The sequence below is a fragment of the Mesocricetus auratus genome, unplaced genomic scaffold (assembly GCF_017639785.1).
Source record: "Mesocricetus auratus isolate SY011 unplaced genomic scaffold, BCM_Maur_2.0 Super-Scaffold_100009, whole genome shotgun sequence".
Taxonomy (NCBI): domain Eukaryota; kingdom Metazoa; phylum Chordata; class Mammalia; order Rodentia; family Cricetidae; genus Mesocricetus; species Mesocricetus auratus.
In genome coordinates this window covers 36768889-36840977 of record NW_024429193.1, presented here as the reverse complement: position 1 = coordinate 36840977, position 72089 = coordinate 36768889, and the positions used below count along the sequence as shown (strand labels likewise).

At 41.9% G+C, this 72089-nt stretch overlaps 1 protein-coding gene and 2 long non-coding RNA genes across 5 annotated transcripts; 1 reads left to right on the top strand and 2 right to left on the bottom strand.

Moving 5' to 3' along the window:
• Positions 1-13436: 13436 nt before the first annotated feature.
• Positions 13437-28924, bottom strand: LOC110342209. Its single transcript, XR_002384229.1, has 5 exons — positions 28875-28924; positions 27829-27920; positions 27501-27734; positions 23731-23973; positions 13437-14041 (listed from the first exon to the last, which is right to left on the bottom strand). It is a non-coding gene; the product is annotated as an uncharacterized LOC110342209 (long non-coding RNA).
• A 7357-nt stretch (positions 28925-36281) lies between these two features.
• On the bottom strand, positions 36282-48951 carry Rwdd3 (RWD domain containing 3). 3 transcript variants are annotated; one of them, XM_005077125.4, is made up of 4 exons: positions 48838-48951; positions 39149-39633; positions 36826-36941; positions 36282-36727 (listed from the first exon to the last, which is right to left on the bottom strand). In XM_005077125.4, exons 1-4 carry the CDS (start codon positions 48920-48922, stop codon positions 36613-36615), a joined length of 801 nt encoding a protein of 266 aa, XP_005077182.1. In that variant the 5' UTR covers positions 48923-48951; the 3' UTR covers positions 36282-36612. The 3 variants fall into 3 exon arrangements, with proteins under 3 accessions (XP_005077182.1, XP_040607900.1, XP_040607901.1); XM_040751966.1 differs by lacking the exon at positions 36826-36941; XM_040751967.1 differs by lacking the exon at positions 36282-36727 and having other exon boundaries at positions 36865-36941; positions 39196-39633.
• A 34-nt stretch (positions 48952-48985) lies between these two features.
• LOC110342201 lies at positions 48986-53638 on the top strand. Its single transcript, XR_002384218.2, has 4 exons — positions 48986-49294; positions 50622-50770; positions 52095-52186; positions 52847-53638. It is a non-coding gene; the product is annotated as an uncharacterized LOC110342201 (long non-coding RNA).
• Positions 53639-72089: the final 18451 nt, after the last annotated feature.

Genomic DNA, 72089 nt, shown 5'->3' with positions numbered 1-72089 from the left:
TCTCAGATTTTCTTTCATGAGCGGCATAGTATACACACCTCTTCATTACATTAGATAGCAAGTTGGCCAGTTGTCCTAAGGACTACTGTAGTTTTGAGGCAGTGAGGGACATAAACAAAGTCAAGCTGAGGTTATGAAATACCTTCTGAGAATACCCATGACTTCCTGAGCTGACAAAGTCACAGACGTGATGAACAAACCATTGGCCGATGACTATGTCTGTTTTGGAGCAAATTGCTACATTTCTGCTATCAGTTAATCAAAGTGAAGATTTTTTGTCCCCACTTAAATTTATAGACTCCCCTGAGTTTCATCCAAAGACACCCCACACCCAGGGATCCTCGGGCCCATTTCAGGTCTCTGGATTAGCTCAGGCTTTTTGTTTATGAATACACAACTGCTGCCGGAGCTACATCACTGCAACTTTGCGATGATTGTAGCTGCCCATTATTTGGGGCACACTGCCATCCAATGGCTCTGCCTGCAGAGTCTAGCATTAATAACATCGGCAACAAAGCAGCCTTTTAGGGCATTATACCAAACCTGCAAATTAATGTGCTGGTTCGTCACAATTCATTAATCAAACTCAGACTGGATTTAACAACAGATTATTAAAGACTCAAAATTATATCCACAGAAAAAAAGCAGTTCCCAGAGGGTCAAATGTAATGTGAATGGTTTTGCATAAAACTATAAACCTGCTATTAAATTAAAAACAGGAAAAATTATGTCCATTCCTTATCTTCAGTCATTTTTTTAAAGAAATGGTACATTAATTTATTTTTCACTCTTCCTGGCTATGCAGTAAAATACTAAAAGGTTAAAATGCAATGGTTCCTTTGATAGTTGGTTGAGTAACTTACACTAATATGCAATGACTGAGGTGAAGAAATTAATGAAATTACTCCCATAATTCATTACTAATGGAGCACTGTCAATGCTTTCAACCGACAGTTCACACAAACGCTCCTCAGACACCGACACACCTCATGGTGACTGACGACTGGACTCACCCTTGCTAGTGTCGGGCAAGGCAGAACTGGACTGCCTTGTCCCCTAGCCTCCTGTTGGCTCAGTTCTGCGCATTTGCTTTAAGACTGTTCTGTTCTGTCTGTGAGCAAAACCATGATTTTCATTTCTCTTTCTCCTCAGGGATTCCCCAAAACTTATAAACGTTCAGAATGCTGTCCTTCTAATGTCAGTTAAATCACTAGTATTTGTCAAAATGTGCCATCATAGCTATTACAGGCAAATAACTGAATCATAAGAATACTTTTGGAATCATGTAGTAAGCCTCTACCTGCATGAAGATGTTTACCATTTGGACATGAAGGAAAAGATACACACCAGAAGTATAATTCCTAACTGTTTGCAGACACAAATATAAATCCCATATTACAGAAACTCGGGACATGGTAGACCACCGAGATAACTGAGCATGAAGCGGAGCTTAAGTTTTGATAAAGCTGCCTGAGCAAATGAGGACTTCTGAGAATCTCAGTACTCTAGGATGACATAAGTATATTCATCCGGGGCACCTCATACACGGCTGCTCCTCACATCCTCCCACAGGTACTCTCTACTAGAGATACCAGGAAACATGGAAGGAAACATGGAAGGAAAGGTGCAGGCCCCACACCTGACTCTCAGTTATCTCTCCTTAGCCTACAGAAACTGCATAGCTGAAAAGCAACAAAACAAGCAGCCTTCGTCATGGCACCAGGTGGCCTGGATTATGGCCTCCTTGTGTGGATCTTGTATGGACTCATCTTTTTTTAACCTTGTTGTTCTCATGAGTAAAATGAACACCTCCATAAAAGCCAAGATCAGCCGGGCAGTGGTGGCGCACGCCTTTAATCTCAGCACTCGGGAGGCAGAGGCAGGCGGATCTCTGTGAGTTCGAGGCCGGGCTGGACCGATAGCCTCCAAAACAATACAGAAAAACCCTGTCTCGTAAAAAACCAAAAAAAAAAAAAAAAAAAAAAAGTCAGGATCATGAGGTTGTAATAATAACTAAATGAGGTAATAAAGATGTGGTAGTTGGGGGTAATGACCTATGACTTTAATCCCAGCCCTATTCGAGGCCAGCATGGTCTACATAGTGAGATCCAGGACAGCAAGGGCTATGTAAAAGGGACCCTGTCTCAAAAAGGAGAATGATGAAATGTCAAAAAAAAATACCATTACCTGGTACATGGAGAGTATTGCCAAGTGTTAAAGTGTTGGATGCCATTTTTAGCTTATAGTCATAGGGGATAGCAAATATGGTCACCTTAGAACATTAGTTGACCAACTCCCCATCACTAAGTTTTATTGAACATCTAAAGTCCACATCCCAAACAGAAAAATATCCTGGAAGTTGTCCTAAGCAAAGACACTGGGTGGTGCATTCTTTGACTACATGGCAGTTCTCTCTAAGTCATCGTTGCCTGACTCAGGGTTCTAACTACACAGGAATACTCCATGCATACCACTGACTGAGTGACTCCAATAAGTTGATCTTTGCTTGTTACTCATTTTTAGCTTTTCATTGTTTAGTATTTACCTCATATTAATCCTTTTAATGTATGGGCTTTCAATTTTCAGCTCATAAGTATAGTGAGATATGCATCCAGCCCACACCTGTAGTGCTGACCATGTCCCTTTGGGCGTGGTTACAGGTGCTCTGGGGTCGGGACAGGTGGCTCTCTCTTGCTTCTGATTGGGTCACAGAGAGCTAGAACTTGCAGCGGTCACCCGCTTCTTGTGTAAGTAGATTCTCCCCGAATAAAGTTACATTAACCTATTTTGAGACTAGTCCCTTGACTCTTGATCTGTGTATCAACACATAAGTAATAGTGAGAGTGGAGGTCAGTAATGTTAATAAAAACAGGGAAAGGAATAGATAGCTGCCATAATCTTTGCCCATGAATTAATATGGCCTTTTAGTAAATCAATAATTTAATATTAATCAGCTATATTGCCAAATTAATTTGCCCTCTTAACATAAGGAAAACAAGAAAATACTCATCCTTGTACCTCAGTCAGTGTTCTATTGCTGTGAAGAAACACCATGACTACAGCAACTCTTGCAAAAAAAAAGCATTTACTTGGGGCTGGCTCACAGTTTCAGAGATTTAGTCCATTATCTTCACGGGAGGGAGCATGGTGGCATGCAGGCAAACATGGCAGCTGGGAGTTCTTCATCCAGATCTGAAGGCAGCAGGAAGAGACTCTGGGCCTGGCACAGGCTTCTGAAACCTCAAAGTCCACCCCTGGTGACACACTTCCTCCAACAAGGCCATACCTCCTAATCCTTTCAAATCCTTCCACCACTGCCTGGTAACCAAGCATTCCAATCTATGAGCCTATGGGAGCCATTCTTATTTAAATCACCACACCTTACAACATTATGTCCAGTGTACAAATGTAGACAGTGAGGCCAGGAACCACCTGTTCAGGAATTACAATGTTGAGGTCTGAACTCACAATTGAAAATCCTCAGGCACCATCATCTCCACTTCAGTTCCTTCTAATGGAGAATTTGAATATCATTTTACTGCTGCTATTTGTGAGATAAACCCAATTTTAATGTATTGTAATTGTTGAGCTTTTACCAGTTTTGAGTAATGAAGATGTATCTGAATCCTGTGAAAATCTGTCAGTTTAAAAGAACAGGATAAAATGCTACCTTCTGTACTGGATCCAAAATGATTAAAGTAAGCAACTAGATATCTTCAAATTACTGTTGAAATTGATGCAGCATTGGATTGAATGATCAAAGGTATAATCATCATACACAAGTGATCCGACTTAGCCCTCGGAAATATCACCTTCTTTAAATGACTCTTTAATAAGTATTTGCATTCCCTGATGATAAGAAACATTTTCAACACACACACACTGGAGGAGATAATGAGCTCTCCACTCTGGTGGTAAACACTTCTGGTCACTTCCTCTTGTGTGGGATAGCAAAGGTATTTTGTTAGTCTATAAGAGAAGAGTATAAACCTCCACATCTAAGTCACTCCCAGGTGAAGGTGTCTAAATGACAGAGGTCATCACAAGTCAATAACTCATATGACCTCAGGAAAATTCCACTGTTGACACTTTCCCTGAACTATTACCTGAAATCATCTCTCTAGATCAGCATCATGCAAATGATGAAATTATCTTATTAACCATCAAAATAAAAGGAACCTTGAGAATAAAGTTGTCATTCTTAATTAAAATGGGCTCTTTAATTCCTTTAACTAAGTAGAGTAGATACTAATACTGCAAACACTTAGCTAAAAGAAGACTTCTATCCACACCCCAATTAATGAACACTTAATTTATATATGTTGCAGCTCATAGCTGTTTAGCAGTGTGGTTGGGGTAAGTCTCTTTGGCCTACTTTTTAAATGATTAAACACTCTCCATCCGACCAAGTAGATATCATCAGACTTGTATTTTGCATGCTTAAACATTCTGTAAACACACAAGTCATCACTCAGATTTACGGGAGAAAAGGGGAGGGACACCTAGTGCCAGTACATTCATTACATGTTTATTAAAGTCGAACTTTTCCATGGGGTCATGCACAACTAAAAATGAGGCTGGGTTTAATAACGAAGCAAGCACATTCTAGCACCACAAAAATTATAAAATTTTAATGTGTAATGTGTTCCTTAATTATAGAAAACTGCAAAGAAAAACATCCTTGAAATTTGTTGTGTGAATGCTCTTAATTTATGATGAATTTCTCCTTAAAATGCAAGCATTAAATCTCTATTACATTTGTTGAGGTGATATACTAATATGAATCACTAAGATCTTAAATTTCTAAGTAGCAATGCTGTTTGTTAGGTATAAATAAGGATTACCTTAATTAAAATACATTATCCCCAGTCTCTCTGTAGATCTGGCTCCGTCTTTATATAGGACAGGTTCATTATCTATCTCAAGTTAATAAAAGGATGACCTACTGTGGTTACTTCTTTTAAAATTTAATTTTAATTACTATTTTGCTAATGGAAATAAAGCACCAAAGAATCATGAATATGATCCAAAAGCAATTTTGAAAACTTAATTAAAATACCTCTTGAAAGCTTCAAAAGGAATTTAGCACTCCCATGGCTTGATAACGGATGGCCTTACAAACACAGCATTAGCTATCAAGGCTATAAAAAAGAAAGAAGCTCTGAATGAAACACGCTACAGAGGTGCAACACTTCTCCCTGCGTCTTGAACTAATGGTTCAACTAAATAGGTGTAAACACAAAACTTTTAATTCGAAACTTCACCATTCTACAAAGCCTCTCAACAAAGAAAGGGAAGGGCTGAACATTATTCAGCACCTCTCCAGCACATGAAATGCAAGTGCTTTTGCATAAGACCATCACGGTTTAATCCAGGAGATTGCGGATATGCTTAGTTTATCTTTTGGTCCTTCTGGACCGGAATATAAAATTAAAAGGCTGCTATATGTTTTATAAAATTCAGTAGCAGAGTCTTATTAGGGTAGCTCCCTCTTCAATCCAAATTTCAAAGGTTTACACATATATTATTGATCTTATCTGTGAACATATTGGTTCAGTAAGGAGCCTTTAAACAGAACACAATCCATGGGTTTTATTGAGATTCACTACTCCTCGTGAATAAGATAAGAATATGAGATGAGGGCTATCACAAAAAGCAAGCTCCAGGCAAGAAACCCAGCCTTTGTGATTTTCAAAATACATTTAGCAGCTCTTATGTTACAAACCTAGTAATGTTATGGTTCATAAATGCAATGTGTGTTTTGGTACCAGACTACTTGACTGCTTCCACTAAGTGAAATTTCTGAATTCATTAGCAATAATGAATTTTTTCTCTTATTCCATTTAAGGATAAGGCATTCTGCCAGACCCCATCTTCAATCCTGTTATAGTAGAAGAAATATTCTATTTAACATAAAGTCATGGGTCTTGACTTTTAGAGATCCACATTCAAAATTCATTCTGTAATATTTATTTTTGCTTTATGTATATGAGTGTCTTTCTGCATGTATGTCTGTGATTCGTGCACATTCCTGGTGCCTGCAGAGACCAGAAGAGAGCACTGGATCCCCTGAGACTGGAGTTACAGGTAGTTTTGAGCCACCCTCTGAGTGCTGGGGTCCGAACTCAGGTCCACTGCAAGAATAGCTTGTGTTAAAAAAAAAAAAAAAAAAAAAAAAAAGCTTGTACTTTTAACTGCTGAGCTACTCCTTCAGTTTGAAAATTCAGAATTTTTCAAAATTGGCTTAAAATGAGCCTATGACCAAAATGATGAACTAAATACTAAAGTTTCACTGAGTATTTATAATTCTAGATTAACTAACACAGAGACTGAACCAACTATAGGCACTCTAACATAGATATAATCACCTGTAATCCCAGTATTCAGGAGGCTGAGGCAAGAGAATGGCGAGTTCAAGGCAAGCCTAGCTACACAGTGAGACCCTGTCAAGAAAGAAGGAAAGAGAATGTGATGTCACACACCTTTAATCCCAGTCCTAGGAATGCAGAGATAGGTAGATCTCTGTGGATTCAAGGCCAGCCTACTCAATATACAGACTCTATCTTTAACAAAGAAGATACATTCAGATATCACAGCATTAGAACAAATAAGAACCTTTTTTCTTCTGCTATTAGAAGTATACCACTCTTTTAACTATTTCCCCCTGATTTTATGGAAATTAAGTAAATCCATCTCTTAGTACTCTTTATTTACTATATAGGAAAACTTACAAATAAGTTGTTTCTAAGAACCCTTAGGTTTGAGAATGTGAGATCACTATTCCTTAGAAGCAATACGTGGGTATCAGATTTATCCTGAGAAAAGGAATCTATAGAAGTTTGATTTACCCCGATAGCATTGTTAAAAGATTTTGGTGAAATGTTGCCCAAAACAAACCTGTTTCCATCCTAGCAATTAAATAAGATGAGAAGTCTATTTAATAAATGTTTGTTATTTTTAAACCCACTAAAGGTAATGGATTCCATTGGAAGAGGAAGAAAATGTGGACAAGGCATTAGGGAACATTCTGGAGAGGACATCTGAGCTTTGTCAAGACTGTTGAAGGTACTTGGCACCAGCTCCATGTAGCAAAGGGAAAGCTGTTTCCATACCAGTAATTAAAGGAAATGGAAAGTCAAACTGAATGAAATGTTTCTTGGTCTTAAAAGCTCCAGGAATGGTGGATTCAATTAGGAGAGGCAGCAAATAGAGATGATGTGTTTGTGAAGACACCGGAGAGGACTTTTGAACTTTGCCAAGGTCTTTGCAGGATGTCCCACCACCAGTTCTGTAGTAGGACATTCACTTGAATCCTAACAACACGGTTAAACGTGAGTGCCGCACATAGACAAACACTGAATATCCTCACTTATATGTGGAAGCTAAAAACTAATGTAATAGGGCCATCTAAAATCCTGTGGCACAGTGGGTAAATACGGGTGACAGCAATTAATTGCAGATTTCACAATATCCAGTAGAGAGGAATATTCCCAACACAGTGCAATAGGCATGTCAATTACTCTGACCTGATCATTACTATGTAAACACTTACTGAAATATTGCACTTAGCCCATAAATATATACAGTGTTATATTTTGTGTTATATTATATTATGTGTCAGTTAATATATATTTACATTGTTAACAATTTATTTTTAATTATGTGTGGATTTGTGCACATGGGTAAACAAATATGCAGAGTCCAGAAGAGAGCATCAGATCTCCTGGAGCTGGAGTTACAGGCAGTTATGAGCTGCCAATGTAGATGCTGGAAACTGAACTTGATCTCTCTCCAAGTACAGCAAGTGTCACTAAACCCTATATTGCATTTTTAATAAAAAGAGTTAAATTTCAAATGGCAAACAATTAGTACAAGCAAGAGCCTTTTCCTTTGGTTACTGCAGGCATGCCAGACCTCAGCTCTAGTTTTCTTAATAACCTTCCTATCGTTGTCTTTGTGTTGTGTTGTTAAGGTCCTGTGGGTGGCCCAGGCTGGCCTCACACTCCTGCTGTTACTTCCTCCCCTGTCTGTGTAGTGGCATTTATGCCTCCACACTACACCAAGCTCTGTTAACTGCGTTCCTACCAACCATGGTAAGAGCAGGGTGTAGCGACACACACCTTTAATCCTAGGACTCAGGAGGCAGAGGCAGGCAGGTCTCCGTGATTTCAAGACCTTTCAAGGCTACATAGAGAGACCCTGTCTCAAGGGGAAAAAAACAGACCAATTCCAAGAGTGGCTTCTAACTTACAACTGAACTGGAAACAGAAGCAATGACCGTGATAGATTTTTTTCTGGAGGTAACTGAGCATGCTCCAGAAGAACAGACATGAGGAAGGAAGGAGACTAGGGAAGAAAGAAGAGAAGGTGACTAAGAAGGAAATATATACATACAAGAAAGGAGCCCCTTGAAACCCACTAGTTAAGGGGCTGGAAGGGTGCGTGTGTGCTCAAGCATGTGCAGGTGTGTAGCAAACAGAGGTGAAAGTCGGGTACCTTCCTCCATGGGAGTGATTCTCAGCCTTTCTAATGCTGTGACCCTTTAGTACAGTCCCTTGTGTTGTGATGACCCCCAACCATAAAATTATTTTCACCAGCACTTCATGACTGTAATTTTGCTACTGTTACAAATTGCAATGTAAAAATCTGTGTTTTCTGCTGGTCTTAGGACCCCTGTAAAAGTGATGAGCAAAGGAGTCATGACCCACAGGTTGAGAACCACTGCCCTATGATTCCCCCACCTCATTTTTTCAGATATTTTTAAAATTTAAATTAGAAACAAGCTGGTTTTACATGTCAATTCCAGTTCCCTCTCCCTCCCCTGTCCCCCACTGACCCCCTATTCCATTCCCTTTCTGCTCCCCAAGGAGGGTGAGGCCTTCCATTGGGGGATCTTCAAAGTCTATCATATCATTTGGAGCCCGGCCTAGGCCCTCCCTGTGTGTCTATGTGAAATGGGCTCCCAAAGTCCATTCGGATACTAGGGATAAAACTGATCTACTACCAGAGGCCCCATCGATTGTCAAGGTCTCCTAACTGACACCCACTCCTGGATCAGTCCTATGCTGGTTTCCCAGCTACCAGTCTGGTGTCCATGAACACCCCCTTGTTCAGGTCAGCTATTTCTGTGGGTTTCCCCAGCCTGGTCTTGACCCCTTTGCTCATCACTCCTCCCTCTCTGCAGCTGGATTCCAGGAGTTCAGCTCAGTGTTTAGCTGTCCCACCTCATTTTTTGAGACAGCATCTCTTACTTACCATTTTGGCTAGACTGACTGGCAGTGAGCTCCAAGGATCCTCTTGTCTCCCCTCCCCAGCATGTCCACAATGCCCAGATGTTTACAGAAGTGCCAGAGATCTAAACTCAGGTCCTCAAGCAAGTACTTCATAGACTGGGCCATCGCCCCAGGCCCCATTGATGGGGGGGGGGGTATTTATTGAGGTTTTGTTTATAGAAAGGAGGGAGAAAGGAGAGGAAGGAGAAGGAGAGAGAGAGAGAAGCCAAAAAGATAAAGGAGCAGGAACAGTGTGTATTCTTATTTCTCTTTCATGTAAATCGACCTTTTTTATCTCACTGCTTCTTTTGAAGGGAAAGCAAACCCAAATGTAGGACGATGCAGGTGACGCCTGAAACGTAAGCTATCTCAGCTTAGGCTTCAGCAGCAGTCAGCAATGAGAACAGCAGTCAGACTTTTGCATAAACCACAGTGATTCAGCTATGTCATTGCAAAACATTTTGTGTTTATACTTTGGCCCTGCAGGACCTATGCAAATATTGAGCTGATAATGTGCTGCATAAAATTCAGTAGCACAGCTAGATTAGCCAAGGGCAGAAACAGCAAGGAAGCCCTAAGAGTCTTCAACATATTCCTGTACATTGGCTCTCTCTAAGGTTCTTCCAAGCTTTCCCAGTGAGTCTAAGCTTTGGGGGGGACCCCAGGTGTTAACTCCCTATAGCAGCATTCTGTGAGTCACACTCTGGGAAGAGCTAGCTGGGAATAGACAAGGGCCACCAACAGCACCACCACTGCCTAGTGATTCCCATAACCCCTGTGGTCTGGCAGTGTCTTGAATGATCAAGTCAAAGCACAAAAACAAGATAAATCAACGTGGTATCAGCTGGAAATGAAGGGACAGTCCTGACACTCTTTGAAAATGATATGAGAAAATCCAAGAGAATCAAATAAGATCTATTAGAACAGAAATAAATAGCAAAATAGAAAATCAATAGTTTTCACTTAAAGTAACAGCAATTCATTGGGAAATATAATAGGAGAAAAGATTCCACTCATAATGTGAATCAAAAAAGAGAGAGATCACCCAAAAGAAAAATGGGCAAAGAATATTAACAAGCAATTAACAGAAATATGCAAATGGCCAATTAACATATGAACAGATGTTCAAACTCAATAATAATCAAAGAAATATAAATTAAAGCAAGATGCTATTTTCCCCTCATGAGAATTGAAATGATTAAAAACATGGATAATGTCATATCTTGACATGAAATGTGGAGGAAAAAGACACTGTGATACAAACAGCATTACTCAAAGTCCAGACAGGAACAAAGCATACTCAAGTCGGGTAAGTACACAAGCATTTACACAGACTGATTCATGAGGGTGTTCACAGAGGGAGACAAGCAGAAGGGGAAAGCTGAGAAGAGACGGTCATCTACCAGGACCTGTGACCTCTAGTCAAGGGAAGCCCTCAATAACTCCACAGGAAAGGCCAGGAGAAGCAATACCCAGCAGGACCTCCATCTAGAAGGCAGGGTCCCTGCTTCCAGGCCAGCCTCCCAGACGCTAACAGAGTAGAGGAAAGGTATGCATGGAGAAGAGCTAAGACGCCCAAAGAGAGGCGATGGGAGACACGCAGCCTGTGCATGTGTGGTAAGCAAAAGTTACTAAAGCCAACGTTGATGAAAACTCTATAACAACAGGGTTAAACATCACATAGAGCCAATGTTTGCTTACGTGGTTTTAGTGAAAAAGAAAAGTATCAATCTACTGGCAATGGCTATCTCTAAAGAGAGCTAGAAGAGAAGTTCAGGGCCCTGGCATCAAGCCAGATTTTCACCTGTTTCTAGATAGTCAATTTTGACAAAAACAAAATAAAATATATGAGGGAAAAAACAAAACTGACCTAGGGGGAAAGCATTTAGTCACAAGATTTTTTACCATCAAACCATAGACAATCCATTGCCTCCTGAAATTAGATAGAAATGAAATTTAGGACAATGATAACAGGTCAGCTAGAGGACTCAGCGTGTAAAGGTATTTGCCACCAAGCCTAAGGACCTGAGCTTGATCCCTAGGACCCACGTGGTACAAGGAGAGCACTGACTCCCTAGAGATGTCCTCTGAGTTCACACACAGACCATGAAAAACACACACTAAATATGTACACACACACATAAATAAATACACAATAAAAAAATTAAGGATAAAATATGTCCAGATCCAGGGCCTTGGATCATCAGATTCTCTTTCTTGCCCCAACTCAGTGGCCCCCTGTCCTTTCCCAGAGTTGACCATCACCTCCTCTTCTTGGTGGCTTTACACTCTCCCACCAGACTCATGAGTTTTGTCTCTAGCCATAGGAAACACTGGCTTGTATTTTTCAAGATTCATGGTAAAAGAGGAAAAGGGTTCCCCTGATTTTTCAACTAAAATGATCCAGAAAATGCCACTGACTAGGCAGGCATGGATCACACAGTCAACCATGAATCAATCCCCTAGTAAATTATGGGACAGGGTGTGGGAGTTGGCCCTTTCTAGCATACATGTCCACCTTATGAACAAAATATGCAAAATTGTAATGGACACATACCCACAACCACAGGCTTTAAATAAAGAATAATACATACACACACACACACACACACACACACACACACACACACAAAGAGTAATAATGCTATATAAATAGTAATTTTGGTCGAGTTAATATCCCTCAACATCTATATAATTAAGATGGTGGAGGCATCTTATATGATAGGTTACAATAGAGCTAATCTAATTCTGCATTATTGTTCTTACTGTTGTCAAACATAAAGGTTACAGGGCTGTGCCCCAAGCCAGTTTCGGCAACCTGTCCTCAATAAGTCAATTAAAAGAGTCAAATTTAATAGTAGAAAGCAGAAAGCAGAATACTTATTTAGTGCAGACACATTGACAAGAGGGACAGAGAGATCCAGTGACTTCCCAACATCATCTTCTAGACCCTGACATGAAATGAAAGTTTAAACACTGGGCCACTGACTGGGCTTTACCTTTGGCTTGCATGCAATTCCAGGAGAAGCCATTTTCTTAGGGTCCATGTTTCAACAGTCTAATAATTCAGATTGAGAGCCACAAGTGTCTCTTCAGAATGTCTTTATTTCTGCCAAGCCAGCTACATTATTGTTTTTGCAGCCTATGTTATTTTATTTTCTAAAAGAACAGGCATTGCTTTTAAACAAAAGAAAGACATCTCCATTGTAGCCAATATTAATTATAGAAGAGACATCAGTTACATTCATTATTAATGCTTTCAAATTTGAGTTGCCTTTAGAGTCACTATTTACAAAAGACCTAGTGCTGATAGTTACTGTGCTATGTGTTTTCCAGCACTATGTGTTTTCCATATGTTATCAAATTTAATCCTTACAGGCACTTCATGAAGATGCAGTTCCCACTTTATTATCAAAACTGCTTTCATGCCACAGTGTGGGAGCAGAGAAAGCAGTGGTACAGGAATCTTTTCTAGGCTTTTGCATCCATTATTTTGTATTTGTTATTAAACTATACAAAATGCTTTAAGAATTAGACATAGAAATTTTATAAATTCCTGTATGGCTGGCTGCTATCAACAGCTATCACACAAGTAGAAGGCATTCCGGTCACAGTATCTGGAATCACATGCAAAGTCAATCCCCATTATGATAGCATTAAGAAGTGTGGTCTTTTGGGGAGACTAAGTCATGAGGTCACTTCCCACATGAATAGAATTAAAGCCCATAGAAAAGAGGCTTTCATACTCCTGGAATCCAGTTGTAGAGAGGGAGAAGGGATTAGTAAAGGGGTCAAGACCATGCTGGAGAAACCTATAGAACCAGCTGACCTGACCTAGTCATAAAGGAACTCCAGTCATAAAACTAGGGAACCAGCATTGGACTGAACCAAACCCTCTGAATATGGGTGCCAGTTAGGAGAACTGGGCAGTCTAAGGGTCCTCTAACAGTGGAACCAGTATTTATCCCCAGTGCACAAATGGATTTTGGGAGCCCATTCCCTATGGAAGGATACTATTTCATCCCAGATATACATGGAGGAGGGCCTAGGCCCTTCCCCAAATGATGTGACAGACTTTGCTGGTCACCCATGGAAGGACTCACTGTCCTTAGGGAGTGGGTGGGGGTGGGTTGTAGGGGTTGGTAGGGGGCATGGGAGGATGGGACGGAGAGGAAAGGGGGTGGGGGATTGATATGTAAAATGATTGTTTCTAAATTAAAAAAAGGAGGGGGAAGAAAAGGAAAAAGACTTCCAAGTAAACTGCCCTTTCGATCCTTCTGCCACATAAAGCTACAGAATGTGTGATGACAAAAGGGTGTGGCCATCTTAGAAGCAGAGAGTGAGCCCTCACCAGAAACCTTGGTGTCTTGAACTCAGACTACCCAGCATCCAAAGCTGAAAGAAAGAAAACCGTATCACTTCCAAACCATTCAGACTAAGTACAAGAAGATTAAACTCCATATCTCACTGTACTTGGTTGCTCAAACTTTAAAAGGTGAGTTATCCCAAAAGCAGGAAGAAGCCACTTGGCTACTGGACAAAGACCGCAAGACTGAAGCTAGAACATGAGTGCTGATGGCCACTTGTTTACCCAGAATCCTTAGCAAGTTGCAGCTGCTCTTAGCTTCTGCTTTCTCTGCCATCTGAGAAGCTGTGTCCAGGTGTGTCAATGAGATGGGACCTGAATGTCCATCAGGAAGTTTCTGTGAGGAACCAGCTTGATGGCAAGGGTGAAGCACACAGTGCGGTAACTGTTAGTGCCAGGTTTTCTGAAAATGGGAAGGATAAAGATAATTCAAATTTAAATCACTAATAATGATTATGCCTGATAGTTTTTCTTCAATTAATCCTGTTGGCTTCTTTTCCCTCAAAACAGGAACATCATTATTATGACATTGACATACTCTTTCAAAAGTAAGATGTGAGTATTAATGCATTTTTCAAATTGCAAAATGTCATAAAGGTGCTTGTATTATTTTCAATAGTTTTTCTTAGGGTGTCAAGACAAGTGATTTAGAAATAATACCATTCATAGACAAAGATGGATAGTATTTATGCAAGTTCCCATGATTACTTACGGTTAAGGACTCCACACACTGACATGCATTTTTACAAGTAAAACTAAACAGAAAATTTGGTTGGTTAGGGAAAGAGTGCATCTCATTCTAACTCAATTTCTTTTCTCCATGGGTTTGCTAAAACTACAGCAAAGGCTTGATTGGAAAGTCTGAGTTAGCTGGCAGGTTAACCTTTCTACACTACAGGATTTGAGTTCAAAAGCTGATGGCAAAACAACCATGTTTCAAAAACCTGATCTTCTCAGTTCTACCATGTAAGCCAGCAGAGACTGTATGCCTGTTAATTAACCCTGGGATCCGATCAAGGTAACTGAAGCATAAGGTTAAAATGAACACTTCCATGGCAGATAAAGAACTCTAGAGCATGCATCCCCTTGCCCTATTGCCCCCTTCCTATCTCAGCTTGACAAGGGCAGGTCCCCAGCTGGAGCTCAGACCCACTGCACAGAATCAAATGTGCACATGGAAGCCTAACCAAAAGGCACCACACAGCCTTTATTTAACATGCATTTTTAGACATCTCTTCACAGACTTTTCTAGTTCTCCTTGTATGTGGGGGATGGGAGGGGAGAGGAAGGATAAACAGATTCAGTTGCTGTGTTTTTTTTTTTAATTTGGCTAAACACTGTAGTACTAGGCCAATAATAAGACACCGAGTACTTTTATTTAGAAATGATTTCAGTTGTAGACAATGATCTGTTTGGTTTTGTTCCAAATCAGCTCTGGAAGGATACTTCTTACATTTCCATTAACTATGAAATTAAATAGAGGAGGCAATTTTTAAAAGAGAAATATTGCTTTCAGCCTGAAACTCTAAGTGTTGAAATTCTGCCTGCAGTGAGTTTTTTCAATTAAATTATAAAGCATGGGTAATAGAGATTTATAACAGAAGTACTGATAAAATCTTAACTATAGGAACACCATCCGCCACGCTCCACACAGCATATGGATGGATTATTTGCATTAAATTATCTTTAGGAAATGCAAACAAAGCAAAGAAAAATGTAAAGCTTGTCTAGTTATTAGCATAACGCTAATGTCCTTGAATACATACTTGTTCCACATCCAAAGAGTTAACAGATTTTATTCTTAGAGTTCAAAGGCCTCCTAATTAATATGCAAAATGGCCTCATTTATAAGCAATTTTTTTCTCAGAAAAAGAGACAGTTCTTTGCTAGTGGGAAATACTATGAAGTTTAGAAAACACTAACTGATATGGGTATTAAAGCTTACACACTCATATGGCCCAAACAATAACCACTCAATGCTATCACAACATCTCTAATTTTCTAGTCTGTGCATGCCTGTATAGTGTATGGTTAGCCAAATAACACCAAGCTTAGGAAGATTATCTGTATAAAACACAAAAAAGAAGGTACCATTGCTCTCTATAAAGGTTTACCTATTTATTTAGCATTCTCTTAACTTGAGAAGAAAGTAACCCAGAAGAAGAAGACACTCGGAACCTAATGGTATTCATAATGAATTTGGAACTCCACATCTAACCTGGAAAAGCAGGGTCCCTCCAATTTACACTGTCCCAGTGCCAAGATTTGTTACTAGGAGGGAAAGTTTGGTTTGAACAAATATTTTAAAGGTTTGCCAACACATGGCAGGTTCTGTAATTTTTTTTGCTTTTCCTAACTTTATGTCAGAATTGTATCTTTGTTGAAAGTGATTTACTTGGTTTTCTTTAGTAAAAATTTTTCCATTGTAGAGAACAGCAGACAACTGCTTCTAAATATGTATACAACTCAAAATAAATTGTGCTCTTTGAAGTATTTGGCACATGTTACAAATCAAATCATACCTACTACAAGATGGTCACATTTTAGAAAATGCAGTAATTCCTTTTGACCATGAAATAATGTATCACTGAAAGAGAAATCAATTCTAAAACTAATGCAGCTCTAAAGTGCCTAAAACAATGATACTTAGACCTTTGGGATTTAGCTCTAGCTGTAAAACCAGGTTCACAGCCAAGATAAGGAAAATATCCTGCAGTATGCAGTGTTCATGTGGCAAATACCAATTAAGAATCTATCATGCTGAAGTTTGGATGTAATTTGAGCATTTCCCCCTAAGATTCATGTTAGGAGCTTTCTCCCCACTGCTGTGGTACTGTTGGGACTTGACCTAGTGGGAAGTGTTGATGCCTCAGATGGCTTCAACTTGACCCAACCTAGAGTCATTTTGAGAAGCTGAGACAAGAAGACCATGAGTTCAAGGTCATTTACATAGAACATACACATGAAAGCATACATGCACACATACCCCACATTCATACATACACATACATGCATACATATGCACATCTACCACATTCATACACATACACACACGCACACACACATACATCTTCCACATTCATACACAAGCACACACACACATGAACACAGGCAGGCACACACACACACACACACACACACACACACACACACACACATAGAGCAAATATGACCCTTCCTCTCTTTCTGGTCTGAAACGTGCTCTCTCCCTCTTATATGTACCCCTGCCATGACATCATTCATCATAAGGTCCTCAGAAGGAGTCAAGCAAATAGAACAATCCCACCTTGGACTTCCAGCCTCCAAAACTGTGAGCTTAATTGCTTTTCTCTATAAAGTGCCAGGTCTCTAGTAATTTGTTATAGAACCAAAAGACAGGTTAATACATACTATGTGCCAAGACATATACTGGGCTCTCATCATGACCATGATTTCACTTGAGTCCTATATTTATATCTCACAATTATATTTACATACATTTATATTCACCAGCCAATAACCTATAGTTAGAATGTTAGAATCCCTAACTAGAATATTCTGGGTTAAAAAAAGGTCAAACACATTAGAATAAAAACAGGTTACTCTTTTCAAAAAGTCTTCTAGAGTTAAAGAAGAATGAAGAATAAGTAATTAATTAACATCTCCAAATCCTTAACATATACAATAAACAATATAACAATAAACAATTGAGGATGAATGGTTAATTAACAATATTAAACCCTATTAAGATTATGGTTCCAAAACTACTCAAAAGTGTTTTCAAAAATCACACAATAAAATTGAAAATGTACAAATTATATATTTAAAACTCTACTTTGACAATAGTTCTACTTAATAAAATTTTTATCAATAGACAATTCTACTATCAAATGAGTACAGAGTGTTTTTTTTTAATAACAGCTGGGAACTGGAACAATGGCTCTGTGGTTAAGAGTCTAAGCTTACTGCCCACACAGAGGACTCTGGTTCTGTTTCCAGCACCCACACAGAGGCTTGCAACCATCCATTACTCCAGTCAGGATGACTGACATCCTTTTCTAAACTCCATGGGCACTAGGCACAGTAGTGATATACAAACATGCAGGCAAAACACTCATACACATGAAGGGAAGGTAAGTAGAATTTTATGACATTTTGCACCAAAAGACATGTCTATAAAAGTCTTGCATTGTTTAAAATTTACTCAACTCTGAAAAGTCTCAGGACTCTAGAAGAATGGCTGAGATTTAAAATGCTCTTAGACTCAACACTGCAAAAGACATGCGTGAGATGTGCAAGAACATTCTTCATTTGTTGTTTTTAAAGTTTAAAATGGCACATAAGAAAGCACTTCATTTATAAGACACCTTATAATTTTCCTAACATTTTCATACAAGTCAACTTCATTTAAGGAGCTTCTCTTTGTGTGTGGTGCTGGGATTGAACCCAGGGCATCATGCATCCTAGACAAATACCCTCTCACTATGTTACATCCTCAGCACCCTTCGTCCCTCCCAAGGGGCTTAACTGAAGGATGAGTTCTCTCTGAGAAATTACTACCCACGGATCACTACCTATGACAGTTCCATTGTGTTTCTGGCTGGTTAAACTGTGTCTGTAACGAAGAATTCAATTCTAGATGCCACATTTTAAGAAGGACATTGACCAATTAGAGTGTAATGAAAGGCAAGCGTCCAGGTAAGTGGGAGAAGCTATAATTTTTGATAAATTATTCAAGCAACTTGGGAGGTGAAGAATAAAGACAGTCATAATACCTACTTTCAAATATTTGAAGAGCTGTCATGGAGTGAAGCGTGTACTAATTCTAAGTTGCTGCACGGGCCAGAACTATGATAAAAGGCTGGAAGGAAAAGAAAGCAGGTGTTGATTTGGTGCCAGAAGGAACTTGCTAGTGCCAGTGCTGTCCAGTGTCAGCAGCAACTGTCCCAGGAGGAAGTCGCCAGGCTCTGGAGATTTTTCAAGCAGCAACAAAGTCTGTCAGGGTTATAATGTTGAGAGCTCACTACACTAGGTGGAAAACTGGACTAGGGAATCTCCAGTCTCCAGTCTCTTTCTAAGTCTTGGATGATACTTTTGTAAATAAAATAAAATAAAATAAAGCACATACACATTGCTCAACAATTTTTGATATATGTATTTCTCTAACCACATTTCTTTGTTATTTTAAAATAAACATAAGACTCTACGATACAGAAAGCATTTCCTTATCAAGAAAAAGGCTCCTCTGTGGCCAATAGGAGATTCGAAAATTGGCTGCTGAACAAGAGACTGAGTCTAAGAGGATTAACAGGGTTAGATAGGTTCTGCTTGGTTGGTTTATATGTGCAAAACAGGTGAAAGTTAAGAACAATCAGGGAAGAGCCCATCAAACCTGAAAAGTGTTCTAAATTAGGTCTAAGGCTGTCTTCTCTCCCACTTCCTTGATACTACTTTTGAGGAAGGTGGGATAGAACCATTTATACCTACTAGTTTTCAGTGGTTTCTACTGGCTACAATAACAGCTGGAGTCCCTCCTGCCCCTATCATTACTAACAATGACAGTTCAAATTGAAACTTGATAAACAATGCTATCATTTCTAGCTTTTGTCTCTCCAGAGAATATCATTTTCTCTGGACTGTAATTCAAGGGGCTTTGAAGGAGAAGCTTGTAAAGGAAGAGATAGAGGCTGGAGTTAGAGACCAACCCAAAAAGATCAGCTTGACAAAAGCAGCAATAGTATTCCAACTGCTAGAGTAGGTCCCAGGAAACCTGGGAGCAGAGACAGTGACAACTACCATACAGGTTCCATGCAAGTAAGCACCACATATTGCCCCTTCTAGTTTTTCTGGCCTGTCTGCCCACCAGTATCTTGGCAAGGATCCCCAATAGCTCACTGAACAACCACTACCTTTCTCTGCACATGGAGACTCATGCATGGATCTGAGGCATGGCTGTGTAGGTAATCTATCTTACAACAGCTCTGGACCTTCAGAAAGCCACTAGCACAGAAGTTGTGACACCAGTCATCAAATGGGTCCTAATAGTATAAATGAATCACTGGTATACTTCACAGTAGGACAGAATTAGATCAAGGTTTCTCATGGAACCAGAACAATAATGAGCAATCCTACAATGGTTTGAATGTGTCCGCCAGATTTCACATTCAAGAAATAAGGGCTAAGACAAAAGTGCTGACAGGTAAGACCTTTGGGAGGTGACTGGGTCATAAGGGCTCTGTCTTCAATGAATGAGTTGATCCACTCATGGATTAATGGACTAATGAGTTACTGAGTGTCCTCGTTAGAGTTACTATTGCAATGATGAAACACTATGATCAAAGTAGCTTGGGGAGGAAAGGATTAACGCCTGCTTACATTTCCAGGTAAGAATCTATCACTGAGGGAAGTCAGGACAGGAACCTGGAAGCAGAAACTGAGGCAGGCAGAGGCCATGGAGGAGTGATGCTTACTGGCTTGCTCATCCCGCTTTCTTGTAGAACTCAGGACCCCCACCCGAGGGATGGTACCACCAACAATGGGCTGAGCCCTCCCTCATCAGTCACTAATTAATAAAATGCCTTACAGTCAGGTTTTATGGAGGTTTTTTTCTCAATTGAGGTTCCCTCCTTTCAGATGACTCAAGCTTGTGTCAAATTTACATAAAACTAGCCAGCACACTGAGGGAGAGAGTTGGTTAGCACAAAATTAAGACTATTATTAAAGACAATTTGATTACCTCTCCTGGGTCCCTTGCATGTAGTAACCTGTACTACCTCAGGAGTCTTTGTCAGCAGGAAATTCCTTACCAGATGCTGGTCCAGACCTTTAGACCTCCCAGCATCCAGAACCACAAACTAAACAGAATTCTCTTCTTTGTAAATTACCCAGATTTTGGTATTTAGTTATTACAAGAGATATGGACTAAGGCAAACACCCTCATAGCTTTTATGCTGCCCATATTAGCTTCTAAGATTTTATTCCTTGATGATTGCTTGTCTTAGGCTCTTTAAGAAAGCCTATGGGTACTAAAAATAAATCTTGTGCTATCCCACCTACTAGAGTAGTTAAAGTAAAAGAGAAGTAATCCCAGTTATTACTAAAGGATAGAAAACCAAAACATGTGTGGGATCGCTATAAAATGGTTCCACCATTTTGCAAGTATCTTGTCTGTTTCTTAGAAAGTTAAATATATACTTATCATGGAAATTCCATTCCTAGATATTTAGTAAGAGAGGTGAAAATTGGTATCTATAAAAAAAGATTTGTACCTAAACATTTTAGACAACTTTATTCATAACATCTATCAACCTGACAGCAATAAAAAGAGCAAGCCATCGATACACACCATGAAGTAGGCAAACCACAGAGAATGAAGGAAACTGGACACAAAGAGCACATCCTATTTGATCAGAGGTGTGTTCTGTAGCAGACAAAGCTAATCTCCAGTGAAAGAAATCCAAACAGGAGTTACCTGGTGTGAACATAAAAAACTGACTGCTAAGGGACCCAAAGGAAACTTTTGGGGAGAGGGGAAGGGTTGCATCTGGGTTGGGGCTCTAGCTTCCATTCCCCAAGATGACAGTAGAATAGTGACTTCCAGACATGGTCCATTTGTAGTTCCAAATACAGAAGTACTAAGTGCCAAGGCAGTGGGAGCAAAGCATCATGAGGGACAGACAGGTGGAGGAAGGCTGCACAAACTCCTCGGGAACAGTACTGAAGGGAGGGGTGTTATTTAGGAGTGTCCCAACAAAGGGGGCCAGGGGATGGGGTTTGTATGAGGGTTTAAGGAGTAGAAGTAGCTTCTATGTGTTTTGCATGGTTAATGCACACATCAGAAACATACAAGCTTTGCCGGAACTTGGGATGTTTGGGGTCCTGACTTGCCTTCAAGCCTACGGAGGAAAACAGCAGTTGGTCAAGTCACAGAGAGGGCAAAGCATTCTGCATATCCCACTTAGGACATGGAAAAACAATAGGGGAACTCAGAGGATACTGGTAAGGCCCTACAACAGGGTGGTGGCTGCAATCTACAATCTTAGATTGGGTGATCTTGTTTATATAGTCATGCTAAAATAAAACTTAAAACTTTTGCTCACCAAAAGACAATGAAAAGGCAAACCTCAGAATGAGAGATACTCTGTAAGACCTAGGTTTTTAGCAAAGGGATTATATCCAAAATGTATGGTGAATTCTACAGCCAATAAGTAAACCACCCAATTGCATAAAGAACAAGCAATTTCAAGACACAATTCACAAAAGAGAACATCCAAATGACCTAAAAAGGTTAGAAAATGTTAAACCTTATTAATGCCAGCACCACAGGACATAACCCCAGAATAACTAAAAATAGAAAGGCAGTACCAAGTTCAGGCATGAATAAGATGAGGGTTCTGTGTAATGCTGGTGAAAGTGTACATTGAGCCATCTACTTTAGAAAGCAGTTTAGCACTATGGAGTACAGATGAAGACACACAAACAACTGCTAGTCACACATTCCATAAAAATATATAATGATACAGAGAAACCCTGTCTCATAAATCCAAAAGAAAAACATACAATGGCCCTGGAGAGAGGGTCAGCTACTCTTGCAGAAGACCAAGTTCAATTCTCAGCACCCAAATTGTGGCTTGTAACCATGCATAACTCTAGTTCCAGGGCATCTGGCACTCACTTCTGGCTTCCACAAGCACCAGGCATGAACGTGGTGTAAAGACATACTTGTAGAAAAACATCCATTGTGGTGGTTTGAATAGGTATGGCCACCACAGACTCATGTGTGTGTGTGTGTGAATACTTGGCCCATAGGGAGGGGAACCATTAGGAGGTATGGCTTTGTTGGAGTACACACAGCCTTGTTGGAGGAAGTGTGTCACTGTGGAGGCAGGTTTGAGGTCTCGTATATGTCAAGCTATGTCCAGTGTGGCACAGTCTCCTTCTGCTGCCTGTGCGTCAAGATGCAGAACTCTCAGCTCCCTCTCCAGCACCATGTCTGCCTACATAATGCCATGATTCCTGCCATGATGATAATGGACTAAACCTCTGAACTGTAAGCCAGCCCCAATTAAATGTTTTCCTTTATAAGAGTTGTCATGATCATAGTGTCTCTTCACAACAATAAAACCCTAACTAAGAGAACAATACACATAATTTTAAATATATATATGCATATATATTTGGGCCTGTGTCAGAAAACATGAACAATATTTCTTGTGGCATCAATTTTTTTGGTTTTTCAAGGCAGGGTTTCTCTGCAGCTTTGAAGGATGTTCTAAAACTTGGTCTATAAACCATACTGGTCTCAAACTCACAGAAATCTACCTGTCTCTGTCTCCCAAGTGCCAGGATTAAAGGCGTATGCTGCCACTACCCAGCATAGCATCATTTTTAAGAGTGAAAAACACTTTCATCCAAATATCAAATAAATGTTAGTGATGACTTAACAAGGTGGAAACAGTCTTTAAAAACATCAGTGGCAATTTCATCACTGTACAGAGTGTACTTGCATAAACTAAATGGCTATGATGCCACAGCAAGATCTTTGAGGGACCATTGTTTGCATGCATTATTGTGTATGAATATGAAGGAGTACCATGTATCGCTACTGTTTAATTTGTTCATTTTATGTGAGTACTGCATTTCACAGCACAATCTTTTACAGATAAAGGATGATTATATAATAATATAATAATCTATATAAATAATATAGATTGTATATTATAGGCATATAGTATATGGTAATATATCATATATGGTATAAAAATATATTATAAATAATACAATAATATAATCTATACAATAATATAATCTATAAAAGCATAGATTTTGTCTCAGTGAATAAAGCAAAGTGGAACTCAAAAGTAAGAGACAATGCTATTTACAACGGAAGATTGGAGCTTTTTCATCACATGTGATGGATAATCTTGGTTGTCAACTGGATTGGATCTGGAATCAATTCAGAGACATGCCTCAAGGGGAAAGGGGTCCATGAGAACATTTCCAGGAAGGATTAGCTGAGAAGAGAAGACACCTCTCCCAGAGTAGGCAGGACCTTATGATGGGTGACCCAGATACAGAAAGGTGGAGGAAAAAAAAGCAGTCTTGACTGCCTACCTTCCATGCTTGCTGGTGTCTATCCTTGATGCTGCTCGCGTTGCTATGGCTGCCATCCTTCGCTAAGATCGCACTCCAGCTTCTCCAGCCTTCCAACATGGACTGAAGAGCAGCAACTTTCCAGAACCCCTCAGGCCTGCAGTGCCGCACTGGGACTGCTGAGGCTCCCACGTTGGACACGGAGTATCTATCATCGGCTCAGCCACACCAGCATGCACCCACTGTTGGATGGCCCAGGCCCTCCTGTGTAAGCAGGTAGAATAGACCCTCTTTTACAATATGTGCACGTTCTATCTGGGATGTTCTTCTGGAGATCCCTGTCTAGCAGAACTCAAGATTAACCACACAAGAAAAATTAATGTCACAAAACAAGGCAGAACAGGAGGTCTTACCTGGAAAAATCAATCATTCTCTGTCCGGATGAGGAAAGGAAAAGGGAAGACAGCCCAGAAAATACTTTACCAGAGGGACTACACGGCAGTCACACTGGATGGCAGGCAGCACAAATGCTACCAAGGGGACTTCTGAAGACATGACTGTGATCGTGGGTCTTGTTTCCTTCGTGTTTTTATAAACCTCCACAAGCCCAAATCTAGGGGAGGGGAAGGCAGGATGCAGCTTCTGCCATAACTCCATTATATTCACTCCCTGAACTCAGTTTAGTCTAGCCCTCTAATAAGCCAGATTCTACCCTTGGGTTTATAATGGGAGAAAATACCTTTTCAGACTATAACAGGGGCTGGAGAGATGGCTCTGCACCTGCTATTCTTGCAGAAGACTGGAATTTGGTTGTCAGAATGCACTCAAAGCCTCACAGCCATCTGTAACGCCAACTGACTGGGTATCTCTAAGAGTACTTGTGCACATGCAGGCAGAACTCTCATACTCATAAGTTTTTTATTAAAAGGGACCTATAACATAAAGCACAAGACTAGAGGTGTATCACAGTGATAGCGTACACTTGGCTTTGTATTCCAACCCCAGCCCCACAAAACAGAGGAGGAATGGAGGAAGGAAGAGGGAGGAGGAGACAAGGCCACAGTGTGTACTAAGAAAAGGAAGGGAGAAAAGAGGAAACAGGAAGTGCTTATTCCAGCTAGCTATGGCTGTGTGCTTGGTGGCTTTACATTGTTGAACCTACACCAAGGCTGAGAGATACAGTATTGTTACCCTGACCATCCATATGGAAAAACTGCAGTTTGCTACCAGAATTTAGATGAGAAGACAACTAGAGATTCCAGAAAAGGACCACACAGTTTATACAGAAACACAGGACAGCTGTCAAAAGACTGTGGGAGAAGACTGGGCAAGATGAACACAGACCTGAGCATAGTCAGAAGAAGGGAAACCAGGAATCACTGACCATTTTATGTGAGGCAGGGAAAGGATATATAGCTGAAAAGTGAAACGGTGTTTGGGTGTTAAACTGAGGAGCAGTTTACAATATCTGAAATAGCAAAGTAAGAGTCTGCAATATCGTAGGAACAAGTCATATGTGATTAGTTGAGAAAGATTTATCTGAGAAATCAGGCAAGGCCTGCCATCTCCTGTTCATAATTCTAAAACCCAAAAAGTCGAAAATCAAAAGTATAGGGCTAGTTTTGCCAAACTCTTGTTTTGTTTTGTTGTTTTTGACCTGGAACTCACAGAGATCCACCTACCTCTGATTCCAGACTGATGGTATGTCTATGCTCATCTTCTCAAACCTTTGTTTTTAAAGATCGTTTATTTGGAGATAAAAGCCAATCTGCTCTGAATTCTTTTGGCATCAAGTTTAGTCTAAGGCAATGTGAGTTTGTTGTACTCTTTGTTCTACTTAGTATGACACTCACGCTTCACTAAATGAATAGCTGGATTTCACCATGGGGTACTGGACAAGTTCTAATTAGGAGAGACTTTGTAAACTACATTGTATATATATTCAACACACTGTGTTTCTTAAAAAAAAATCTAAAAAGTGAAGTCACAATCTGCTTTAACACACCTAACATTTTTAGTGAGGGGTCATCCCCAGTGACAGTGGATGGGACCGAAAGAAAAGAATGAAGTTGAAGTGACCGAGATTCCAAATAGTTCTAGCCAGGAAAAAAAGAAAAAGAACCGGAGGCAAAATGTAGCCATGGGAATAGAAAAGATGGCTGAAGGCAAGACTCTCTGTGAACCAGATGTGACAGCTATTTGGATGTAACAGGATGAGGGGGGAAAAAAATCAAAGGAAAATTAAAGATGAATTCTTGGGACCTAACGGCAGTGTTTTCAACAGCAGCATCAAGAAAAATAGACTGCTAGTAAGTTTGTTTTAGTAATGTTGATTGGGGTGCAAGGGAACATCTGGCTTGTATAGACAGAGTTAGAAACAGGTGTCTAGCATTCAGGAGATGCCAGGACCTGAAGGGTAAATCTGAATTGTAACTTCGTAGACAGCATCATGAATGTCCATACTTTTTCTACTCTTATGCAACCAGAAATGTAGTTGTGTGGAATCCATTTTTACAGCCAGCTCTGACTCAAGAGGAACCATTCTGGGCATAGTGCATCAAGTTTTTAGCTTGCCACAACGATGTCTTCTTAGCAATGCTACTATAGGTTCCCGCCAGCATTTGCTGTTTTAAAGCCGTGAGAACATGGTGAGGAAGCAAGGGACTGTAAAGCATTAGGTTGGTATGAGGTGAAAGCCACAGTCCTCCCTCTAAAGGCAGGACCTTTTGTGGGTCATTTCTTAAAATAGCTGATTTCAGGCTTTACCTTGAACAGGCCAGGTATGTGGCCACACATTATTCTGGATGCTTCTGTTAAGACCAGTGGATTTTGATTAAAGCAGATTGCTTTCCATAGTGGGGCTGGGTCTCACCCAATCAATGGAAGACCCACATAAAACAAAAGACTGATCTTCTATGGGAAGGTGAATACTGCCAGCCAACTCCTCCTGGCTTCAGTGGCAACAGAAACCCATCCTGGTGTCTCCAGGCTGACAAACTTGGGACTTAAGACTCCAACATTGACTCTTTCTAGTTTCCAGACCACCAAGCCATTCTGTATATTTTAGACTTGTCAGGCTCTGCAATCACATAAGCCAGTTCCTTGAAGTAAGCATGAATATGTCCCTCCAGTGATAGGAAAATACATGTTTATTTCTAAAACCTACTAGTTCCATCTCTCTTAAGAATTTTAATTAAGCCGGGCGGTGGTGGCACACGCCTTTAATCCCAGCACTCGGGAGGCAGAGGCAGGCGGATCTCTGTGAGTTCGAGGCCAGGCTGGACCAACAGCCTCCAAAACAATACAGAGAAACCCTGTCTCGTAAAAAAAAATTAATTAAAAAGGTAAAAGAAGTAAGGCAAAATAATTTCATACAGTGTTCAGAATTAATACCTATAAACCAGGTGATTTGGAGAAAAACAGTCTAGTCTAAAATGAAATGGTGGGGGTTGGGCTGGCAAGATGACTCAAGAGGGGAAAGACGCTTGCTGCCAAGTCTGATGATCTGAGTTCAATCCTCAGGACCCCATGGTGGAAGGAAAGAACTGACTCCTGAAATTGTCTTCTGACTTCTATACATGTGCTATGCTATGGTGTGCCCACATTCACACACACACACACACACACACACACACACACACACACACACACACACACACGATGTTTTAAGAACTTAATGGTGGAAAGCAGATTGACTGAGGCATCAAATCGGTTGAGGTGATGACTGGGGATACGGCTCAGTGGTAAGCATTTGTCCTCATTAGCATGCACCACACCCTGGGTTCACTCACCTGCACTGTGCTAAGTAAGCAGCATTACCTCAAATGACTTCTCTACTTCTTTGTACTTTTTGTGGAGCACTGGCAGTTTTCAAACATTAGCTCTGGAGTTTTTTGGCTGGTTGATTTGTTGGTTAGTTTTGTTTAACTTGGTTTAGTTTGGGGGACAACATCTCACCATGAAGCCTCAAATGCAATCTTATATTGGAGCACGTCAACTTAACTCTGAATACTTGGTATCCAGCTCTGGATGTGAAAAAAATTTTTTTTCATTATATCAATTTGCAAAGAGTACTAGAAGCAAACACAGTGACACTTTCTCGCCAGGAATCCGTCTTACTTTAAAATGTTATCAGTGTTCTGGCTCTGTGTCACAACTCAGTATTCAAAGGCCACGTTCGTTTGAACATCCCACTTGGAATCCCGTAGAACCTGGCAAACAGGAAGTAAAAAGTCTTTCAAACATGTTGGAAGATTCCTATTTCTAAGAGGGAAGGAGCTAAGAAAAATTTAGAAGCCTGCCAGGTTGGTATTTTCTTTTGTATCTCACGATGTGACTGTGTGATGGGTAGAGAGTTTCACCCAGTACTCTCACCATTAAGGTGTGTTCCTAGGAACCCTTGGAGTTTGAAAGCAATAAAGCCTGTTTGAACCATTTCCTGGTTAGTCCTTGAAGTGGTCTATTCGAGTGGGGCCCAGAGTAAGAATGGACTTGGGCTCCAAACTGTATTGCAAACGACCTGGGACCCATACACACAAAATAAACAAGTAAATGTGAATTTTTACAAAACCATAAATGTTAAATTTTAAAAAGAAATATGAACGCGCTAGTGGGATCCATGTGAAACTGGTTAACCATTTTGGAGCTGGATCCCTGAAACCTGACTACATAGCATGAACTATACACAATTTTCATCCTAAAGCTGGGTTTGCACAGTAGTGTGTACAGGGTCGGTAACAGCAGTCTTGGAGGGGCATGGAAGCCGCAAGAGCAAGTGTGGCCACACTGTCTTTAGTGTTTCCTCCTAGACAGCTTCTTCTTCCCCAGTGCACACTCAAGAAGGTGAATGCAATCCCTTGTTAACTGAGAAAGGCCAACTTCAGGCCTGTTGTATATGGCACTCCACAATAGGCTTCAGCAATGGTCACTCCAATGCCAATGTCTTTGAGCGACATAAGTGCAAATAAATCTCCTTGGATCAGTGCTCCTGAGTATACACTTCATACAGGTGAAAAGATAGCCAGAGGTCAGAGGTGTGACTCCACGGCATTCCATGGGCAAATGCTAACAAGCTAGCCTGACAGTCAGAAGCAAAAGGACTGTCTTAGGGTTTCTATCACCACGACCAAAAGGCAACTTGGGGATGAAGGGTTTATTAGGCTTACACTTCAGCAATGCTGTTCATCAGTGAAGGAAGTAGGGACAGGAACTCAAACAGGGCAGAACCCTGGAGGCAGGGGCCGATGCAGAGGCCATGGACGGGAGCTGCTCACTAGTTTCCCATGGCTTGCTCAGCCTGTTTTATTATAGAGCCCAGGGATGGCACCACCCACCACCGATTGGGCCCTCCCCCACTGATCACTAATTAAGAAAATGCCTTACGGCTGGATCTCATGGAGGCATTTCCTCAGCTGAGGCTCCTTCCTCTGATGACTCTAGCTTGTGTCAAGTTGCCACACAAAACCAGCTGGTACAAGGACACATCAGGAAATATGAGGAGAGGTATATAAATGTCCCTGTCAACTGAGCACAAAGTGTGAAGACATTTGTGTCTCATGGGATGTTCATCCAAGGTCAACCACTGCAAAGGAGACCCTCACTAACCCATAGGATAACTTACCCTAGATGTCAGCCAGGCTGTGGCCCTGGCACCCAGTTCGCTCAGTGGGCTCGTTTACAAAGTACACAGGTGAGTGGGAATGGGGGTCATACATGAACTCAACAACGTCAACTTTCTTTCACCAACTTGAACTTACTACTGTCACTTCCAAGTGCCTACCTGTGAAGAATAATTCTGAAAAAGCTGAATCACCAAAGAGGCCTCACTTCCTGGAAACCACAGCAACCTAGTTACCACTGACTCACATTGGCCTCCTTCTCTAATGCAAGGCTCAGCAATTATACATAGATAATTCTTCTATGTGTTAGTCAGGATCTCTAGAGGAACACAAGCAAAAGAATGACTATTATAAAAAGGGATTTACTCAACAGGCTTACACAATTGGTACTGGGTAATCCAACAATTGTTGTCTGCAAACTACCATCTTAGTGGCCCTCCCCCTTTTAAGGAGGATAATTTCAAGATGAGAGCACGCCTCAGCGTTTCCCAGTCTGTTGCTGTAGGCCTGGAGAATCATGGAAGGCCAAGGAAGCTGGGTTCTGGTGTCAATGAGGGATGGTGGAACCAATGTACTCACCAGCAAGATGTGAAGGCAGGTAAGCAAACAGCACTGTTTTCTCCTCAAATCGTTTTCTTTCTGGGCCACCGATAGAGAGTGCTGCCCACTAAGGGAGGTTGGAGGGCATTCTCTCCCAGCTAACCTTCCTGGAAATTCCATCATCAGTCTCAGAGGCATGTGTCTTCCTTGATTTGAGATCCAGTCAAGTTGACAATCAGGAAAAAGCATCACACTCAGGCTATGAACCTGAAGTCTCTTTCTGTAGTACCCATCAAGTATGATCTGATAGACTTGGTGCCCTGCACAAATGGGAATGCAACTGACAAATAAGGGACTTGTTTCCCAACAAAAGGATGTAGCAATGAGACATGACTGGGAAATTCATAGGGCTTTCCACCTAGGCATGTTTAACTTAAAAGAGTAATAGAGTAACCTACAAAGACTCAGTTATTGGAGCAGGAAGGGGACAAGATCCTCCAACGCTGAGGTGCTGTCATATAAAATGTAAAGCATACATCAAAAAATGCCAGTTATCAAAAACTGCTATCTCACCCACTCCTCCTTCAGGACATAGAGCCAGGACTTAAGAGATAAAATAAGACTGTTTCCAATATTCCAGGTAGTAACTCTCTCACAGAACTTATTAATGTTACCAAGAATGTTTCTACTAGAGCACATAAAATGGTTTAAGTAAACTGAAAGCCAAGAGTGACAAATACACTGGACTGCCTAAGTCACTAAACCACAGAGAAGTTCTTGTACAGGCTGGGGTGAGTGGTGAGGTTCTTAAAGGAAGATCAGCTTGCTGCTACACTTTGGAGTCAACAGAGGCTCTGAGGAACCTATCAGTACTCAATATGGCCTTGTCAAGCTCTCCAATTTAACAAAGTTAGTAAGCAACTCAACTATTAAGGGCTCAGTCTTCCAGAATGAAGATGATGGCTACTGAAGAAAAACCTCAAATAAAGAAGTTATAAATATCAACCACAGTACAACATAATTATAAAGGTTCTCTCCAGTGCTTGTCCTGTCTATCGGTGTATATAATAACTATTCTTTCCAAATATGCACACCCTGTCACTTTTCACTAAAGGTGGTGGTGGTGATGATCTTTACAGTTAGAATTACAGAATATTCAAGAGAGACTATAAATAAAACCAGAAGAATTAATTCTAATGAAGATAATAGTAGCTGTTAAGATTTTATGTTTCCCTTTAAGGGGAAGAAAGTGAGAGTTTCACCAGTGTCCAAAAAACAGTTAGAAACATAAGCACACCTATTTATATACTTAAATTCATTTAAACAAGTAAAACTATTGTTGCTGAGCAGAAATTTAAGGCTGCATAGAAGACTGTGTATGGATGCTTGGTGGCTAAAACTGGACAGTGTACTGGTTAAGGAGTTCTAAGCTGAGTGGACCACACTCCTCATATCAATCCTCATTTCGCCCTCCCTTTTGCTTCCCAGTGTTTCTCATCCATGACCAATGCCTATCTTAAAGACACTCTTCTTGAAGTACCTAGATTCATTTGATTTCCTAAATGGACCTTCACTGACTAACCATCTGCATTAGTTTGCTCTTGCTGCTATGATAAAACACTGATCAAAAGCAACTTGGGGGGGGGGTATTTGCCTTACAGGGTATAGTCTGTCATCAAGGGAAGCCAAAGCAAAAACTGAATCAGAGGCCATGGAGGAACCTAGGACTTTGCCTACCACAGCAGGCTTGGCCTTGTTACATCAATTACTAATCAATAAAATTCCCCCACAGACATGGTAACAGGCCAATCTGATGGAGAAAATTCATTAATTGAGATTCTCTCTTCCCAGGTATGTCTATATTGTGCCAAATAGACAAAAACTATGCATGATAGTTTGAAAGAAAATGCCCCCAAAAGGAGTGACACTAATAGTAGGTGTGGCCTTGTTGAAGTAGATATGGCCTTGTTGAAGGAAGTGTGTCACTGTGGAGGTGGGCTTTGAGGTCTCTTTTGCTCAAGCTTCCCTCCATGTGACACTGAGACCATTTCCTGTTGCCTGAAAGATGTAGGGCTCTCAGCTACTCTCCAGCACCATATCTGATTGCTAACCGCCATGTCCCACCATGATGATAATGAACTGAACTTCTGAACTGTAAGTGAGCCGCTCCAAATAAATGTTTTCCTTCATAGGAGTTGCCATGTCACAGTGTCTCGTCTTAGCAATAGAATCCCTAAGACATCATTGTAACATCCCAGGAATTCTTGGTGTTATTCTGTTCTACCTGAGAGCCTGTTTCTGTTCTTGTTTCTCGGTGTAGCCAGCTACCTCTCATTACTTGTTGGACACTGGATTTTGGAATAATTCATAGATAAAATTTGAGGATTATAAGAATGATATTTTCCCCCAAAGAAGATTGAGCAGATTTGAGAGGTTTGGAATCTCAGATCTCCTTAAGGTCTACAATTTTCTAGAGCTAATCAGAATGCTCCAAGCTTATCTGTCACCTAGGCCACCTGCTTCACTGGACTTACCCTTCCTCCTACAGCAGTACTTCAGGAGCTCTAGGTAGTTACCACCTCTTCTCTTCCCCATAGCCCAAATCTTTACTTCCTAAGTCTTCAAACTAGTGAAAACCAAGTCAACCCCGCCAACTCTTTCAAACTAAGGTATCCAAGTTCACAAAGCAGGAGTTCCTCTTTCCTTACAGTTCTGTCTTCTTGACTTGAGAATTTGGAAGTGTTTGATTTTGCTTTTAACTTTCTTCTATGAGAAGCTGGTTTGCTCTTTAGAAATAGTAAGTCACCAGATATGGTGGTGTAGGTCATTAATCCTAGCATTTGAGAGGCAGAAGCAGGTGGATCTCTGTAAATTCAAAAACAGCCTGGTCTACACAGCAAGTTCCAGAACAGCCAGACCTTGTATCAAAAAGAAACAGAGACCTTATATCAAAAAGAAAGAAAAAAAGAGAAAAGAAATCAGAAGCTAGTTAGCTTGCCATAGCTGAAAGGACAGCTACAGATTTTGAGAAAAAAAATATCAGTGGAAACAATTAAGATTGTCTTCCTCTAAAGCAGTGCTTCTCAACCTTCCTAATTCTGTGACCCTTTAATACAGTTCCTCATAATACCGTTCCTCATGTTGTGCTGATACCCAACCATAAAATTATTTTCACTGCTTCTTCAAAACTATAATTTTGCTGCTGTTAGGAATTGTAATATAAATATTTTTGGAGACAGAGGTTTGTTGGGGTGGTGACCCACAGGTTGAGAACCAGTGCTCTACAGCAATACAGGGCCATCAAGATGATATAGCCATTCTAACTGCACGAGTTTCATTCCCACGACCCTCATAATGGGGGTGGGCAGCCAACCTCTGCAAGCTGTCCTCTGACTTCACTTTCACATTTTAGCACAAGTACACACACACACACACACACATACACACACATACATACATACATATACACACATACACACACATATACACACATACACACATACACACACATACACATACACACACATACATACACATACACATACACACACATACACACATACATATACACACACACATACACACATACATATACACACATACACACATACATACACACATACACACATACATACATACACATACACACACATACATACATGAATAAATAAATAAGTTTTTAAAAGAAAATCAAAGAGACTCTTAGAGCTTCTTGGTTAAAACTTGCTTTTATCCCAAGGTCAAGTTTAATTTCTCAAACACTGTCAAAATGTCATGTTCCATTCTGGCTGTAGATGTATTTGTGAAAGACTTAAACACAAATATATAAGAAAGCAATAACTAATACTGTTTACATAACTTTAACAGACAGAAACATAATGAAGTAGAAAGAGCACTATTGCCCAAGCCCCTTTTCAGGGATACAGAGTGAACCCTGAAGATAAAATTTTGACAATGTGCCACAGAGCATGGGACAGGTGGCATTTGAGCCGAGAAGAGTCATGGAAGAAGACCAGTTCTGCTGTGATAAAGTTCAAGCTGAACCTCCTGCTCTTATGGCTAAGATCCTCATGACAATGGCCTTTAACAATGTTGTATTACAGTCCCTTCCGGTTCAGCTCAACCATGTGCACAGAACTCTCAGTTCTGTTTCTGCCCTGTTTTAATTTTTGCTAAAATCACAGTAAATCAAGCAAAAGGTTAATAATGTCCAGTCCTAAATAAGAGTCCTCTCTCAGTTTGGTATCCAAGTAGGGCATCTTCAATTTGTCACATGTGTTCTTCCCTTGGGACAGTCTAACTGCATTTGTCAGTTCTTTGAGGAAAAAAACTAAACACCTTTGTGCATGACTTAAGAAACTGAAAATCCCAGCACTCAGGAGGCAGAGGCAGGTGGATCTCTGTGAGTTCCAGGCCAGCCTGGTCTACAGAGCGAGTTCCAGGACAGCCTCCAAAGCCACAGAGAAACCCTGTCTCGAAAAACCAAAAAAAAAAAAGAAACTGAAAATCAACGCTGGTTAACAGAGGTTCATAAGAAGATCACTGGGTGAACACGGTGCAATAACAGTAGGATAAGAAAGACTCACACTGAACCACTATGGTGGTTTGAAAGAAAGCAAACCCCAAAGGGAGTGGCACTATTAGGAGGTAGGCCTTCTTGGAGGACGTGTCACTGTGGAGGCGGACTCTGAAGTCTCTTCCTCAATCTTCCCTCAGCATAACAGTCAGTAGACTTTCTGTTGCCGGCAAGATGTAGTACTCTCAGCTCCAGCACCACACTGCCATGCTCCCCATCAGGATCATAATAGACTCTCTGAAACTATAAGCCAGCCACCTTCAATTCAATGTTTTCTTTATGAGTTGCCATGGCCATGATGTCTCTTCACAGCCATAAAAACCCTAACTAAGAGAAGCATCATGGTCATAGAACAACAATTCCAAGAAACATTCCTTATGGTGCGAGGAAGGGGACTCACTGGGTAACGTGCTTGTTTTGCAAATATGACAGCCTGACTCGAATCCCTAGCACTCATGAAAAGCCTGGCACAGTGCCATACGCCTGTAACCCCCGTAACCCCAACGCTGGGGTGGAGACAGAAGGACAGCAGGGGCTGCTTGTCAGCCAGCCTAGGCAAAACAGTGAGCTCCGTGTTCAGTGAGAAACTCTGCCTCAAACAGTAAGAAGGGCTAGACATAGGTCAGTGGTTAAGAGCACTGGCTGTTCTTCCAGAGGACCCAGGATCTGTTCCTAGGCCCCACAACCACATGTAACTCCAGTTCCAGAGGATCCAGCCCTCTTCTGGCCTCCTTAGGCAGTGCACACAGGCATACAGACAGACAAACACCCACACACAAAAGTAAAATTACACCATGTTTTCTAACTAAGAAGAATAAAATAACAGCCAGTTAGTGGTGGTGCACACCTTTAATCCCAGCGCTCAGGAGGTAGAGGCAGACAGATCTCTGAACTTAAGACCAGCCTGGTCTACAGAGTGAGTTCCAGGACAGCCAGGGATACACAGAGAAACCCTGTCTTGAAAAATAAAAAAGAAAGAATAAAGAGCAATTGAGGAAGACATACAACACTGACCTCTGGCCTCCATACATGGGGCAAGTGCACACACGCACCTCCATACATGTTCATGCATGCACACATTTGTTGTGCTCAGATCACCTCATCACAGGGTGCAGGGCGAGGGAGTCCCTCATCCTTCTTCCACAGGGGCCCTCTTACTCTTCATTATAAATTTTAATACAGATGATTATTTTGCAAGTTTATCTCCCCTTAGTAATAATAAGTATATTTTATCATTATTTGAAAGATTTCACAATTAGTAGCTGTAGTTTTTGTGGTTTTGTTTTGTTTTCCTATCCAGCAAACCAGGTTCACGTTGTTGAACACATTTCCCTCGTAAAACCAGAAATTATATTTTTCAAATAAGAATTTTAACTTAAGGTTGGAGTGATGGCTTAGAGGCCAAGAGCACTGGCTGCTCTTCTAGAGGTCCTGAGTTCAATTCCCAGCAACCACATGGTGGTCCATAACCATCCGTAATGAGATCTGGTGCCCTCTTCTGGCCTGCATATCATACGTGCAGACAAGACACCGTATGCATAATGAACAAATAAATCTTTTAAAAAATCTTTTTAAAAAAAAAGAATTTTAACTTAAACTTACTATGTAGTCTTACGCTAGCAATACCATGTCACCCTGGAACCCTAAAAAGTAACTGGGTTCTGTAAAACTTCTTGGTTTTGTATTTAATCCAGTGATTTATACAACTGCACCAAGATACTGGCGTTAGATTTTTCCCAACATTCAACTTAAAACATTAGACATAATAAGCAGAATGGGGAGGAATCATGATTAAATGCCAAAAATGTAAACACGAGAAAGTAAACATGAAAACAAACCACTTTAAGAAATCATTTAATTACAAGAAAATTAGCCTGAAAATTGCAGACTTCTAAACAAACTGTCTATATAAAAACAACAGCTCGTTTCCCGCCGTGATTTTTTATTTCTCCTTCAGATAATTCATCCATTGAGCCCAGTCTTCTCCAGCAAACATTAGAATATGTGGGGTCTTTCTGTGTTTAACATTCCATAAAACAGAACTCTCTTCCTTCCTGGAATGGGAACAATTTTGCTACAGAGAAACTTTAAGCTGCTCTCTTATGACCATTCAACGAGCCCTCCCCAAAGGCAGTGGAAACTCCAACAAGACGGCTCCCACCATTCTCTTCATTTTACCAGCCCGAGCACACATTCTGAGAAGAGCTCCCGAAGTCCTGCAGTTTCAAATTCCTTTTGTAACTCCTCCAGTGTTGAATACTCTTTGACTTCGAACGCCAGAAACCTGCATTATACGAGAGAAGCTCATGAATATGTGGAGATTTGTCAGAGGGTAATTACCCATTCAGTAGCTTCTGCATCTGCAGTGGCACTAAATTATACCTTTTGTGTTCCGTTTGTACTTTTGTTTCAGAGAGTACACTAATCATTTTCTCTTTGCATTTCTTTCCACTTGAGTCCACATCGACTTTGGAGGTTTTCTGAAGAATCAGGTACTCCTAAAGGATAATCAGTATGTTAAGTGCAGAGCCCAGGCTGAACAGCACAGACGTGTTCTAGAGGAACCATACCCACAAGCCCCTTGCTGCTTAAGGAGCATTCTCAGAATGGAGCAGTAAGACTTACACGGACTTCACAAAGATGGCCAACCCTGCTCCACGGAACGCAGGTGGAAAGAGCAGTAACAACCAAGTGCCCACCTTCAAATCTGGACTGCACGGCTACTAGAGGGTTATTTAAGCCCTCGGCTGTTTAAAGCAGTCACTCAGACGAGTCACTTAAGCTCTGAGCCTTAGATAACTGACTCCATACAACCAGACTTACAACAGGGTCACCTCCTAGTCAAGCTGGGACAACAGACACAGAGCACTCCAGGAACGACTGCCTCCCAGAGCATGGACGCTACATAGTAATCGCAACCACTGCTATTGCCAAGCCAGCCAGAATGGGGCCATCAGACACACACCACCTCCTGGCCACCTATAAATGCACCTGCACATTCCTGAAGCCAGGACACAGTCTTATAAAAACTTTTAACGGAGAAATTCATGTAAAATGACATTCTATTCTAGAGAAAGTCATATGAAGGAAGTCTCTGAACTAGTGGAACTGTAGTCTTAAGAATGGATACATGTTAGTAATTCACGATTCTGTCTGGGTGACAACTGTAAGGCACCGCATTTATCCTAATGTGCCTGAGCTGGTCACAGACAACCAGAGCCTTGGGTAAATGTGAGCAAGGGACTTGTACCCGTTGCCATCGGCTAGTTACCTGAAGGATCAAAGTATAGACACACAGATTGCCTCAAACTCTGAGGTTCCTTGGCGAGGCCCCACTGCAGGCTATAGATTAAGTCTGGCTTCTTTCTCTGTCTACACCAGAACCCAGCATGGACCTGGTTAAGCAAATGTCAAAGATTTGTGGTACGAACCCACCTTGGAAAAACTCGGGACTGTTATTCAGTGAAGCTCTGTGAGCACAGGCTGTTGGTGCTAAACCTGTTTTCAATAAAATCTTCTGCGACTGTGCCTGGCAGTGTAACACTTACTACACGACCTGTAGCTCTTTTAAGGTTTAAAACATAATAAGCAGCTTTCCTTGTCTAGCTCCTCATAAAACAGGCTAGGGAGCTTTGGGATGAGAGCGTGGAAGCCTCAGGATGACGGCTCCGAAAGCCACTGCTGAGACAAGTCGGGTGGAAAGGCGTTGGGGAGGTGTTGATGCGCTGACAGTCCTAACGACCCTGCTTCTTCTGAGGCTGGCTCTCCCCTGTAACGGACAAGCCTTCCTCTCAGACACTACAGATACAGCATTCAAGTGTCAGGGTGCACTTTTAGTGCCTGCAAGTTAGGAATTTTGCAGGCTACTCACAAACATACTCCTTGCTGTGCTGAGCTATGGAAAAATTAGTATGTGCAAGCTTTTAGTGCTCATTTACACAGTTGCAGCTTATCATTAATACGAAACAAACACACGTCATGGGACGTTCATTCTCAAAAACTGGTGCTGGTGCTGAACAGACGGCTCAGAGGTTAAGAGCACTCAGTGCTCTTTCAGAGGACCTGGGTTTGATTGATTCCCAGTACCCAAATGGCAGCTAATAGCTGCCTATGACTCCAGTTCCAAGGGATCCTATGCCCTCTTCTGGCTTCCTCTGTCACTGCACCTACAAGGTGCACAGGCATAGATGCAGGCAAAACACCCATACACATAAAAAGTGCAAATAAATATTGTTCAAAACTGCCACTTTAAGTACCATAATATTTACAGTATAAAGTTTGTAATCTTATACCTACTTTGAAGGTTTATAGTTGTTGTAGGAACTAGATACTCATCTCTACAAAGAACTGAGGGGTGGATAGAGAAACGGCTCAGTGGTCAAGAGCATGGTGCTCTTCCAGAGGACCTGGGTTCAGTTCCCAGCTCCCACATGACAGCTCAAGCCATCTGCAGCTTCAGTCCTAGGGATTCCAATACCTTCTTCTTCTAGCTTCTGTGAGCACAGACAAACATGCAGACAAAATACCCATACACATAAAATAAATAAATACAGAATTAAAAAAAAAACGAAGTACCATTTAACATGATAACAGGGTCAGGAGAAACACCATGCTTCATCTATCCCATTGGTATAAAACACACTTAAAGATACACCATGTTTAGCAGAGAGTAAGCGGATTCCTATCCCACATTAAATTGGGGCACCTTGATGTCGCTTCTGTCTCCTTGCAGTAAGATGAGTATTGTTTTACCCATGAACATCAATCTTCCCGTCAGCCTTAAGTCTGCAGCCCACTTCTCCACAGTTCTGACATATTTAGTCCTTGCTCTCATGTGATCTAAATGCAGGAGCGTTAGCCACAACCCGTCATCAGTTGCGGTTTCCGGCCAAGTGGGCTTCTCACCGCTGCGTGCGGCCTCTGGTTGGCTGAGGATGTGTCTGAGATTCTGCTGAATCCAAAGAACCAGCTCATGAATCATTGGTTCTGACAATAGCTTCCTGGCTTCTTCAAGTAACTTCTCCTTCGCGGTAGCGCACTGGGCCCGGGTCAGATGTGTGGAGCTAACCGAGACGCCGGGTAGACACGAAGGGTAACCGGCTGGTAAACGGAACAGCAGCTCAAGGGGCACTTCCTCGCCCACCTGTCCTTCAGCTGTTATGTGGATTCTAAATACGGCCCCATCTGTCTCTGGAAGACATCCAAAAATAATCATTAGCTGTACATAATTTAGTCTCAATGGAATACTAATCTCAATTTATAGAAGTAAATGGGATAACTCTGAGTTATTTTCTGAAGTGACATACAATCCAAAGAAAGTCATGATTTACAGGTCATTTCCCCCAACCATAAACACATATGAACAGCACCACGCAAAGCTACTTGCAAGTTATACTCTTTATCAACATTTTATTAAGCTATCAAAAAAGAAGTTTTGATTCTTTCCTTCTAGCTATATTTATGAAAATCATGAATCCAATCTTGCAGGTGTTCAATGGAGCAGTGATGTTTATAGAAAATGTGTAAGAAGTCCACTCGAAGTTATTTATGGTAGGTAAGTCACGTGGTGTCCTGGTTTGGCACGGTTAAGAAACCGACGGCTGGGCATGATACTGAAAGTGACTGGACATGCTCATATCCGTGTACCGCGAAGGCAGCCAGACAGACGGAAACTGGACAGACACCCAGTTAGCCTCGGCTGGCTCCGGAGCAGATGAGATGAGAGATAGTCGGCTCTCTGTCCAATCTGCTCAGCTTCACCACTCTGATGTACCCCGCATCGCTCACCCCACTTTCCAAATAGTTGATAAAATGTCAAGCTAATTCATTCTGCAGGGGGCAGAAGTGTCCAGATCAGAGAGTGGAGACGGGAGTTGGGTCCAGATGTGTAACGGGCTGTGAGGCGAGCCTGCCTCTCTGCCTTCTTTCCATGTGCCCTTACTCTTGGCACAGCAGCACCCAGACCCCACATCTGGATGGCTGCTTCACAGCCTCAACAATGAAGACCTGAATCCATCCCCCGTTTTAAAGAACCTAACAGAACATTAAAATCGCTTCTTAGCCATCTGATGCCAATGGCATATAAAAGCCATTGTTACACAGATTCACAGAGGGCCATGCACATCTGTTACAGAGTTTTTCTTTAATGAATGTCAAGACCAGCTGCAAGAAACTACTATTTTCAGACATCATACAGAATCACAGGCAGTAACCATTGCAAAGATCATATAATCTTCTTTTATGTAGGTAATGTATGTAACATTTTTTTTTAAAAACCTTCCAAGCGGGCTGGAGAGATGGTTCAGAGGTTAAGAGCCAACGTCTGCTCTTCCAGAGGTTCTGAGTTCAATTCCTATCACCCACATGTTGTCTCACAATCATGTATAAAGAGGTTTGGTGCCCTCTTCTGTCATGTAGGCATGCATGCCGGAATGCTGTATACATAATAAATAATAAGTAAATCTTTAAAAAAAAAACCTTCCAAGCCTAACAGCATATATGCCTCTAAAACCTACCACACTCTTCAAACCCCTCTGTTCCTCTTTCGCTCTCCTCCTGCTATGAGTATGGCTAGTATTGTCATTGCCATGTGTGCAGCGCAGAGAGCAACCCAGGAAGTCAGTTCCGGTCTCAGCCCTTTGGAGAGTTCTGGGATTATCAGACCGTGTGCAAACGCCTCTGTCCACTGAAGCACCTCACCAGCTCCCAGTCTCTTCCTTCTTCCATTGAGTTCATCTCCTAAAGGTATATTTTACTGTCAAAACACGCTCCCAAAATATCAGTTCAGTTGAGAGCTTTTGCTGTGTGTGTGTGAGGGGGAGCTATTATGCACCTGCAGACTACACAGGACCACCGGCCTGAACAAACTTGTCAGCAAACACCCAGCAAGTCTGCATTCTCTCCCAAGGAGAGGCAGAATTTTCAAAGATCTTCATTCATTCATCAGTCAACAAACATTCACTGGGCATATGCACACCCTACACACTGTGCTGTTTGGAAAACAATGGGTAAGGCACAGATCTGCCACAATGGTTCAGTCCAGTGTTTACAAACAAGACAGAAAGGGCAGACAGGGATCTTCCCAGACTTCTAGTCTACACCCGCAAAGTCTTCTTACTTGTTTGGTTTTAAGGGTCTCTCGAAAGAAAGAAAGAAAGAAAGAAAGAAAGAAAGAAAGGAAGGAAGGAAGGAAGGAAGGAAGGAAGGAAGGAAGGAAGGAAGGAAGGAAGGAAGGAAGGAAAGAAAGAAAAGAAAGGGTCTCTCTATGTTTTCCTGGCTTGCCTGGAGCTCACTATGTGGACCAGGCTGCCTCCCAAGTGCTGGAATTAAAGATATGAGCCACCACACCCAGTTTTAAGCATTGGTGTGTGTGTGTGTGTGTGTGAGAGAGAGAGAGAGAGAGAGAGAGAGAGAGAGAGAGAGAGAGAGACAGAGAGACAGAGAGAGAGACAGAGAGAGAGAGACAGACAGAGAGAGAGACAGAGAGACAGAGAGAGAGAGACAGAGAGACAGAGAGAGAGAGAGAGAGAGAGAGAGAGTTCAGAGACAGTTGCCTATGGTCTCCCAGTGTCTGTGGGGCATTGATACCTTAGCATAAACAGCCTTGGAAGCTGGAAAGGCTTCCCTCTGGGTCCAAAAGCAGGTGTTTTCTGACCAGCACAATAAAGATAGCATATTCTTTTAAGACAACAGCTGAGAAAAATTCTAGCAGCTTTCATAGAACTGGAAGATTTATATTTTTATTAAATTTATTTCACAGACATATAGAAACATTAAACTTGTACACATTTATGTGGTATTTATCATGATATCTGATACCATCTCAGGTTTAAATCAAGGTAAACTTAGTGACTGTGGGTTAAGTTCAGTGTCCCTCAGCTGTGGCAAGACCCATGGTGTGCAATTATGCGTGTAATACCCACTTACACACTACCTCGTGCACTACAGTAGATTGTAAAATGCACGTCACAGGCACATCTGTTTGCACACTTGGTCCCGGTGTGTGGCAGTTTTGGAAGGTTGTGGGCCTTGAAGTTTCTCGTCTGGCCCCTGTGCAATCTCTGCTTCCTAAGGTCTGAGAAAGCAGCCTCCTGCTCCGCTGCCACAGCTGTGACCCTTCCCGCTGCCACGCTCTCCCCGCTTGACGCACTATATTCTCACTCTGAGCCAAGACAAAGCCTTGCTCCCTGCCATTTTCTTGTGAGATACCTGCTCAGAGCACACCATGAGATATGGAACTAGGAGAATGTGTACAAGTGTACCGAGGACCACACCCGGCATCTTGCTTGTGGACTCTCCTGTACCTCTCTCTTGACTGATTCATCTCTCCCCTGCTAGCATATCACAAATGGAACTGCATTTAGCAGATTCTCTGAGTCCTGTAAATCCTTGTGACAAATCATTGAGTTTTTCCCACCACAGCTGCCCTCTAACAATGACCTTATGATGTCCATTATACTCTGAACTTACCATGGTATTTTCAGATTCAAAATTATTATACTTAAACCAAATTAACTTTTCTCTATCTTGAAGAATTCCAATTTTTTTGAAGAATAATATTGCCATCCCAAAATGGAGGGTTTAATAAGAAACAAATGTTATAGTTGTATAGGCCTTAAGCCTATGCCATTGGCTTATAGCCATGGATCACACGGGTGCAGAAGTCCTTGGGCCTATGGCATGCTAAGTCACAGGCCTAAGAATGTATGCGCCCTGAGCCTGTGAGTATACTCCCCTGCATGCCATAGGGCATTTGCAGACATGAGTAAGGATACTGGCAAGGGGAATGACCCTGAATTACCGAAAAACACCATCCTTGGTGTCCTTAAATTGGGGAGAGGAGGGGCAGACAGGGCTGGTGATTTCATCAGAGAAGAAAGAAACAGATCCACTGGGGCACGAAGCTCTGCCTCAGGGATTGATAATAGAGGAAGAGGGCCCTCTGTGATGCGGTTCAGGTATGCAGCCATGAAGCTGAGCAAGGCGGGCAATCAGACTCCCCCAGGGTCTTGGATGGAGCAAAGAGCATCACTTCTAACAATCTGATGTCTGACTTTGGACTTCCGACCTTGAGAACATCAGTACATTAAAGATATGTTGTGTTAAGCCAGCCATGTGAGGACTGGCTGCAGCAGCCAAGGCAGCTACTGCGGTACCGCTACTCTGCTACATAAAAAGCCAGCACGTTCCAGTCCAGTGCAATACATGAAATGATGGGCAGCCAGGGGGAAAGGTGTGAGAGGCCAGGCAAAGCCTTACCAGGTTTCCTCTTCATTCTGTTATTTTCTGGTCCCAGTCAGTAAACAGAGCAGCCATGGGAGTGAAGCACGTGGTTCTCACTTCAGAAAAGCAGGGAAGAAAACCACGACTTACATACTCACAGGAAAACTGCCTTGATTCTTGACACTGAGGAGTCACAGTCTTCCTGGTTGATCTCCCTGCCCAGTGTCTGTCTGTCTGTCTGTCTGTCTGTCTGTCTGTCTCTCTCTCTCTCTCTCTCTCTCTCTCTCTCTCTCTCTCTCACACACACACACACACACACACACACACACACACACACACACACACACACACACACACACGGGAGCTGCAAACTAAGGCTGCATACAATGGCATTATTTGCCTAAGTAGAGGTAAGAACTAGTGAGTGACTGGCTACTCTGCTTCTCTAATCTTTCAGCATTAACCCTTATATCTGACTCCGGGTTTTATTTATAAAGACAAACTAGAAATTGAGCTATACCCATTCTAAGTGCGGTGGGAGAAATTTAATTTGCAGAATCTCTTTAAAACTCATTTTCTCAACTGTTTTTGTTTTTTTTTCCTAACAAAAAAGAAAACTGTCTACTTTCAAGTTATTATCTGCTTTGGGGTTAAAGTTGTTGACAGTTTATCAAGATAACAGAGACAGTTGTACATCTGATGTTAATCTCTGCCCCTGTCTCCCACTCCAGGACAGCTATATTCTCAATAAGCCTACATCCTAAAGAACTCATGCTTGCCCTACCAATGGAAAATTTTCCTAAGACTCAAGATTGTTTTTACCTAGTGCAAGCCCTCTTCAAGTCCATATCCATGTTCACTGTTTGCACAAGTCACTCTGCCTTGTAGCAATATTGATTTTGTAACTACAGCCCAAACTGAAAGACACCTTCCTAGCCCAGGCACCTTTCCTGGTCCAGGCACTCTTATAATGCCAGAGCTGAGGAGACTGAGGCCAGAGGACCCAGGGTTTGTGGCCAGAGTGGGCTACATAGGCATGCTCTGTATTGAAACAATCAAACTTAGCTTTTCCTAAAGACACACTAAAGGAATCACGTTTCTAACACACTGCAGATGACAGAAGTTCAAACTACAGAAACTGAGTTAGACCCCAGAGTACATCCTAATTCTACTTTAAAAGTTTCTCTCTACTTCATTGCCTATAGCCATGAGACATACACAGTGTCTTCACAGTGATGCTGGAGAAAGAAACAAAACATATGAGAATGAGTTCTCATAAACATCGAGAAACCATTTACATAACCATATCCAACTCACATTCTCTGTACTTGCTTTTTTTTCCAATTTTTACATATCCTTGAAGACTTTCAAGTTATTATCTGCTTTGGGGTTAAAGTTATTGCTCAAAAGTGTCCCACATACTCTTCCTGCTTCAAGAGACAGGACTCCCAGGTCACTCACTACAAATACGCACACATACATGCTTGCTTTATGCTTCAGCTGGATTTTCACGTGGTTTAAATGTCCTTATAGAAGGAAACAAAACAACTAAAAAGAATGGACGGTAAAGGTGGCAATCCCATCCTTTGGCAATGAAGGCCTAGGCTTTGTGGGTTTAGAGAGATAAGCTGAGCCCTGACAACCAGCAGATGACGACGAGTCACTGTGTTACTGCAATGATTTTGCAAGAGGGTGAAATCCAATCTGAACATCGTGTTAAGGGAAAAACACCCACTCCGAAGGTACTGCAAGCCCATGATGTGATGTGGAGTTCCCAGCTCTCTCGTTTTTTGCAATTTTTAAGTCTGTGAGGTTGTTTCCAAGTGGCAAGTCCATTAACAACGAGCACTCATAACAGCAATGTGCTCTCCATGACGTCACCAGGAAAAACAACTCTAGCTTCACCTGCCTCAGAAGGGTTCCTATTTCACAGTCTTAGGGTTCCTATTGTTGTGAAGAGACACCACAACCACAGCATCTCTTACAAAGGAAACATTTAATTGTGTGGCTCACTTACAGTTCAGCCCATTATCACCATGGTGGGACATGGTGACATGCAGACAGACATGACACTGGAGAGGTAGCTGCTACATGCTGATACGCAGGCAACAGAAAGCAGCATGTCTCACTGGATGTGGCTTCAGCATATATCTGAGACCTCAAAGTGACACACTTCCTCCAACAAGACCACACCCACTCAAACAAGGCCACACCCCTAACAGTGCCCCTCCCTTTGAGGGCCATTGTCGTTCAAACCACCAAACACGTGCATACAGGAAGGGAATGTGAACCTCCACCACCCCTGATTGTTCTGAATACAAGCTGGACCCCACCCATACCTTCGTTCTTGATGTTCAAACTCTCCTTTCTCAACACGTAGACCTTCTGCTGACAACTTTTCCTGCGCCAGTCTCATCGCTACAGAGGAACCCGACACAGTGCCAAGCCCAATCCTGAGGAGCTCCGCGGTTATCCAACCATTCTGATCATCAGTGATCTTCAATGCAAACCGAAGCTAGGAAAACCTCTCATCAAATAAGATTCATGTAAGGATCAGGAGCTGTGAGGTGACCGCATCAAACTTGGCACCTGGGCTGACACATGGGATGGAGAGGAACAGAATATCCTCACTCCTTTCCCAAGCTAGAAATAAGGTGTTTACGTGAGCTGTACCCCCAAGACATTGCTGCACACCGTGCCTTTTCTAGCGGACTTACTCTACCATCTGAGTGGCCAGAATGTAAATAGATTCCCTCAAATTCCCTCCCTTAACATAAATTAATTACCACTAAACTGAACCCATTGCACAAGCCTTTACAATTCAAGACCTTAAGAGCTGGCCCTTAGGTCAGCCTAGGCCTTCCCGCATGGTCTTACAGAGAAATGCAGACCCTCTGCAATATTCTTCTAACTCCACTGAAAACAGGAGAAATTTATTTGGCAGAGGCCAAGAAAGAAATGATTGGGATACAAAATTACACCCTCAAACCCAAACTGCCACTGACAGTGTGAGTGGCAGTCACACAACCTGCTACACTTGGTCTGCTCTGATAAAAGGCCCCTACCTTACTCACAGTTCCCAGCTATGAGCATCAAACATCCCCATTTCAATGGCGGAATTGTTCTACTCTCCAATGAACCTTCTAGTAACAAAATGTCCTAAGTTGCTACACTGAATTCTTTTATAATTCAATTACTTATTGATGCCAGAACACTGAATTAAATTAATTAGGAGGCATGGCTTGAAAGCCATGCTCAATTTAACAGCAGATAAAGGGCCACAGTGTCCTCAATATTGAGAAACCACCCTCTTTCTCTCAGCACTTACTTTTTGGGGGGGTTTCTCTGACCCAGCAGCAGTGTTTAATGGTTAACCATGAACTCATAATGCAAACCACCATCATTTTTTTAAGATGTCATGGGACATCACAGGTTCACTTCTCCCAGATATTTGCAAGTGAGCAAATATCTCACTTGCAAATATTTGCATAAAAAATAAATTAAAAAAAAAGACACTAGTGTCTTTAAAGATCTGCCTCAGCCTAGGTAATCTATTGAGCCTTGGGTAGTAGATCAGTATTTATCCCAGGTATACAAATGGACTTTGGACTCCCATCCAACAATGAGAGATGCACTCTCACCCTGAACTCTTGGGGAAGGGTCTAGGCCCTGCCCTATATGAAATGACAGACTATGGACACCCCCATGGAGGGCCTCACCCTCCCTGGGAAATGAGGGGATATGGGGGGGGTTGGTGGGAGGACACAGAAGGAGGGGAGGGAAACGGAGAGGGATCTGGAATTGACATGTGTAGCAACCTTGTTTCTAATTTAAATTTAAAAATAAAAAATATCTATAAAAAAAAGATCTGCCTCAGGCAGAAGCTATTATCAGTAAAGAACTGAGGAGACAGAAGAGATGGTAACCTATTAGGACTGCTACCCAATCAGAAGAGGGAAGCAAATCCCTACAATAAATCCTTTTATAGGGGTTTTAAGGAAGTTTCCAAAAAGCACAAGACAGGTCTAGGCACTAAAGAAGAAAGAAGTTCCATTTTTTCCAGAAGGTTCATAGTGCCTGGACCATCACAGAGCATCATGAACATCTGTAAATGGGTGCATGTGAGAAGGAATAAAAGAAACTGTGCCAACTCCCAGTCAGTAAATAACTTAGCATATGGAGACCCAAGGCCCCCTTAGCCATAGATATTACTACCCTAGGTCTATCACATTTCACTGTCGTCTCAGAGGTAAACCTATGTATGGTCAGAAAGGCAACTTCAATAGCAATCGTAGGATATTTCCTGTCGTTCTCAAAACGTACATGACACATTTGACGGCTGAGGGCAAAGTGAGGGTCATCTCCATCAACACACGTTCCCAAAGGGGGAAATTTGGGAGCCCTGGGGATGGCTAAGAGCCCTGGCTGTTCTTCCAGAGGCCTGGGTTCAGTTCCCAGCACCCGTATGGCACAGCTCACAACCTTCTGTAGCTCCCATCTCCTGAACGCGCTCTTCAGGCCTCCTTGTACATACGGTACATGTACACAGGCAGGGAAAACATGCATACACACACAAAGTGTGTGTGGGGGGGTTCCTTAATGGATGAAGTAAATTTTCGATGGATATATATATATTCACATAAACTCTCAGAGGAGAGGCGGGTATCATGCCTATGTTAGAAGGGAAAAAGGCATCCATGAATGCAAGCTGCATGGTTAACGCTTCCAGCAAGAGTCTGGAATTGGCTGTCCCTTTTGAGCAGCTTGGAAAACGTAAAAATAAATAAAAGGATTTTTTTAATTAAAAATAAAAATTTAAGGCAATCAACTCTGGAGACTTCAAACATTCGCCCACCCCCAGCAAGTGTTTGCTGGCTGCCTTCCTCCTGTTCTCCCGTCCCAGACAACCAAATACAGCGCAGGTCTGTCAAGGACACAATGCACAAGCGCTTAGAGGAATCACTGAAGGTTAGGGGGAGCTGGATTTCCATGAAGAGGGCAGTTGAGCTGCGGGAAGAGCTCAGAGGAAGCGGAGGGCGGGCGAGTCCAGGGGAAGGCAGTGCGAGCGCAGGCCGCGCCCCTCCACTCCCCTCCCACGCCGGCCCTCGGCCTCGTGACTCCCGGTCCCCCGGCTCCCCGCTGTGGCCGCGGGGTGGAAGACAGGGTATTCACCTGAACAGCTCAACATCTCCCACTCGTGAGGCCCGCAGAAAATCGCGGCCAGCGCCGAGAGCTCCTGCCGCACCGCCTCCGCCATATTCGCGCGGCCAGGACCCGAAGCCGCTTCCGCCGCCACCCGGTGCAGAGCGCGCCCACGGCCACTAGGGGGCGCGCCGGCCTCACAGCAGGGCTGACTGTGGGTGGGGCTTGGGATGGGCGTGTCCGTGGGCGGGGCGAATGCCTGGAAGCTCCGCCCAGGTCCTTCTGTTCTTTGCAGCTCCTTAGCTCCAGTTTTTGCCTCTGAGGACCACCCAGCCCACCTGCTGCTTTCCAGAGCTGAGGGAGACCTGTAGAGTCCCAAGTTGTCTACTAGAACACCCAGCCTGTGACCCCCACCATGCTTCACCAATATTAGACTGAAGGCCCGGAGAGTAAAAGAAACCTAAGCAAACAAGAAAGGCCAACCAAGGTGAGCCCTTGTCCCTTGTCAGGGCTTTTGAACTTCATGTCCGAGATCCCACAGTGAGAAAAACACAAACTCTCCACCCTCGTGTTGCTGTTAGTGACCCTCAAGGTCAGGGCGTTCCAGAAAAGACATTGGTAATGGCCTTCAAGATGCTGACGTGGTCGCTGACCCTGGGATTACAGACAAGGTCTGGATTTCCAGGCCTCTCTCCTGTCAAAGGCGCAGAAAGATGCAGAAAGTGGGAGCTGAGACGCCTATGCTTAAAGGGAGAATGAGGACTGAGACTCTTTAGCTATCGTGGGGTTGTCCAAGGCCATAAACTCTAGCTTCTCAGTGTTTTGGGTTCGGTTCGGTTCAGGTGATATCCGATGCATACAACATAATGTGTCTTTGAGCATTGTGACTCCTGAAGTTTCATGGAGAGCCACCATCTTTGAATGTTGACCTAGACGTCAAAACATGAACAATAACAATAGAATAGCAATCCGTAATCCATCTTATTCCCGCTTTGATTTTCTTTTTTTTTTTTCTTTTTCTTTTTTTGGTTTTTCGAGACAGAGTTTCTCTGTTCTCTGTTCCCGCTTTGATTTTAGTGAACAAAATTAATGACATGAGGTGAGTGGTTCTGGCCGTGTATTTGACTTGTCTTTTTATTTTTGAATAAGAAATTTTAAATTCTGCAGCTGCAAGCTGCTTGCTCCATCGGGAGGTCCCACACCTTTGCTTTGTATCAGAAATAACCTTCTGTGCCTGCATCAAAGAATTTAAGTGGGTCCAGGGTGGGTTCTCCTCACTGACTTCCGCAAAAAGTCTGAATAATTCCACCTGACCCATGTTACTGTCGCCGTCATCATTTCTGTTGCTAAAAGGGAGAATTTGAAAAGGGAAAGGAGATTGGCTTCCAAGAAGAGAGAGGAAATCTGACGAGATAGACAAGAAAAGCTTTCCCAGGAAACACCCTAAGATTTCAGTGACCCCAGGCAATTAGGAACCATGCTGTGCACTTAATTAGAAAGATAAAAGTTTATTTAAACACATAATTATCTACAATGTGGCCAATTTGTATTAGAAGGAAGAAAAAATAATTCCTTTGAGTTACTTCCAAAATAGCAGTTCAAGCAAGTTCAGTGAGTTCATAATTAACTGCTAGAGAGATTTGGGGAACAGAATACATTTTTAATTTACAGTATCACTCAGTTATTCAGTTTTAGTTTGAAGTCCACAATGTTCTATGAAAAGCGGTGGGAAAATATTAATTTGGTTATTTGTCATATTTGCTAAGATGACACACAAAAATTGAATAACCCTCATCCTCTTTTAAATTTTTCAGATCCACTGTATGATATGAATGAAATAACATGAACAGTGTGATTCCAGTTGTCATCCGTATTAGGAGGCGATCGCCAGAGCTGTCAGCAAGAGGTTTATGGGAACTGATGGGAGAGCTCAGCTATCTATTACCGTACTTAGAATTTTCTGGTCAGTGGGTCTCTGCTTTTCTTTCCTTCCTCTGTTGGTCCCTTAACCTGCTTTTCATACTTCATTTAGCATGTTTAAATAAAAAGTCGATGTGAGTGTCTTTTAAATTGACACTATCCTGAGCCGCTGAAGGCCCATGAATACGTTTCTTGCACTCTGACATTTCCAAGCAATCATCACACAGACAGTGTAATGTCAGCTTGATATTTCTCACACTAGGAAAATAGCAGGTACATGTCAGTTCTCTGAATCCACCACATGGTAATCATTTTTCTTGTAATAAATTCTCTTCCAGTCACAGGCTACTGAAATTCTAAATATTTAAATGCGAACTGAGTGTCTACAGTGAGAGTGTTATCCACTGCTATACCCACCTCCCAGAAATACACACACGAGCTAAAACAATATTATCTTTCCAGGCACTTGTCCTAAAGACTGGGTTCCCCAAGAATGGGGAAGGGCTTGAACCTTCTCACTGCCAGTTAAAACCGCTAATCTAGGAAGTCTGTGTAAGCAGGTAGTTCTTTTCATTTCCCCAGTACAGCTCTACTGACTGTCTCAAGGGTAAAATGCAAAAATGAACACTAGAGTCTAAAACCTTAAGTCAAAGCCAGTAGCACAAACAAATAACGATACACAAGTTGAGGACGGGTGAAATATTAGGATCCAGGGAAAAGTTAAGTGGGTTTACCAAGACAAATTATGATCTGAGAACATCAAAAATACTTTCAAAACCCCCAGGCTGATGGTGCAGCTTGGGGGTGGACACTTTCCTGGGCTACACAAGGTCCTGAGTTCAATCCCCAGCACCTAAAATTAAAGAGCATGGGCATTAAAAGCCAGCTTCCTAAATCAATTTAAGCGGAAGACTCAAGCGACTGTGTTTGCTCATTTCTCTAACTGCTCCCCCTTGGGCTCTCTGTGACTGTCGGCCTGGCTCTACAAACTGGTTGTTGGGATACAGGGAGGAAGCAAGAGGTCCTCGATTTCACAGCTCCCAGTCTATCAACTAGATACGTGTGATCTGCAAGCAGTCCCACAAACGCTTTCACGTGTTACAGGTACGAGAGTTGCCTCACTTTGTTAACCAGAGTGAAGTTCAATGTCCCAACACAGTTGAAAGCCATGGGGAATGGAACGTACCGTATTACCACCCACAACTTGCTGAGGGGGATAAATAATTTTGTAATATTCAGGAATGTTAAAGGCTTCCAAAATCTTTCTGTTCTGCTAAAGGGCCAAAGTTGCACAATTATCTCTCCCCATGATGTCAAAATAGAAATAACTAAATCCTATGAGAATTTGACCCAGATTTCTGTTTCAGGGAAAGACATGTCGGCACCATGTCCAGATAATCTGTCTCCACTCCAGCATGTGCATTGCTGCCTGGCTGTCATTGGCTCCTAAGTACAAATGGTATCAAAACAATTCCAGCATGCTTTGTGGGAGGCTGTCCCCAGGGGCAAGGCCCAAGGACAATTCCATGCTCATCAGGGTTATGCACACAACTCATTGTTATTATCAGGGCTTTAAAGTTTATCTCATTAAAATAATACCCAGTACTTAATTTTGGTTGCTACTGCCAATATATCCTTTTTATTAATTCAATTTTCTCACAGCATAGGACTAGGATAGCCAGCTTTATTATCTGAGGTGGAGGCTGAGGGTTTCGTGACATTTTTAAAGCCCTTTTGAGAAAGGAACTACAACTGCTGCTGTTTGGGCAAGATGGCGATTGAAAATGGGGGGAGGGGGAGGAGGGCACCAGAGCAGAGTGGCGAAGCTAGGCCCTGGCTTTCTTAAAAGCAAACAAGTAAGAACACAATAGAAGGAGGAAAAGAGGGAGGGGAAGGGGGGAAGAGAAGGGGAAATAGTGGGGAAAAACCCACCAGGTAGAGAAGAAACAAAGGGGATTCGCCTTAAACAACTGACAGTCTGACATTTTACTCAATGGTAGTGGGGGGGCTGTGGGCGGGGCTATGTGATGGGCAGGTAAGGAGGCCAATAAGGTATTCTCCCTTTTGTTGGGTTTTATGTTCTGGACAATGAAAGTTGGCTTTTAAATTTACTCAACAGATCATTTCCTTCTGACTATTTACGTTTTGAAAAGTGCCCAATTTAAGAGGACCAGCAAGGACACCTTCAGAAAGAAATCTCACCAGAACTAAGCTGAGAGGACAGGAAAGAGATGGGAAAGACTTGGGGAAAGACGATGAATTGGAGGTCAACAGGCTCTGCCCTGGGATACACCACGCATTTATGGATCAGGAATGGCTCAGACGAAGAAATCACTGAACTTAAAATTCCTGTAGTCTTAACAGCACACAACTGGTTTTCTCTCACTTGTTCTGGCCTGGAGATGTCTGTATCTAGAGCCAGACTTGTTTTTGTGGCTCTGCTCTAGCTTGATTCCCAGTTTTGTGTGGGCCCAAATGTCCTGAGGTATTCCAACCACCGTATCCACATGAGAAGTCCATGAATGCCCCAGTTGAAAGGGAATCTGAACGATGCCACTTTTGTTTTATAATCAGGGAGACCATGCACTCAGCTAATTAGTGATGAAGAAATGAAGTGTCATTGTTCTTATCATAGAGAAGGGGCAATGTATGGGGAGGCAACTGACTGTCTCTGCCACATCAAGTCCAATGTTGGTCATGGGGTCAGCAATTCCTTAGACTCAGCACTCCCTCTCCCCTTCACCCCCACCACCCAGGGCCCTATCTCACTGGCCTGCCTAGGTTTTCTCACATTTACCACTACCTGAAGTCACTTTGTTTATTTGTGACTTATGGCTTTCTCCTGCTGATGGGAGATGTCATTCTGTAAATCTATCTTATTGGTTGTTGAATAAAGCACTGTCGGCCAATAGAGAAGCAAGATACGTGGGACTAGGAGTTGAGAAGGATTCTGGGAAAGAGAGGCACAGTCAGTCACAATGTAGGACACGGGAGAAGTAACATGCCTGGACCCTTCCTCCACTAAGAGAGAACCACGTGGAAATACTCAGATTAGCAGTTATGGGTTAAATATTTAAGTCAGAGCTAGCCAATAAGAAACCAAGCAAACGTCCTGTGTGTTATTTGGCAGGGCCCAGGTGGCTGGCCAGAGGCTACACATTACACCCTGCTCTGGTCTCAGTGTTTGTGTCCCCTCCAAGTCCATGACCTGAAAGAGATGGCATTGGTAGATATGGCCTTTGGGACGTGACTATGCCATGAGGGTGGAGCTCTCACAAATGATATTGATGTCTCTACCAGAGAGACTGAGGGAGATTCTTGTCCTTTCATCCAAACAACGTCAAAGAGAGAAAGCCCAACTGTGAGGAAGCCAACTGTTTTATTTGGTGTTCTATTGTAGTGAAGAGACACCACAGCATGGCAACCCTTGTAAAGAAAAACATTTCATTGGGACTGGTTTACAGTTTCAGAGGTTTAGTCCATTATCATAAAGGTGGAAAGCATGGGGACATACCGGCAGGCATGGTGCTGGAGAGGTAGCTGGGAGTTCTACATCTGGCAGACAGCAGGAAGAGAGAGAGACTGGGCTTGGCCTGAACATCTGAAACCTCAAAGCCCACCCCCAGTGACACATCTCCTCCAAGAAGGCCACACCTACTCCAACAAGACCACACCTCCTAGTAGTGCCACACCCTCTGGACCAATGGAGGTCATTTTCATTCAAACCATCACACAGACCCTCACCAGTCATTGCCAGTGCCTTAATCTTGGACTTTCCAGCCTTGAAAATCATGAGAACTAAATTTGTGTTGTCTATCAGTTACACGGTCCAAGCTACTTCTACAGAGCATCCTTAGACATCATATAGATCATAGATAAATAACCCACCACTATCATTAAATCAGTTCAATTTGTCCCAAGAGGAACTGGGTGGGCCCCGTTTCTCAGAGGTTGAAGCTTTCTGGGTAGAACTGGACAATGCATTATGTCTTGAAGGGTGGGGCAAACCACTTTGGTATTCTTTGTGGTTAAGGGTTGATTGAAGCCTAGAGTTCTGCACACCACTGGGGTTCCCATGATCTAAATACTACTAACCACCACGATCACCAAAAGAAATGCCCAAACTTCCTTGCAGAAGTTTGAAAAGATGGGGGTGTATGGCTTGACAGCAGTCAACTGTCAAACATAGTCTGGCATGCTTATTGTCTATCTCCAGTAAAACGTCAGTTCCCCAAATAGACAGAAAAAATTGCATGCTTTAATCCTGGCACTTGGGAGGTAGAAGGATCAGGTGTTTAAGGCAAGTCTGGGCTGTATAAGACCCTGTCTCATAAAAATGGTAAATAAGTAAATAAATAGATAGCTAGATAATAATAAATAAATTCCCCAGAGTTGAAATTTTTTGAGATATTTACTTTTATATATTATTTATATGTGTTTTTTGCCTACATGTATGTCTGTGTACCATCTGTGTGCAGTGCCCAAGGAAACCAGAAGGTGTCATTGGCCCCCCTGGTACTAGAATTACAATGTTAACACCTCCATATGGGTGCTAGGAATTGAATCCTGGTCCACTGGAAGAGCAACCAGTGCTCTTAAGCACTGAGTCAACTCTCCAGGCCCAGAATTCAAATTTCTTAAATTTAGAGTTCAGTAAATATTTGTTGATACAAATGAACATTTATAATTGTTGTTTACAAAATTGCTCCCTTGTTAGGGTTATTGAGTACCTAGTATATGCTTGCCACTTAATGAGGTTTCAGACAATCCGTGAGTACATGAAACCCAGTCCTCCCTGCCCTCCAGGGGTTGGGCATCTAGTCTGTCTGGGGCATCACCCCTTCCTGTAATGGAGTGACAAAAGAAACTTCTGCTCGACGTGTGGAGGCCCACAGGAGAGGACAGCTGTGATAAAGGCTTTTCCATGACAGAGAAAGGAGAGGAAAGGGGAGAGACTGAGTGAGAAGCTTTGTTTATGTCTGCCAAAATTCATATCACCAACTCAATGATGGTGGGCGGTAGATGCTAGACCTTGGCCATCATTCTTCAATAAGCCTGTGTCAAGCAGCTTCGGCTATGCTAAACGTTGTGCTGGGTTCTGAGGAAGCTATCTATGGCACGGGCTTCCTTGGGGTCGGTGATGTAGTGCAGCATGAGAGATGGGCTTGGAAGATAACACATTTGGTCACCAGCAGAGAACGGCGAGAGCTGAAGAGCTTCCCCGCCTTACTACCAACAACTTCCCAGGCACCGAGCATTTCCCAGAAAAGGAACAAAGATGCATTGTTTTCTCAGGGTTTTTACCACAATCTGCATCCAAATAATAGTTCTTTTGTGGGAGTGTTTCTGTATTTCCCTGCTGGTTTGCATTTGGTTTATGTTGTTCAGTTTTTAGTGGGAAGAAGTCAAGAAAAGAAAAAAATGAAAATCTCCCTTCATAGCACCGAGTAACACCACTTCATCTCTCCCTCTCCCTCCCCTTCTTCTCCCCCTGCCCTACCTCTCCGCCTCCCTTTCCTCTCCCCCTGCCCTACCTCTCCCCCTCCCTTTCCTCTCCCTCTGCCCTTCCTCTACCCCTTTCTTCCCCCTCCCCCTCCCCTCTTCCTCCTCCTCTTTCTTGATAATACATGCTTTTCTTATTTCGAACCAGGAGGGACAGTATGTTCTCTGGGTTCACTGACTGGACAGTCTTCCTAAATTGGTGAGTGCTGGGGTGACAATGAAAGACACTGTCTCAAAAAATCAATAAATAAACTAAAATAAAGTGGAGAGCAGTTGAAGAAGAGACCTGATTTTGATCTCTAGCCTCCACACTCATGGACACACATACAGAGAAGAGGTGGGACAGAGGCTTGGTCTACTGTTCAGATAAAACCCTGCTTTATTTATGTGATTCTCCTTGCCCTTTGAGTTATTGATGAGCCATGAATTTCTTCATGGATTATGTCAGACTTTCATACCTCTACATGAAGCACCTGACTTTGAGGGTTATATCAGCATCTTTTTTATCCTCCCCTCATTCTGCCTTCTCCTAAGATGCTTCTCCACCTTTCTGCCTAAAGGATGATCCCAGCTAAGACTCCTAGCAGTAGTGGAGAGGGTGCCTGAACTGGACTCCCCCTGTAAGCAGATTGGTGACTACCCTAACTGTCATCATAGACCTTCATCCAGTAACAGACGGAAGCGGATGTAGAGATTCACAACCAAGCAGCAGACTGAGCTCCAGGAATCCAGTCAAAGAGAGGAGGAGAGATTATGAGCAAAGTGGGGTTAAGATCATGATGGAGAAATCCACAGAGACAGTGGACCTCTGCTTGTGGGAGCTCATGGGCTCTGGATGGACAGCTAGTAGGGCAGCATAGGGCCAACCCTGGCCCTCTGTATCTAGGTGACAGTTGTATAGCTTAGACTTTGCGGGACCAGGACCTGTCCCTGACACATGAGCTGGCACTTTGAAACCTAATCCCTATGGTGGAAAACTTGCCCAGCCTTGACGCAAAGGGGAGGAGCTTGGTCCTGCCTCAGCTTTTTTGACTCCCATGGGAGGCCTTACCCCTTCTGAATGGAGACAGAGGAGGAGGGGCAGATGGGGCAGTAAAACGGAAGTGGTGACCCAACTCACTCTCTGGCCTCTGTGGGCACAAGGCATGACGTGGTGCTCAGCGGCGCTCGAAGACAGCACCCAATAAAGAACAAATTGGATTTCTTTTTTCAAAATTGTGTTTATCATTCATTTAGTATTTTATTTTATTTTTAAAATTTATTTTACATACCAACCACGGTCCTGCCCCTACTCCTCCCATTCCCTCCCCCACTTCCCTTTTACAATAAAGTATGTGTAGCACTCATGTAAAAAGCTGAACAGAGTGGCAGCACCCATCTATAATCCCAGCTCTGGGGACACATAAACAAGAGGGTTCCTGGAGTGTACTGCTAGCTAGTCCAAATAAATCAGCAAGTTCTGGACTTGGTGAGAGACCCTGACTCAAAAAATAAAATAGAGAGACATTGAAGAAGATACCTGATGTCAGCTTCTGACCTCCACATGCACCTGCATGTGAGCGTGCACACACACATACACACACTTATGCACACTCACACACATGTACACACACATGCTTGCATGTACACTCACACACATGCTTGCATGCACACACATGCTTGCATGCACACACATGCACACTCACACACACGATTGCATGCACACACACATTCACACACACATGCTTGCATGTACACTCACACACACTTGCATGCACACTCACACACATGTTGGCATGCACACACACATATGCACACACACACACACATGCTTGCATGCACTCACACTATGGCTGAATGAGTGCTTTAATACACTGTATAATTAAACATGTTAGGCTTCATGCTCTCACCACCTACACTCTGATTTCTACTCCATTTCCTTATCTCTTGAACATGGTGACATACTGACACACAGCAATGTTAAACAAGCAGGCTGCTACCCAAGTCTTCACTTGACTCACATTTGGAGTAGTGAGGGAAGTAAGAATGGTAAAAGGGTGTGGTGGTTTTTCTCCACACTAATTCACAGCATATACAGGACTGATGAGAAGAGCAGACTTCCCATGCTTCCCTTTGAATAGTTGGCACAGTTGCCATGAAACTTTCCATATGTATATGCGAATATGACTTCAAGATCATTAGGGCCTATATATAATATAGAATTTGGGCATTCTTGGACCTAGACTAAAAGTCACTTGCTGGTGAATCTATGTATTTTTTTTGTCCCATATTGACATAAGAAACTGTATGGCACCTGATCCAGACTAGAACTATGAAATATTTTCACCTAAATGTGTGGCTAAGGTGGCATGTTTTATTACTATACTAATTAATCTTAATCAATATTAAAATAGTTAAGTCTCTAGGCATCCTGGGAAACACAGTTGACCCCAGCATTTGGCAATGAATCTCTACAAGTTTGAAGCCAGCCTGGTCTACATAGCAGATGCCATGACAGCCAGGGCCACATAGTAATACTGCCACCTTAAAATACTTCTTCATGTAAAACAATGCAAACATAGCTTTTGAAATTAAGACACTGGGGGCTAGAGAGATGGCTTGGAAGTTAAGACACTAGCTGCTCTTCCAGAGGGCCTGAGTTCAATTCCCAGCAATGGCATGGTGGTTCACAACCATCTATAATGAGATCTGGTGTCCTCTTCTGGTGTACAGGAAGAACACTGTATGGATTATAAATAAATAAATCTTAAGAAAGAAATTAAGACACTCCTAGATCTTTTATTGTGTAACTCATGGTCACTTAAGAAGCTCCTTTCTCTTTATATATATAATGTCTGGATTGAATTGTTTTTAAAAGTTGATGTTACAACTCACCTCCAGGACAAGACCACAGTACAGGGATTATCACTGAGGAAAGAAAATTGCTACCAAATTCTGGAATAGGATGCTGGTGAGCTGTACACACATGCATACATCACACATAGGCACATGCATGCACATGCACATGTGTGCACACTCATGCACATACACAAAGGACTTCTGGAATGGTGCAGTGAATCAATGCCCTAGAATATGAGTATTTGACCTTGTGGCTTAAATCAGACCTTTAAGCAAAGCATGGATAGAGAAGTTACCATGTTCTTGTTGTGTTCCTTTTTATGGACTATTGATTTCCACTTTTAATACCAAAATAAAGTATAGATTTCCTTTTCCCAAAAAAATAAGGATCTAAATTCCTCACATTAATAAAAGATTTACAATTATATAAAAAGGTCTGGCACTCATCTCAACCATTCAATATAATTTTACAAATCAAAAATTAAACTCTTGCCAGGTGGTGGTGGTGCACGCCTTTAATCCCAGCACTCAGGAGGCAAAGGCAGGCAGATCTCTGTGAGTATGAGGCCGGGCTGGACCGAGAGCCTCCAAAACAATACAGAGAAACCCTGTCTCGTAAAAACAACAACAAAAAAAAATTAAACTCTTCATTCAAAAATCTAGGCCTATAGAAAAGAAACATGAAATGTAACTGAAAATTCACTAAATTATTTTTTCTGCCAAAAAGTACTAAGTATTTTCCCTCAACAAAAGTGAAGTTAGTCCAACAAACTGCCTTCAAGTTATAACACATTGTCAGGTCCAAAGGAAACTCTACTTCTCCCAATTCTAAGGCTCTTTCCCCTCTACCAAAGGAGCAATTCCTCCACCATCAGGAGAGTCAAAGGGCTATCTGTGGTGCCTCCTGGCATTCCAAAACACACGCTGGCCTCCAGGCTCATTCAATACCTGGGGCTCCTCTTAGCTCTACTCTCCCTGCCTCCTGACCTGCCCTAAACCTCTCCAGCTCGTGGCCTTCCCTTCCCCAGCTTCTCATTCCTATTTAAACTTCTTTCCTGAGCTAGCTGGATTCTCCCCCCCCCCCCCTTTTTTTTTTTTTTTTTTTTGTCTTTCTTGGTCTACTCTCCCTTGTTGCTCTTTCTTGGTCTCCTTTACCCTTAATCTGTCTTCCTCTCTTGCTCTTTCCTCTCTCAAACTCTGGTCCAATCGGCTGGCCATATTACATCTACTACTTCCTCTCACTGCTCTGGACTTTTCCAGACTGTTCTCTCCATCCTATCTACAATAAAAACCTTCCCCTCAACCGTAGGAGAATGGGGTGGTCATGTCCTCAGTTTATAAATCTGCTGCCAAAACCTCAGTTTATACATGTATTTGAGGTACTACTCAATTTAAAAAAATATATAATATCATGTAATATTCTAGTACAGTCATTTGTTGTGATAAACTTACAAGTAAATATGGTTTAGAATTCTTGTTAGATTTTTTTAGATTTATTCATTTAATAGGAATGAATGTTTTCTTTGCATGTATGTCTCAGTATGACATGTGCCTGGTACCCATGGAAGTCAGAAGAGGGCATTAGATCACCTAGAACTGAAACTACAGATGGTTATGAGCCATTGTGCCAGTGTGGAAAATGAACCTGGATCCTCTGCAAGACCAAAAAGAGTTCTTAACCACTGAGTTCTTTCGCCAGCATGAATTTTTGATAGCTTTGTTGTCTAACTGAGTGATTCAAGAAATTATTCAGGGGCATGATTTTCCTTGTGGCTTTATTACTTTGGGTAACATTCTCATGAAAGGAAAGCAGGAAGGGCAGCTGGGGGCGGGTAGGGGGATTATCTGTAAATACATCCACTACCATAAATATTCTATATTGACAGATGCTCATCCAAAGAACCAATGTGAATCTAGGAGGGTCTGTCTGTCTGTGGTACACTCTGAAGGTCACACAACACTCCGTATTGACTAGGTGCCCAGGGGAGTAGTAGCCAGGGCATCTCTTGAAACTTTGTCTTTCAAAGCCCATCAAAGGAAATCTCTAGTTCATACCCACAGACATCAGCGAATCTCGGTCATTCTCATGAAGTGAGGGACAGACACCCAGATCAGCCCAGCACTATTTAAATGATTGGGAGAGCAAAGAGGAAGTTGACTCTGTGACTCACTGGTAGCTAGTACTGACATTAAAATATTTACTTGCACCGGGTGGTGGTGGTGCATGCCTTTAATCCCAGCACTCGGGAGGCAGAGACAGGCGGATCTCTGTGAGTTCGAGGCCAGGCTGGACCGACAGCCTCCAAAACAATACAGAGAAACCCTGTCTCAAAAAACAAAACAAAAACATTTACTTGCTGATCGAGTGTGGGCCCTGAACAGATTAAGCACCTCTAGCCACAGCCTCCAGTCTGGCTACCACAGTCCTTGCTGAGGGGAGTCTAAGAATGGGCAGTGAAGTACAGCTAGAACAGCAAGTGAATTTCAAAGCATTCATCTGACTTAATCCTCTAATTTTGTTATGTTCACAATAACATTTCTCAGTGCATGGGTGAGAAAACAGATCTTTACAAATGCTAGCCATCAAATCACACTTCAAATAATAAGAGAACTTAAGATTATGGCTGCCACACACAACCAGCCTGGCCTATTCTGTCTTACTCTATTCCCAACATAAATTATAAGAACGAGAAATTGTCTGACTTTTTTTCTATACTGTGCTATCTAGGCAGACATCAGAAAAGGAAAAGCAGCAAATGAAAATGTTGAGCCAGGACTGAAGCTTCCTGTGGTTGGAATCGCTATTCCCAATAGTTTCCACTGAGTGACTTCCCAGGCCTATTGAAATGCTAGCTACTAGAGGAAAGAAATGTGTGCATACAACTCATTCAATATTATGTTTACGAACCTCTTCTGGGGCAGCCTCTACAATCATCATCAAGTAATGTGAATTGAAAAGTATGAACCAAATCGTCGACTTCCTGAATGAAATTCATCTAAGCTCAGTCTTAGTCAACAAAGCAGAAAGCAGTAGTCTTATTCTAAGTATTAAAAACTCACTATCCTAAACTCAGAAAGGCAAATATAATATTTTTCACTCATTTGTGGTTCCTAGAAAAAATATCCAGATATGTACACAAAAGTAGAAGCAAATCTAGAAGGAACTAGTGCTGGGGAGGGGATATGCTCAGAGCACATTATACATGTATGTGAAAATGTCCTTGTTGAAGGAGATCAAACTCAGCAATAGAGAATTTGCTCAACATGTATAAAGACCCAGGCTCAATCTCTAGCACAAGAAAAGGAAGGAGGGGGAGAGAGGGGTAGGAAGAAAGGAAATAAGAAGAGTCAGCTCTAAATATGAAAACGGAGCTCACCATAGAGAACTGCTAAACAAAACCCAGCCTGAAATGATGCTAAAAGTGAAACATTCAATAGGCCAAATAAGATTCTCCCTGGCGAGCCTCACTAGTAGATTAGAACACATAGAAAGCAGAGACTCAAAGCTGGAAGACAAGGTAAAGGGTTTGGGTCAGTAAAGTCACTGATAAAAGTACATACGTGTGTGTGTGTGTGTGTGTGTGTGTGTGTGTGTGTGTGTGTGTGTGTGTGCACATGCACGCGTGTGTGCAGAGCACGGGAGAGCTCTGGACACCATGGCGGGACTATGGGCATAGAAGAAGGAGAATGCAATAGCAAACACATAGAAGAAAACTTTCCAAACCTATAAAAAGAGATGTTGCTATAGGGAACCCACCAGCAGTGGCAATGGCTGCTCAGACACAGTCTACAGCTGACTGAAAGTCTTTATTCCAGCCAGCTGGGGCTACACTCATGTATTCAAGACCTAAGTGTAGCCACAAGTATCCAAAGTACAAGGTTTTTTAAAGGCAAAAAAACACACTTTGGCTTCTCACTCCACCGCTGCAATGGGATTTTGCAGAAGCAAGCAGTTTAACAGAAGCTGAGATAAATGGTTGGTTGGAGGGGATTCCGCACAGGCAAGCAGTTTAAACAGAAGCTAAGGTAAACTAGCCAGTGGATCTTGACCTCAGGTTCCTAGAATAGGGCTTGGTAATTTTCCATGGGATTCTCCACCAAGGAGATCAAATTCTAGTTAAGCCTCAGCAAGAATCGAAGCTGGAGGAACCTCTTGCACTATCTTTCCCTGTCACAATTATCTAGGTACAAAAGGTCTACAAGTAGAAAGGACCAGAAATGAAACTTCCAACAACATAGTAGAGCTAAGACATTAAAAACAGGGAACTAGAGGACACGAAAACTGTAGAAAAGAAAGGCAGGCCCATCAGACAGAAACTTTAACAGTCTGGTAAGACCTATTCCAAATTCTGGAAAGCAACAATTATACATAGTAAAACTACTAAAATCAAGGCAAGGTCCTGCCTCTGTGATGTGCTATGCTTTGTTGATTTCCATGGGAAGACTTACCCAATATAAATGGAGACAGAGGAGTGAATGGTGGTGGGGAGGGATGGGGGAGGAGGCTGGAAGAGAGGAGGGAGGGGAAACTGTGGCTGGTATGTAAAATAAATAAAAACAATGATGGAAAAATAGTATTTAAAAGAAAGACGGTCACCACCGAGAGTAGATTTGATGTGTTAGTTGATGGAAATGGGCAACCCGGGGGAGCCCCAAAGTTCTGCCTAGATTAATTCCACCATAAGATTAGAGAAAACAGACAGGCTAAAGGTGAGGTCCTCTGGAAAAGCCAAATGAAATTAAGAAGGCAAGTAGTAACAATGGATGGGAATTCAGAATTTTGGGCATTTGTGTAGGGGACACTGGATTATAGATGATAAAGTCACAGATGGAATGGAGTCATCTACAGGAATACAAATCTTTAAATATAACAACATTAGGTAAAGTCAGGAGGACTCATGTGGCTGATGTGATCACCACAGACTCAGGATACTTTAATTCCTGTTGCTTCGTTATCATTATGCCATTTCCTTCAAACTCTCTTGATCACTGGTTCTGGAGTTGTTCCTTTAGTCCAGGTGTGTTTGTCCTTCCCTTCAGAGCTATGTGTTCCTTTCAGTAGCCTCTGCAAGGCTGGTTTAGTGCCCATAGCTTAATGTCTTTTAGTCATGAAAAGTTTTTACTTTTCCTTAAAATTTCCTTAAAAAATTTTATGTGTGTGGGTATTTTGTCTGCATGTATGTCTATGTATCATGAGCATGTCTGGTGACCAAAGGGAGAGGTGCCCTGAGATTGAAATCACAGACAGTTGTAAGCTGCCATTTGGGTGCTTGGAATTGAACCCAAATCTTCTGGAAGAGCAGGTAGAGCTCTTAACCACTGAGCCATCTCTCCAGCCCTCAATGACCATCTTTCTAATGATTCAGAGCCTTGACACTTGGTGCTGAGCCTTACCAAATTGCCTCCTAATATCATATAGTATGGTATCATTGTATTTCCTCTGATTTAAAATGCTCTTAGTATGAATGTGCACCTTTGGGTATATGCCTAAGTGGAATTGCTGGATCTTGTGATAGACTGATTCCCATTTTCCTGAGGAATCTTCATACTGATTTCCAAAGTGGCTGTACCAGTTGGCACTTCCACCAGCAGTAGAGGAGTGTTCCCCTTTCTCCACATCCTCTCCAGGATAAACTGTCATTGGTGCTTTTGATTTTAGTCCTTCTGACAGGAGTAAGATGGTATCCCAGAGTTGTTTTGATTTGCATTTCCCTGATGGCTAAGGATGTTGGGCTCTTCTTAAATGTCTCTCAGCCATTTTAGACTCCTCTATTGAGAATTCTCTATTTAGTTCTGTACCCTACTTTTTAATTGGATCTTTTGGTGTTTTGGAGACTTGCTTCTTGAGTTCTTTGTAAATTTTGGATATCAGCCCTCTGTCAGATGTGGGATTAGTGAATAATTTTCCCATTCTGTGGGCTGTCTTTTTGTCTTGTTGACTGTGTCCTTTACCTTATAGAAGCTTCTCAGTTTCAGGAGGTTCCATTTATTAATCATCCATCTCAGTGTCTGTGTTACTGATGTTATGTTCAGGAAGCAGTCTCCTGTACCAATTCATTCAAGGGTACCTCCCACTTTCTCTTCTAAGAGGTTCAACATGGCTGTATTTATGTTGAGGTCTTTGATCCGTTTGGATTTAAGTTTTGTGCATGGTGATAGATATGGATCTATCTGCAGTCTTCTACATGCCAGCATCCAGTTATGCCAGCACCATTTGTTGAAGATGTTTTCTTTCTTTCCATTGTATAATTTTAGCTTCTTTGTCAAAAATCCGGTGTTTGTAGGTGTGTGGGTTAATATCAGGGTGTTCAATTTGATTCCATTGGTCGGCCTGTCTATTTTTTTTTTCCAATACCAAGCTGTTTTCAGGACTATCGCTCTATAATAGAGCTTGAAGTCAGGGATGGAGATGCCTCCGGATGTCCCTTTCTTGTACAGGGTTGTTTTGGCTATCCTGGGTCTTTTGTTTTTCCACATAAAGTGGAGTAGAGAATTGTTCTTTCAAGGTCTGTGAAGAATTGTGCTGGGATTTTGATGGGGATTGCACTGAATCTGTAGATTGCTTTAGGCAAGATTGCCATTTTTACTACATTGATCCTCCCTATCCAAGAGCATGGGAGATTTTCTGGTTTCTTCTTTAATTTCTTTCTTTAAAGACTCAAATTTCTTGTCATACAGGTCTTTCACCTATTTGGTTAGAAGTAACAAAGCTCCTTTGGATGCTGACAGATGGGCCTTTGAGTTCTTATGTCAAATGTAATTTCATAATACATTGCCTTCAAATGAAGCCAACCCATGACAGAAATGGGTTAGGACAGAAACAAAACAACTCCATAATCATGTCTGGACACAAGCCAACATGAACATGGTACAACACCAAAAAGAAAGGCCTCCTATCCTGGCTACAGTAATAACCTCTGTCCCTATATCAAGTAGTGCCATAGCCTCTGCCTCTTCAAGAGAAGATTTACTGAGATCTCCACTCACAAGACTGACCTCAGTTTCTGACAACAGCCAATCCTACACACAAACTCTCCCCCAAGCATTTCACATGAGTTGGAATCCTACAATAGATCTTTGTGTAAAGATGTCTTACTGAATTGCCCAGACTGTTGCCAATGGGATGCATTATTCCTCATTGCCAAGGAATAACCAGGCTTCGCTCAGTCCAAGTATCTTTCTGTTTGCTACAGAGATTTGGAACACTTTGCCCTATATACAAGTAAACTGCCAAACACATTTATGCATCTACTTATGGAACTGGGGATTTCAGGGATGATGAGAGGAAGTCACAGGGACACCCTCAAGATAAAAGGATGTGAAAAGATTGCTTTGGACCCAAGAAGCTAGATGGGGTAGCCATTTTAATATCTGACAAAATAGACTTCAAACCAAAACTAATCAGAAAAGATAGAAAAGGACACTACATACCCATCAAAGGTGGCTCACCAAGATGGCATTACAATTCTTAACATCTGTACCCCAAACACAAGGACTCCTAAGTACAAAAAAGAAGCAACTACAACTTAAATCACACATTGACCCTCACACACTGATAGTGGGAGACTTCAACACCTCACCCTCACCAATGAACAGGTAATCAGACAAAAACTAAACAGAAATGCTGGAGTTAACAGATAACTGCAGAGCATTTCACCCAAACAGAATGTACATTCTTTTCTGCACCTCATAGAACTTTCTGCAAAATTGACCATATACTTAGACACACAGCAAAACTCAACAAATACAAGAAAATTAAAATAATCCCCTGAATCCTGTCAGACCACCACAGTTTAAGCTGGATATCAACAACAACAGAAATAACAGAAAGTTTACAAACTTATAGAAACCAAACAACTCTCTACTGGATGAAAAATTGGTCAAGACAGAAATAAAGAAAGAATTAAAGACTTTCTAGAATTGAGTAAAAGTGAATATATAACATATCCAAAACTTATGTGACACAATGAAAGTTATTCTAAGAGGAAAGTTTATAGCACTAAGTACTTACAGGAAACCACTGAAGAGATCTCATACTAGCAACTTCACAGCACCCTTGAAAGCTTTAATACAAAAAGAAGAAACCCTACACAGAATCACTGAAACAAAGAGTACATTCTTTGAGAAAATCTGTAAGATTGACAAACCCTTATCAAAATTAACTGAAAGGTAGAGAGAGAAAATTAAAAAATAGAAATGAAAAGGGAGACATATCAACAGATACCTAGGAGATCCAGAGAATCATAAGGACATACTTTAAAAAATCTGTACTCAACCAAAAGAGAAAATCAAAAAGAAGTGGATAATTCCCTTGATACATATCACCTACCAAAGACCAAAGCTAAATCAAGATCAAATTTAAACAATTTAAATATATCTACAACACCTAGTGAAATAGAAACAATAATTAAAAAGCTACCAACCAAAAAAAATCCAAGACCAGATGGTTTTAGCCCAGAATTCTACCAGACTTTCAAAGAAGAGTTAATGCCAGTATTCCTCAAACTATTCCACAAAATAGAAACAGAAGGAACACTGGCAAATTTGTTTTATGAGACCACAATTACCCACATATCTAAACCACATAAAAACTCAGCAAAGAAAAAGAATAACAGACCAATTTCCCTTATGAACATAGATGTAAAAAAATCTCAATAAAATACTTGCAAATTGAACCGAAGAACACATCAAAAACATCATCTACCATGATCAAGTAAGTTCTATCCCAGAGATACCAGGATGATTCAACATACAAAAATCAACAAGTATCACCCATCACATGAAGAGAAAGACTGATGCAAGAACACACAAACAAAGCTATAGGCAGAGCGAATTCCTACAACAAAAGACGAAACCACGTGATCATCTCATTAGATGCAGAAAAGACCTTTTAAAAAAATCCTTCATGGTAAAAGTTCTGGAGTAATTAGGGATACAAGGGACATACCTAAATTTAATAAAGGTAATTAACAGCAAGTCTATAGCCAAGATCAAATTAAATGGAGAGAAGCTCAAAACAATTCTGCTAAAATCAGGAACAAGATGAGGCTATCCACTCTCTCTGTATCTATTCAAGATAGTAAGTACTTGAAGTTTTAGTTAGAGCAATAAGAGAACTGATGGAGATACAAATTGGAAAGGAAGAAGTCAAAGTATCTTTATTTGTAGATGATATGAGCGTATATAAAAATGATTCTAAAAATTTCACCAGGCAACTCCTACAGCTGATAAACACTTTCAGCAAAGTGACTAGATACAAGATAAACTTTGAAAAAAAATCTATAGCCTTCCTATAAAGAAGCAACAAACAGACCGAGAAAGAAATCAGGGAAACAACACCTTTCACAATAGCCTCAAATAATATAAAATATCTTGGGGTAACTCTTGTAACACTAATAATAGAAACCTGAAGACACAAATTGAGGTTGAAGTTTAAGATCAGAGAAGCAAAGCTGCCAAGCCACCAGAGAGCTCTTACCTCTACCAAGACTGGAAGTGGGAATCCTGTCCTCACCATGGCTGGAGACTAATTGTCTAAGACTGACAATTGAATGCCCTGCTCCTATCTTATATACCTCTCTAGTGCCGGGATTAAAGGTTCGAGCTCTGTCTGTCTTTTGGACTGACTAGCTTTCACGTAGAACTGGGTAGCCTTGAACTCGCAGAGATCCATCTGCCTCTGTCTCCTGAGTCCTGGGATTAAAGGTGTGTGCTGACACTGTCCAGCTTCTATGGCTGTGGTTAACTTTGCATTCTGATCTTCAGTGGGCTTATTAGATCATAAACAATATATCACCACAAACTCTAACCAAGCAGGTGAAAGATTTCTGTGATTAAAAACTTTAAAACACTGAAGAAGATATCAGAAGATGGAAAGATATGCCATGTTCACAGATCAGTAGGATTAATATAAAACAAAAATGGTCATCCTACCTAAAGCATTCTATAAGATTCAATGTAATCTCCATTGAAATTCTAACACAATTCTTCAGAGATCTTGAAAGGACAATTTTAATTTCATATGGGAACACAAAAACCCACAACAGCTAAAATAATCCTAAATAATAAAAGAACTGCCAGAGATAACACCATACCCAACTTCAAACTGAGTATACAGAACTATGTAGTAATATTAAGAGCACAGTATTGGCACTAAAATGAAGACACAGACATAAATCCACACACCCATGAAGGCCTGATTTTTTTTTAAAAGAAGACAGAAATATTCACTGGAAAAAGAGTGTACTTCAACAAGTGGTGCTGGTCAAATGGATGGCTACACACAGGAGGATGCAAACAGATCCATACCTATCACTCTGCACAAAATCCAATTCCAAATGGATCAAAGATCTCAACATAAAACCAGATACACTGAACCTGACAGAAGAGGAAGCAGGGTTGGCTATGCATTCATTGGCACGGGAAAAAAACCTCCTAAACAGAGCTCTGTTGACCTTGCCTCAAAGACCAATAATTAATAAACAAGACCTCAAGAAACTGAGAAGCTTCTGAACGGCAAAGGACACCATCATTTGAACAAAATGGTAGTCTACGAAGTGGGAAAATATTTTTACCAACTACACATCTAAAAAAGGGCTAATCTGCAAAATATAAGCAGAACTTTAAAAACTAGATCTCAAGAAAACAAGTAAGTCAATCTTAAAAATGGGGCATAGTTCCAAACAGAAAATTCTCAAAAGAAGGAACTCTAATTGCTGAGAAACACTTTTTTAAAAATATGCAACATCCTTAGTCAACAGGGAAACTCAAGTTCAAACTACTTTGAGATTTCCTCTTACACCCATCAGAATGATCAAGATCAGTAAAACAAATGACAGCTCATGCTGGTGCAAGTGTGGAATAAGGGGAACACACATCCGTTGCTGGTAGGGCTGTAAACTGGTACAGTCACTACGGAAATAGAGTAGAGGCTCGACAGGAAATGGGAATCAATCTTCCTCAAGCTCCAGCTATACCATTCTTGGGCATACACCCAAACACAGAGACACTTGTTCAATTATGTTCATATATGTCCATAGCAGCTTTATTCATAATAGTCAGAAACTGGAAACATCTTAGATATCCCTCAAAAGATGAATGGATAAAGAAAATATGGTATATTTACATAATATAATTTACTCAGCTATTTAAAAAAGTGAAATTATGAAATTACAGGTAAATGAATAGAACTAGAAAAATGAGTGGGTTCCTGCAGGTGTCAGACAGGGAAGCAAACCCCAAGAAGAGATAAGAACAAAAACCCAGGGCAGATTGACTTCATCAACTTCAATCAGACTTCAGGGAATCTATGCTGGCAGTTCATTGCCAGCATATTTAAACCATTGTCAGTATAGTCTTGGGAAAGGTTTCCAGGCACCCATCAGTCTAATCAATTCCAGGTGTACAATAAAGCTTAAGGTGTGACTTCATAGAGACTCTTTTACATAGTACATATGACCATGAGGGTGGGTTCTATAGTAAAAGGCCTAGAATCTAGTATGGTCTCTGAACAATAGCATAAAGGTCAACAGGCCATGAAGTATGCATAACATCTCTCCCTGAAGGATGGGTAACCGTCTAGGGTGGGAAGCATCTGGAATAATCATTCTGGGGGTTTAGGGTCAGTTCTACCTCCTCAGACAGCAAAAATGACACCAGGTCATTAACGAAATCCACTCTCAGCTTTCTGGACGGAATTCGAACATTTGATTTTTATCTCTTCCAATGAGGAGACACGCCTCCCCTCATGATTAACATTCCTGGTTCTCTTAGTGCTACTCTGTGAGCTCAAGGAACTCTGTGCTCCCAACAGAAAAATTCATGCTGAGTGAGGCATAACCCAAACTCACCCAGAAAGACAAATATGGTATGTGTTTCCTTATATGTGGATATTGGCTGTTAAGTCGATGAAACCAAGTTACAATCCATAGATCCACAGAGGTTAGGTATAGAGTAAGGAACTAGGTGTTGTGTGTGGGGTGGGGGGAGGATGGCTGTCTCTAGGAAAAAGAAATAGGATAGATAGTTATTGACGGATGGGAAAGGACTAGTAGGGAAGGACCAAGTGAGGAAGGGAAGGGAAGGGAAGGGAAGGGAAGGGAAGGGAAGGGAAGGGAAGGGAAGGGAAGGGAAGGGAAGGGAAAGGGAGGGGAGGGAGGGGAGGGGAGGGAGGGGAGGGAGGGGAGGGGAGGGGAGGGGAGGGGAGGGAGGGGAGGGGAGGGAGGGGAGGGGAGGGGAGGGAGGGGAGGGGAGGGAGGATTAAGGAGTGAATTAGGGAAAGAAAGCCCAAATTAAGGGCTGCTTGAGAGGTATCATAGAAACCTAATACAGTAAAAGTTTCATAAATATAACATATATATATTATGTTTATATGAAGGTGTTCTAAATAAAATAATGGAGTTGACAGAGCCCCAACTGAACAGGTCTTGTTACCAGATGAAGCTTCCAGTACTGGGATTGGATTACATCTAATTGAGTTGTTAGCCAAACTCGGTCTTATGAGAACCCACAAACAACGCAGGCTGATGCCAAGACAAAATGATGGCAAAGTCCTATTGCTGAACACACAACCCATTGAACATGGAGAAGTCTAGCAGGTGCCTACATAGAGCCTTTACCACTATTTGCTACCATCCATGTACCAGAGTACAGGAAGGTACTCTGCATGCTACTGAAGGAGAAATGTAAACACCAAGCCCGCCATAAACCTTCCCATCTACTTGGTGGCCTGCCAGACATGTTAGTACAGCGATGGCACAAAGCTTGTGGGACTAACCAACCAATACCTGATTTGACTTAAGGCCCACTCCAGGAGATGGAACACACACCCAACACTGTTTGGGTGAGCAAAATCATCAAATACTACTGTTCTAAAAATAAAAAAATAGAAGCAAAGTGACTCCTAATGACGTTCTGCTGTACTCAAAGATCAGTGCCTTGTTCAACCATCATCAGAGAAGCTTCCCTGCAACAGATGGGGACAAATACAGAGACCCACAGCCAGACATTATGCAGGGAATGAG

Excerpts from the sequence above, each read along its gene's own strand:
- Rwdd3 (XM_005077125.4), bottom strand. The coding sequence starts at position 48,922 with ATGGCGGAGGCGGTGCGGCAGGAGCTCTCGGCGCTGGCCGCGATTTTC. Across the intron at positions 39,634-48,837 it reads GGAGATGTTGAGCTGTTCAG|AGACAGATGGGGCCGTATTT; the intron begins GTGAATACCCTG and ends GATGTCTTCCAG. Across the intron at positions 36,942-39,148 it reads GAGACAGAAGCGACATCAAG|GAGTACCTGATTCTTCAGAA; the intron begins GTGCCCCAATTT and ends ATTATCCTTTAG.